This window comes from Magnolia sinica, chromosome 4 (assembly GCF_029962835.1).
Source record: "Magnolia sinica isolate HGM2019 chromosome 4, MsV1, whole genome shotgun sequence".
Classification (NCBI taxonomy): Eukaryota; Viridiplantae; Streptophyta; class Magnoliopsida; order Magnoliales; family Magnoliaceae; genus Magnolia; species Magnolia sinica.
In genome coordinates, this window is record NC_080576.1 from 106,414,638 (window position 1) to 106,486,726 (window position 72,089).

Below are 72,089 nucleotides of genomic sequence, written 5' to 3' on the forward strand. Positions count from 1 at the left end.
AGATGTCAATAAATAGTAGAGGAATTTAACAAAGTAATTCGTCTTATACCAATCTAACAAACTTATTAATTTTATTTTATTAAATTTATCTTTATTTATCATAATTAAGCTTTATCCTAAGGGCGTGTTTGGCCGGGTGGATTGGAAGGGATTGAATGGTATAAGGGTGGATGGCATGGATTTCAAGGTAATGATGGCTGTGTCAGTGGATTGGTGCAAGATACATGGGATTTGCTATATTCCGGGATTGCTATATTCCGGCATGGATACAGGTAATGATGGCTGTGTCAGTGGATTGGTGCAAGATGGCTGTGCCACCCCCTCTAGCGAATCGATACCAACACGTCAGCGTTGAAACGAGTTGTAAGTGGCTGAACAACACACAGGTCTCTTTCAACTATTTGTAAGGGGTTGAACACGTAATCAATCCTCTCAAATTTTAAGTTATATATATATAAAATCTCACGTCACACAAAATAAATTGAGAGCCAACAAGTGGGTGTTACCCTTGACATGTTGGGGCCACCTTGATGAATTTATTTTTCATATACCCCCAGCCCATCCGTTTTCTCATATCATTTAATATGTTATTCCGAAAATTAAGCATATTCAAATATCCGGTAAAATTGGTGAATAAAGATTAAAATCGCTTTTTTTAAGCCACGGAAATTATGTATTCATATTGTATTTTCCCTTCATCCAGTTTGTTTGACCTTGTTAACGGGTTGGATGTAAACGGATCTGCTTACAGTGGGCCTTGGAAAGTTTTTAATAGTAAGTAATCATCACTATTTCTTGTGGCGTGGCCCAACTTGGATTTGGATATGCTTAATTTCTGGGACCTTGTACTAAAATGCGCTGGAAAAACGGATGGACGGAATGGATATACAAAATATCATCAAGGTGGGCCCTACAGTAAGGGTAACGTGTTACCCGGGGAACACGTAATCCGCGCCCCTTTTTTTTATTCCAACGTTCCAAAACGATGCTAGCATCCAATGTCTGGTCTGTCCTTCAGTGGAACGGATGGCTGTCGTACTTTCTCTTTTCTTATCCAACGGCCTATCGACAAGGAACTTGGTTAACGATCCATCCGCGTGTTTTCACACTAGGCCAACGGTCTGGATCACTCAACAATTACCCTACTCGAGAAAACAGAACTTATCACCTACAGAGGCAAGGTACCGTAACTTCTCGTACCGTACCATCCTTTCCCTCAACATTCTTGTAGATCATCTGTACTGCGAAAAATGTAGGACCCACAATGAATAACCCATTCAAGAAAAATCAAGACGGTCCGATCATCATAAGGGCCCCAATTTTGGAAGGAATGGACAACCGACGGTCTGATTCGACACAGTCGGTGTAGTCCCTCTAGGAAGAAAATCACTCCGATATTTTAGAATAGAGATCTTCATGTTGGGGTCCACTGTTTTCACGGCACTGATTTCCCACACAATTGCATGTTGCCGAGAAAGACAGCACGGCACCGGAAGCTGCCGATGCTTGTATTCATCGGTTGTCCGTACGAAATTCCGTCCGTTTCTGACAAGATTCCCGCTCTTGTAGTCCGCGGAGTACTGAAGTGAACTTGTAATCTAGTAGTTGGCCACAAGAATCGATGATCGAAACCATTCAATAGGTATGTTCCACCATTAATAGGCTGCGGAAAAGGTTAGAGTTGCCAAAAGAGAGTAACATTCTACGTCTGGATATATAAATCATAAAATGTTCAGCCGTTTACATTCAAGTCCTTTTTGAATGGTCAGGATCAGATTTACGGAAAAGGAAGGCCGTTCTCATTGACTGGTGAACCTTAACTCTCTGTTTGTGACCCACCGATGGATGGCTGAGAAGAGAAATACAACAACGGTCAGCATTTAACAGAAGAAAGACCCGAGATTGGTGGTGTGGGTCTTTTGTTTAAGAGAATTTTGAGTCATGGTAGATTCAAGATGGGACGAAACAAACCAACGGTCTGGATTTCTGAACAATTGTCCCACTTGTTAGAACAAAAGGAGCTCGAGTACCTAGTGCCGATACGCGGGTCTCTTTTCATATATAAAATCTACTCAAGGCGGGAAGAGACTAGTCCGTCTCTTTTTCTTCTTCCCTCTCCGTCGAAATTCTCTTCCAACTCCAAGAACGGCTACTGCTCAGTTCTCTCTCTCTCTCTCTCTCTCTCTCTCTCTCTCTCTCTCTCTCTCTCTCTCTCTCCCCTTTTGAATTTTATTGCGGTATAAACACGGATTGATTGAATATCTTTTTCCATTAAACGCTGTGATATTTCTCTGCAAGAATCCAAAAAATCTTTCATAGAAACCCTTGATTCTATCTGTTTGCATTGATATTATGGTTTCTTCTTATTCTTCTTCTTCGATTTTAGAACATGAATTCGTAGATTCATGTCGGGTTTCGTGTATAAGGACAGTATACTCTGTTTTTCAGTTCAGTACAAGTGGGGCCAATGGCACAGTGATCCAGACCCTTGGGATTTGATTTGACCTAATTCCGATGGACCATGCCCCAAAAATCTCCCTGAAGGACGATCCTAACTACCGATATTGGGATTTTTTTTCAGTCGAATGTGGACCGTTTTCTGTTTTGCTTGTTAACCGTATATTTTCAGGAGATAGATTGAAATTTTATGATTTCCGTACCGTGGATATTTTGGGGTATGGTCCATACAATGTGGGCCCAATAGGCCAAGGGCTTGGATATGACTCAACCAAATAAAAAAGTATAATCTCAATTTGGATACCCACCTTTTCCTTTAAGATCAAACCATTAATTTTCTCTACAGATGCAATGAAAAAAATAAAAATAAAAATAAAATAAAGGGTCGTTGAACATCCTACAACCTACTAGCTACTATGACAGTAATCACGACATTCCCCAGCTCCTTTTCTGTTTTAGGCAATACATGCCCAAAGGGAAGCAACTCATGCTCTACGGAAAACCTTTATCCAAGTAACCATCATAATCCTTCACAAAAGAGTCTCTACATGTTTATATATGGATTCTCGAAGCAAAGGAAACCCTAATGTAATTCTTGTTGTTGCAGGTAAGCAAATAATAGAATGAATCAACAACAATTGGATCCCTACACCTGTTTGGAAGAATCAAAATTGTCGAATAGAGATTAATGCTGGGACGAGGCGCGGACAATGTTGCTCTCTTTGAGATAGTTCGCGCCCCTCGGTTGATTTGACCGGTGCAATATATACCCCTGACGAGCTACTTCCAGGATATAATGTGTAACGTGGTTTTCCCAGTTAGCACTGACTGTGAATAAACCCAACACTACTTTAGAGTATCTTTGTATGCCCAGGATAGAAGAGGAGAAAACTGTTTATTTTATTTTTTTAACTACATTTTTTTTTTGTGTCTATAAAAAGGCCTTGCCTGTGTCCTTTATATGGACCACCCAAGACTGTTACAAGAGAATCATTGAAGGATGGACTGGTTCTGATCGTTTCTAATTGCAATTGATGGGCCAACTATTATGTGATACATTTCTCACAATGGAAACAATCTAATGATTATTGGGCCTCACTAAAACGAAGGTGAAACTGTAAGAAAGGGTTATGCATTAACAAGCAATTTGATTTTTGAATTTGAAATAAAAAATTAATTAAAAACAAAACATTTATTTTATTTTATTTTTTGTTTGAAATACTTAAACAATCCCTCACTTATTTTAAAACAAAAAAAATTCTGGGAGTAGCGAAGCACTATTGTGTACAATGCTGTCAAAATTGTTATCCTATCACAAATCGTACTAGGGGTTGAATCGTATCGAATCACAAATCATAAGAATTTGTTATTATTTTCTTAAAAATTGATTTTTTTTTTTTTTTTGGAAAAACATAAACAAATCAGATTTTTATTTATTTATTTATTTTTTTTTTTTTTGAAACTCATCAATCTTCCTTTTGCCATCAAGCAAAGTAAAATGAGAGAAAGGGGGTCTTTTGCATTGAGTGAGTTAGAGCAACATTCGGAGTTTTTTCTTTCTTAGAGAAAAAGAGGAGAAAGATAAGAGAAAAATGGAGTTTTGTAGAAGAAGATCAAGAGCTTTCTACCGCTGAAATCTTCGCATCCGGGTTCGTGAGGGTCCATCCACAATGTCGGTTCCTTCGATTGTCTTCTCCAAGGGTTGTGTGGGGGATTTTTTACAATCCCTTTGTTGGTGAGAAATTCATTTTTTCAATGTTGCTTGTAATCCACCTTTGGGTGAAGTAGTTTGGGTATCCAAGAGAGGTCTCTTGATGATTGTAGTTCCATTATTTCTGTTATGGTGGATTTGTGCCAGACTAGGTCCCGTGGTTTTTCTCTTCACATCGGAGGGTTTTCCATGTAAAAAATCTTGGTGTCTTTTGCATCCTACATGTTTGATGATTTGTTTGTTTGTGTTAAAAGTAATTTTCATCCTTTAAATCTTTTATATTGTTAATCCCATTGATTTGCACATAGAAGGGAAAGGTGTGTCGTTTCCCAACAAGTAACAACCAAATTCATGCTAGGGTGTCTGAAGGTATGGCCCTTGATAGAGTGGAATGGCATAACAAGATTCATGTAGCCAACCCCAATTAATTGGGATAAGGCTTAGATGATGACAATGATGACTACTAGAAATGAACAAAATATCCTTGAATCCCATCATAACCATACAAACTATGTAAATTGGCCATAACACACTCGAACAATATCAGAATTGCATGATCTTGGACCTGTTTGAAAGCTAACTCAATGTGATTTCAAGCGGGACCAATTTTGCATCATTCAAACATCTTTTGATACACGAAAAAAGTGGTGCATAAAACAAGTGTCGAAAAAAACTTGCATGCCATCACTGCTCTAACAACTAATTAATAAAACTATGGACTTGTGGAACCACACAGTCAAATTAGACTATTTATTTGGGTCCAGATCTATCATTAGACGGTTGATCTAATTGATTTCCTTGATTAGGCCAATTTGATGGTTTGATGGTTGAGATATTTGATTGGTCAACCTATGTGGCCTTGATGCATCCTTTGATCCATCATTCCTGCTTTTGGATGCATCATTGTATCACCGTATGAGCTCACCGGAGTGCATATTGCTCAGCCCTCTGAGATTGTCATAAGGAACCATGTAAGCACACTAGAATGTTTATTTGTAGGCCACCTCAAATTGCTAGGTGCAACAGTAACTGTAACATGCGAAAGCTGTTGTGCTAACGAAGAACCTTTCGGACCATCCAAAAGTTTCCTCCTTAAAAAAGTTATAGTGTACATACAGAAGGGTGGGAGGGGAAAACCAATCTGACTTTCCTCTCTTTTCCATGCGGGATTACAAACTAAGCATAACCAAAACAACAACTAAAGAAAATTAAACCTATCTCAACACTAACTGCACTTTAGCGATAAACTAGCACTCCCATTATTGCTAAAATTTCTATATTGTTTTATCAATATGCACGGTCATGATGCCTCAATATATGAAAGCAGAATCACTAATTATTCTTTAATTTCAAGATATTCATGGACACAACCTTTACTGGTGATTGCATTTTTGTTTGGAAATCTGATGTCATGGTAGTTGCCATGTCATGGTAGTTGCCACTAGCATGTCAATCACCAAACCTAAAGCTAGCCCGATCTCTTTGGTGAGATGCTAGAGTGTAGGATACCTCTGATGGCTCCCTCTTGGCATTGATTTCTTGCAAATTGCACTGAGCTACTCTCAAAGTTTGTGCCATCGAACAAACTCAATTCCTTTATTTTTTGAGATATTGAAGCACTACACTTTATAACTACACTTATAATTTCCGAACATACTGCATCTAAGTACTTCAGATTTGGCCTATGAACCCAAGATGGTCACTGTAGTTGACGTCTCATCTCATCTTCAAGCTGTGAGGATTTATAAAAGTATCCCACTCCTCAATTGGCATTTTCCCATTATGATGCAAACAGGCATGCCATCCTCTACTGATTGTTTGAGTGCAAATTGTGCTTTGCCGCCTTTACATTCCACTTTTGTGCATGATCTGTAAATGCAATTGTATCAGTTCTGTGAGTTACCTATCAATGCTCCTTTGTTCTAGATACCATTTCATGCACGATCTCGACAGATCACAATTTTAGTTGCTCAGCTTTCTTCAGAATGAGAAGGTTGACTCCCCAACCATCTTCTCTTTTTTAATCTGATCATTCTGATCGATATTCATGATTCCTTTTTTTTCCCCCATTTGATCACACCCCTTAAGCCATCGCTCAAAACTGACCAATGATCTTGATTCGGTCCACCTCTTGGATTGATCAACCATGCTTGATTAGTACCCTCAATCTGGTCTAATCAAACTTCTACTCGAATGATCAAATCTCTCTTTGAGTGATTTAATGATTAGGAACCTCTTGCTTTTATGCCATTAAGCTGGAAATTCACACAGGTATATCGTGAGTATGTATGAGCACACTGCAGTGTATATCTCTTGTTTCTCTCAGATTGGCATGTCGAAAAGTAGCACTCTGGAGTGTTTATTACTAGGCTGCCTCAAACCACTTCACACATGTATTACTAAGCTTATGTGCCAACTGCCAACTGCCAACTTATATAAATGCCACCACCTGTGCCAAGAGGGCATTAGTCCATACCATGTACAACCAATTGATAAACATTCCACCTCGTGTTAAGTGGACATGTGCTTGAATATCTGAGCTATCCTTCAGGTGGCCCTATGGTGTAGATGCTCTGGCTGGAAGATCAGGTTGGCAAGAGTGAACAAATTAAATGGACAGCTAAAAATCATTGCCAAAGGTTTTTTAGCTGTCCATTTGTTTCGTGCTTTAGGGTCCACCTGATGAGTGGTCTGGCCATCAAAACTTTGAGGATGACCTGATGAACGGCTTGGATCTTGCACTTGTGCTGTCTTGACATATGTAGTGACATGTGGAGAGGTTGGGCTTATCTGTGTGCAGTTGTCAAATCTGTATGAAATATGAGTATCTCATGGGCACATTGTAGTAGAATGCCCATTCTAATTGAACATATGCATATGATACATTTTCTGACAGTTTTGCCTCTCAAGCTCACAGCACCATGTATATATTTTAGTTAGTCTTGACAACAATGTAATAGAAATGTCCTCTTGGCATGATCTTGGTGGTGATGTGCTTTCATTCTCTCAATATCTAATGCTATTCCATGTACCCAGTCTCACGGAAAATTCACTGTTTATTGTCTCATTTATGGTAACATGTGCCATTCAATTCTGGTGGCTCTGTGTATAACAATTTCTATGGCGCTTTTTGTGTTTGCCCATAGGTATTATTTAATAATCATTGCATATAAACAGTGGGAGAAGACCAAGGGTTATTCTTTATCACTGCCTGCTAGGGAGTACTGTAAATGCAATGGGCAGATTTTCCTCGTAGCTTTAGCCAGGCACATTCCTGTGCAAGGATTACTGGTTCTTCTCCAAGAGGCGGTGATCAGGTGGCAACTACAACTGATAATGAAAGTAGTCCAATGGTTAACAATTTGGATACCCAGGGAGAGGATATCCAGAGTCCAATGGTTGATGGGTAAGCATATATACATTTAGCTCGAATCCAATTTCTAGATTTTAGCCATGGGTTCTTTATTATGTAGTTTTCCTATTGAAATGCACGAGCTTTGGTTGCAAATACTGCTTTAGTGACACAATTCAAAATTTTGTTTTCTCCATAAATAGTACAGCGAAGAAGAAGAGAGTCTCACGGATTGCAGGTGGAGGGCTTCGCCAGTTCAGCATAATAGGTTAGGGGTAGTTATATTGGTATACTCAATATTGTTTTGGGTGACATTGTGCCGTTCACCTGATGCACCTTTGGAGTTGATGTAATGTACTTATGTGTCAGCTAGCCATCTTCGAATCTTTGCAGTTCTCCCAATGTTGCAAGATGAATTTGTCACACATGTTAAATTCATAAAGGAGTTTGCTGCATTATCGTATTGTTCTCATATCAGTTACTGTAATATGCCAATATATTAGTCAAATGAGGATTGGATATTAATGAAGTTTAGACAACGCGCTTGATAATATGCCCATATATTAGTCAAATGAGGATTGGATACTAATGAAATTCAGACTTATTTGCTTCAAGCTTCAATCATTTCACATTGATTTTCTTGCTTTCAGTTTGTAAGAAGGTTGAGAGCAAGGGAAGAACCACATACAGCGAGGTAGTGTCTGGTGGCCCCCACCTCATATGGTATTATTATCAATATTGTTTTTATTTTGGTTTCTTTATATACTCTTGGAACATAAAACACCATAGAGAGTGGTCCTTGATAGAAAATTTCAAATCAGTTTATCTTTGGAGGTCATGAAGTATTGGTCTAAACCATATATTTCTGTTTGGCTAAGATGCAAAAAGTTAGAATTGTTGCTGACCCAGTGATTATACACTCTGGAGCTAATGAGCCAATTTAATTTTGCTCAAGATCTAGACTGTAGAAGCGTCATTGTTCAGGAAATCCAGGTTCCATTGTATGTATGGAGAGTCTGTGCGAAGTATATGAAGTGACAATTTATGCTTCTAATGGGATAAACATGGAAAATTGAGGGCCATCTTTGTTGTCGAAGGAATGAATTCATTATGGGGACAGTGATTGCTGATGGCATCTGATGGGCCATCATCACGTCCAAAGAAATCTGTTGTTTCTCCTGGAAAATTTCTTCAATAGAAATGTAATTTATTTTCAAAAAAATTGGCCTGACAATTTGGACTCTTGCCGTACGGCCTGACAACTGTTAGCACATATACAGTGACATAGTTATCTTCCTTATTCCAAATGCAGCCTAAATTATTCTGGATTTTCTTATCTCCTGATTAGGGATGTAAATGGGCTGGCCTAGTTGAGGCTCTTCCACGCCAACCTAGGCCAAATACCCAGATTTTGGTCAAACTGATAAGCACACAGGATTTTGTTCTGATAATACTTGAAGTGATATCAGTCTGAGATTTTTTATTTGAAGGATCGAGTTTGACTGAGAACTGTTGCCAGGCATGTTGTTTGGTTTCTTTTTGAAGGATCAATGCAGAAGTAGTTTTAATGATTAAGAGTTTCTTTAGTGAAATTTGAACTACCCATATGTTGAAAATAAAATATGAAAATGCCCTTGCACTTACAGAATGCCATGAATGGCTTAAAGGCGCGTACCGCTGTATGCTTCTTCAAGAGTCGAAGCCTCCCAAATGTGCAAATGTGCAAGGGACTTTGCAACACTACCCTGGGATTTAATTAAGCCTGGCTCGATCCAGTCTTCCAACGAGCTTCCACTACTCAGCGAAGACACAGTACTTGACCTTTGCACTATATGCGCAAAATGAATTGAAAAGAAGGAAATGGCGATGAAGTAGTTCCATTACCTAACTCCCATCTTCTTTTATAGAAGCATATTAACTGTGCAGTTAATAAAATGCACAGTCACAATGTAGTGCAGTAATGACAGGATGCTTCTAGTTTAAGAGACCTCTCAGCTCCCTAGATGGGCTTCAAGACTTAATGTCCTGTCATCTACTTCATTGGGCTTGATGCCCAACGGATAGGTCCATCTGGAAAAGAGTTATGGCATGATGGAGGCCGATAGCCTAGCCTGCCAAGTGCGCCACTAAATCGCCACATTGTGCCTAAGCAGCCCCGTAGCTCACTGCCCAAGACCATTTATATAGTGGAATCTTAAACAATAGGTATATAGGAAGGATCCTATATAAACTACATTTCATCTCTACCTCACTTCCAATGTAGGACTAAAACAAGGCATAGGTAAAGAAAATTTTAAAACTAGTTCAACACCATATGTTCAAAAAGCATAATGAGCAAGCATTTTATGCCTATAAAAAGGCTGCAGGCTTAGTGAATTTTGCGGTAATGCACAACGGTGGTGTCTGCACATGTGCATAGACATTCTTTGTCATGATTGCATCAAGCATATTGGTTGATTGGTCTGGTGTAATGGCATGTGTCGTCTTTTGAAAAATGTATTGTATATAATTTCTAGTTCATAAATGCAGTGTATTCGAAAAAATATATCAATAAAAATACAATAGTACTAAATAACATATAATAAATACCTGCTAAGATACAAGAAAAGAGAGGAATAATTAAGGTTTTCCTGGTTAACTGTGTTGGCGTGTGTCTGACATGCATCTCACACAGGTGTTGGACATGGGAATTTTGTAGAATAGTTGAACTGTCAACGAAGTATTCAAACAAGTCTTATGAAGTATTCGCCTAAGTGATACTTTGATGCAGCCCAGGAGGGTGGGCCCTGTGATCTGACCAATCAGTGAAGTGGGCGGCATGATCTGTCGATCCAATGAAGTGGGTCCACGACCTATCTGTTCTGTGCAGTGGATCCTGCAAACTCTCCGATCAAAGAATTTCCTCACAATCTGCTAGACGGTATTGTTGGCCCCTGATGGTCGTTTGAAATGTGGATCCCCCACAAGGTGGTCCAATTGACTTGCGGCCCATATGTTCCATACGGTTGGGGCTATTTCTTATGGCAACAGTTAGTAACAAATCAGGCAAGTTTCCTTTGTTGTGTTTCCGTCACTTATTTATGGACCACCTCAAACAATGCAAGAGCTACACATTGATCCCTTCTTCGAGCATATTGATTTACCTTTTGAACGAGCCTAAAATTATGGGATTTTGACATGAATTGAGTTAATAAGGCCAACTTACAGAAGTGTTGTATGGTTGTGATGGGAACTTGGAATATTATAGCAATTGTTAATATTTTAATTAAAATAGATTCTTGGGATTGGAATTAATGAATCTTAGTATTAGATTAGGGTTTCTTTTGGTTTGAGAAACAAATATATAGACACGTAAAGACTCTTTCATGAATAGATGAATTAATTATGAATGAAATTTCAGTTTACTCTAGGTTTAAACCTGCAAAGGATTTTCCCAGGGTTGCGATAGTCCTTTGCTGGAACTGAAAATACGATTCTTCTAGATTGTGTGGTAGATTCCATGCAATCATGATTTGGATGGATTCTGTATAATCGATCCCCGTTTTTTCCCTTCCATCTCCCACCTTTCAACCTACAAATTGTCTTCATCTACTTTTGCTGCTTTTCCAAATCCATCCTGCATCAGCATTTTTATAGGAACGTATTGGTGAAGATTCTGAAAGGGAACTATAACTCATGAGATAATTTTCCAAATAATTTCCGGAAAAAAACTTTATAGAGAGGTTTAGTTCACTTTGTAAAGTACACTGAAAAACCTGAATTGCTGATTTTAAGATTTGAAAGCTCTGAATCATGGCCAGTGCCTGCATCGATATGATTGCAATAGTTGATCATCCTGAAACAGAATTCAGCAACCAGTAGTCTGATACACTGCTACATAGAAACCAAACTGGATGATGGGATATCTCACTGTGCACTGTATATTTGTTTGCTATCATCCAGTATTTCTGTATTTCTTTTCAGTGGTTATTTGTCCCAGATGGAGTGAAGTTGATATTTGGTTCCAGGTTGCGGATGAAATCATAGAAGAATTTTCAGCAACAGATAGTGATACTGTGACTCTGAATCAGGTTTGACTCAAGTCAGGTCTCCTTAAGAACTAACTAATATCCGAATTTCTGAGATGATTGCAATGGATGGTATTAGAATATTTTGGTGATCTTCTCTCCATGGCAGTACGATGAGAAAAACATACGGCGACGGGTGTATGATGCAATAAATGTTCTCATGGCTATGGATATTATTGCCAAGGACAAAAAGGAAATACATTGGAAGGGGTTTCCCCGTACGATAATTAATGACATTGAAGAGCTACAGGTATGTCACATTTTGAGTCTATAACGGCAAGGTGTTGATCTATTGGTTCTGCTGGTTTTAACTCAGTTTTAATAAAACAGCACTCTTTTACTGTTTAGCAGAACTGAGCATCACATACAAACTTGATAGCAGTTCTGAATAGTTTTGGCTTTTCTGCAGGCAGCCCGCTTGAAACTGATGAGTAAGATTGGAAACAAAGCAACCTACTTGCACGAATTAGAAGAACAGGTATTCCTTTTATTTATTTATTTTAATTTACAATAGCTTCTTTGTCATCATTATGCTTGCTTTTATTATTTTCCTTATTATTTTCCAGTTGCCCAATTATTTACATGGTTGTCTGCATTGGTATATGAGGAATGTGAAGGCTCCTCTTGAGCAGGTGCCTATGTGGCATGTGTGTGGCATCCAGGCCATTTATCAGGTTCACCACACCATGTATGTGCCGTGTGGCCTGAAAATCAGTCCAGTCAGGTCATCAGTTAGGACGTGTTTACATAAAAGTGGACAGTTAAAAATTGACCAACACCGCATTTGAAAGTACATGTGAGGTCCACCTGATGAACAAACTGCCTTGATCTAATGGGCCACAAGGCATGCACCATGGGACCTACATGATGAACAGCTGATATCTTGCATCTGCATGTTGGCACTTGTGTGGGGAGTTGGATTTGAGATCCTACACTTGCAAATAGATTTAGCATGGTTCTTTATTTTTGTGTTTAGTGAATGTTACATTTGAATCCTAAGGATAACATTCTTTGTGAAATGATTTTTTACTGTAGTCTTTCTTATGCTTCTTTGTTATTGTTGTTACTATTATTTCTAAAGATTGTAGGTCTTCATAACCTAATGCTGCGCAAACAGCAAGTGCACGAGTTGGGAAATAATGTTGCAGGAGTTCCCTTGCCATTTATACTAGTTCGGGTATGTTTGATGTTTATCTCACTTTATGTATATTCATTATCTATGCAAATTAATGAAACGTGTAAGGCAGTGCTGATTTTTCCTCTTCCCATCATGATCATGGTGTGCTGTAAAGGCCGTTATGGGGCCATAAAGGTCGTTACATAAAGGTAACGGTGGCAACCGTTACACGTTACGGGGTCGTAATGGCCATAACAACTGTTATGGAAAAAATGACCTGTAATTGCCATTAACGGCAAGTTACATGTACTATAAAGGCCATAATAGCCCCATAATGGCCTATTACGAGACAATATCAGTTTTTCATATTTTTTAATCAAAATTACAAGGCAGAAAAATGTTTTTTAGGGGTTTTTTTAATTTTAAAAAAAAAGAGAGACCATAACGGCTGTTATGGGGTTGTAACGGCCGTTATGCCCCATATTGTAAAGGTAACGGTGGTGGCCGTTACGGCCACCGTTACCGTTACGGAACACCTTGATCATGATGCACTCAAGTTCCTTTTTAACTTTCTAAATTCCAAAAGAAAGAGATGCCATGATGTCATGTAAGCTGGAATTGCAGATTTGGTATCTATTAATTTTTTTCTCAATTCAGCCATAAAAATATAATTACCCAAGAATACTTTCTATCCCCTGTCGTCATCATAGTGTTTATGATTTTAAGTACTAATTTTTTTTTGTTAGTAGCAATTTCTTGAGCCCATACTTACCTAGCATTAAAAAAAAAAGGAAAAAAAAAAAAAGGCTCTACATGTTCTCTCAAGAATTTTTGTTGTTTTCTTCTCCCAATGAAACAAATGTGAACATAGAACTTGGGCTTTTTTGGTGGATCTAGAGGAGTTTGGCAGAGCGAACCCTGTAACCCTATATCTTTTTGTGATGATTATTGAGGTCTAAGTAGGATGAGTGATAAGGGAATAAAGAGAGGTCTGTTTAGTTGATTTTGAAAACTGAGAGATGCAGAAGATTTTCTGTGTATTTGAGACAACCCAATGGGGTTGAATATATAGAGATTACAACCATCTATACAAGGAAAGTAGTAAACGCAGTATCTCCTACCTATAGAAATAAGATATATAAGGTAACAAGATATACAAGGTATGTGAGGTGTCTAACATCCCCCCTCAAACTAATGCTGGTCATCGACAAGTAATAGTTTGCCAACAAGAAACGAGTGACGTGCAGACGTGAGGGATTTGGTGAAAATGTCAACAATCTGATCATGGGATGCCACATGTGGAAGAGAAATGAGCCAGACTGAAATTTCTCACGAATAAAGTGACAATCAACTTCAATATGCTTCGTTCATTCATGAAAAAACTGGGTTAGAGGCAATCTGAATGGCACTGAGATTATCGACATGGAGTGGAGTAGGATTCGGTAGAGGAATACTCAAGTCTGAAATAAGTCCACGTAACCAGACAAGCTCACTACACGCAGCGGACATCGCTCGATACTCGGCTTCTGTAATCAATTTGGAAACAGTGGCCTGCTTCTTACACTTCCAAGAGATGAGAAAAGTGCCGAGAAAAACACAGTAGCCAGTGGTAGATCTTCGCGTGAGAGCGCATCCGGCCCAATCAGCATCCGAATAAGCATGAAGGTCTAGAGTCACCGTGGAGGAGAAGAACAGAGATAGATCTAGAGTTCCACGAAGGTACCGTAGGATGCGCAACACCGCAGTCATATGAAGAGTCCGAGGAGCAGAAACAAATTGACTACCGACTTGGACAGCGTAGGTAATATCAGGGCGAGTCATAGTTAAGTAAACCAGACTCCCAACCAAACGGCGGTATAAATCGGGCTGTGCAAGTAGATCACCATCATCACGACCATAGTGAACGTTAAGTTCTAAAGGAGTTTGAACCATCTTCTGATCCGTCAGTGATGCTAAGGTGAGAAGATCCTTAGTATATTTACGCTGGCTGACTAGAATCCCACTGTTGGAACGTGAAAATTCAAGTCCAAGAAAATATGTAAGATGGCCGAGGTCTTTCATCTTGAATGATGATTGCAGAACTTCCTTTAAAGCCGAAATGCCAGTAGCATCGCTACCAGTCAGTAGGAGGTCATCAACATAAACCAGAATAATAACAATGCCATGAGCAGTGGTGCGCAAAAATAAGGATGGGTCATGACCACTTTGAGTAAAGCCAGCACCTGTAACCACATTGTGAAAGCGTTGGAACCATGCCCGCGGTGCCTATTTGAGGTCGTACAGGGCTTTCTTTAGGTGGCATACCTTATTATCAGGAATTAAAGAGCCAGGAGGAGGTTTCAAATATACGGTTTCTTGGAGGTCTCCATGAAGAAAGGCATTTTTCACATCTATCTGAGAGAGTGGCCATGAGCGAACAGAAGATATAGCCAGAAGAGTGCGAACAGTTTTCATCTTGGCCACAGGAGTGAAAGTCTCATCATAATCAATTCCGTATTCCTGTTTGTATCCCTGAACGACAAGTCGAGCCTTGTATCGATCCAATGATCCATCAGACTTAAGCTTTACAGGATAAATCCATTTGCTACCAATTAGCTGTTGGTCAGTGGGTCGAGGGACAATCTCCCACGTATGGTTATCATCCAATGCCGCAAGTTCTTCTGCCATAGCCTTCTTCCAACAATCATGAGTGGCTCCAGAGTAGCATTCATGGCAGACATAGAGCATATCAAGCGATCAGGCGCTCGATGTTCATGAGCAAAACGACGTATCGAGGTAGGTTTAGGATCCGCAACAGGTACAGTAGGTTCGGGTTGAGTAATAGGTGGTGGATCTGTACGTGGGCGACGTGAGTATACCTGCAATGGACGAGGGAGAGTACTCGAGGCAAACGGAATTTCAGGAAAGGTGGTTAGACCAGAAGAGTTTGGAGTGTGCGGAGGAGGAAGAGATGAATGAAAGGCAATATGTTCAAGAAAAACAACATGTCGTGAAACCCGAACACGACGAGAAATAGGATCATAACATCGAAAACCTTTTTGAGTTTCTCCAAATCCCAAGTACATACATTTGACCAATTTTGGAGATAGTTTATTACGTTCACGTGAAGCCAGGTGAACATAACAAATACAACCAAACACACGGAGTGTGGAATATGCAGGAGGTAAGCTGGTGAGAACAAAGTAGGGAGATTTACCATTCAGAACTTTAGTTGGCATCCGGTTAATCAAGTAGATTGAATGTAACATGGCTTCCGCCCAGAAAGAACAAGGAACACTCATAGCTGTCATCAGAGTGTTGGCAGTTTCAACAATATGACGATTTTTCCGTTCAACCACCCCATTTTGTTGTGGAGTATCAGAACAGGTGGTCTGATGAATAATCCCATCACCTTGAAGAAAGGTACGAAATTCGGTTGTGGAGTACCTGTAACTTTGATTGCAGAAAGTAAATCCAAGTGTACCGTGTGAAATCATCAATGAATATAACATAGTATCGTAACCCAGAGAGGGACATAATTGGTGATGGACCCCAGACATCTGTATGCATAAGTTCAAACATAGAAGATGTTTTTGTAGTACTTAAAGAAAAGGGAATACACTTACTTTTTGAAAGACAACAGGAAGAAAAAGAACAATCCAAATCATTTTTGTTAAGAGAAATATTCCCTAACATGCCAGATGAAATTAACTGAAGTAACCGATCCGAATGTGGATGACCCAGGCGTAAGTGCCACAGTTTCCACATTTTATTTGCTGAAGTAATATCTGATGAAGATAGAGAAAAGAAACAACGAGCCGGAGTGACAGATGGATCAAAATCAAGCACGTACAGATGACCATGCCGCCTACCCTTCCCAAGTACCTTCCCCGTTGCCAGATCCTGCACAAATCAACAGTTGGGAAGAAATATGACTAAGCAGTTATTGGAAGTGAGTTAACCAACTAAAATTAAATTGGAGGAGTGGTTAGGGACATGAAACACATCACGAAGAGTGAACTGGCGATGGGCAGAAGGAGAGAAAGTCAATGATCCAACGGACTGAATAGGTAGTCTAGTGCCATCCGCAGTAGAAATAGCCTGATTGCCGGTATAGGGACGAATGTCACGAAGATGGGATACATCACCGGTCATATGATTGGAAGCACCCGAATCGAAGAACCATGTAAAAGATGGGGATATACCTGACATACCGACGGCAGAAAGGACCTGAACAATTTGTTGGAGCATCGCAGGAGTCAATGGAGATAAAAGACCTTTAGCAGAAGTAGTAGATGCAGACTCACTAACAGATGTCTCAGAAGAAATAGTGGCAGCCGTAGCAGAAAGAGCACGACCACGGCCACCACGTCCACGGCCGAAAGAAGATGCATAAGCTCGTGTACGGCAGTCCTGAATACCATGACTAGTCCGTCGACAATAAGCACACCATTCCTTGCATTGAGCGACAACATGTCCCACCTTGTTGCACCCGCGACAAGTCAAGGGAGAGGAACCAGAACCACCTGTTGGTGGAGTTGTGGACACAACAAGCACCATATCAGATGAGCCCAGAGTTGAGAGAACTTTCAGTCGTTGTTCCTCGGCCAATAAATCATTAATAACTGAATTCAATGAAGGAGTAGGGCTACGGTTCAAGAGAGCAGCCCGACAATGCTCAAATTCCGGACGTAGCTTCATAAGGAATTGATGAACTTGCGCACTCTCGCGCATAGTTTGGAATATTTTAAAGTCATGAGAAAATGTTGGATCCATCATAGTCATCTCTGTCCAAATTGTGACAATTTTGGAGTAAAATGATTGAATACTGTCGTTATCCTGAGTAAGGGTAACAAGATCCTGTTCCAAACGGTATAACCGGGCCGCATTACTCTGTTGATAAATCGACTGGAGATGTTCTCACATCGCCTTAGCAGTGCGATGAGGCGTGAGTCCAACAGCAATGGACCGATCGACCGAATCGAGAATCCAGGTAATAATCCGTCCATTGTTTATTTCCCAATCATCTAATTTGGCGGCATCTATGGGGATGGTAACAGATCCATCCAGTAGTCCCCACAAACCACGACCTTTGAGGAAGTTCTTAAAATGGATGGCCCATAGAGAATAGTTAGTACCATCAAAACTACAACGTGGGGCTTCTGTACGTGATAAGTCCTTATCCATTGATTGATCTGAAGTAATGGAATACACAGAAGAAAGTTTCAGATGTACCGTACAGCAAGGGATCTGGATCTGGATGAGCAGAGGTTGAATCTGGCCGAACAGGATCTGGACGAGCAGAGTGCGTTGGATCTGAACCTAGATTTAGATGAGCAGAGGCCGAGCAGGGGCTGCCGGACGAGCAAAGGCTGGTCGGACGAGCAGGGATGAGCAGAGGAGCACAAGGACAGAGGCGCAGAGGTGAGCAGAGGCGAGTGGGGACGACTGGACGACGCAGCAGGGTTGGACGAGTAGATCTGAAGCAGAAGGGTCGCAGGATGACGCAACAGGGACAGCCGGACGACGTAGGGGAGGTCGGATGAGCAGGAACAATGTCCAAGCGCAGCAGGGATGGCCGGACGATGCCGCAGGGGCAGTCGGACAGCGTGGTTTAGGCGGCCGGACGACGCAGGGGCGGTCGGATGAGCAGAGGCACTTGCCAGACACAGCAGAGGTGATGAACGGACGACGCAGGGACGGTTTCGGATCAACCTCTCTCTGATACCATGAAAACTGAGAGATGCAGAAGATTTTCTGTGTATTTGAGACAACCCAATGGGGTTGAATATATAGAGATTACAACCATCTATACAAGGAAAGTAGTAAACGCAGTATCTCCTACTTATAGAAATAAGATATACAAGGTAACAATATATACAAGGTATGTGAGGTGTCTAACAGATTTAAGGTTGGACAGGACTTGCATGTAGCCCATCTTCAGTATGCTGTCAATGACATTCTCCTATTCTCCGAAGATTGTTCAGATTGGAAATTTAGAAAGGGTGTTGACTTACTTTGATGCAGTCTCAGGTTTGAGGATTAATTTGTTAAAGAGTGAGATGGTAGGGCTCCAGCTAGGGGATTTAAGACAGGGAAGTTGAAGGCATACCCCTATCTTCTTTAAGCATTGGCAAGCCAACTCCTAGCCAAGCGGTTATGGGATTTGGTGGTGGAAAGGGTGGAGCATAAGCTTCAACCACCTTTGTTTGGAGGGGCACTCTTGTAAAAGTCCCTTCCTATTTCATGTCTCTCTTCAAATGTTTGACTGAGGTTATCATTTGTATGATAAGTTCCCATGTCATTTTCTATGGCAGGGTAGGGAAGAAAAGAAAATTTTCATTCAGAAGGATGGCCATGGTTTCACAAGCTTAGGGGGTAGGGGGTTTGGGGATAAAAGCTGCTCTGTCCAACCTAGCTATCCATTTCATATCTCTAAATCAAGAGCTGTTTGGGAAGTGGCTTTGGAGGTTCAGCTATGAAACTGATGCAGAACATGGAAATTAAACATGATATGCAAAAAAAATTCAGGCTTAAGATCATACTAAATTAGAAACAATCACACAATTCTACACCCCACATAAAGTTAAGCACTCAATCAAGGGGAATCTATGCGGGTCCAGGCCTACACATGTTAGTATTGGATCAATAAAAATTATAGACCAAACAATACTCAAAGGAGAGTAAATTTATCCACACATGCACAGAAATATTTCTCCAATCCAAGGGATTCACGGATTTCAATTCGAGGAACCCTAGGGTTTAAAAAAGTGCATGGAAATAGGGATTTAGGACAATCTAGGGTTAGGGTTAGGGAAATCAGGTGAGAGAGGAGCGAAAGAGAGGAAAGAGAAAACCTGGTACCGATTCCGCACGTGTGAACAACTAACTTGCTTGACGCATGTGCGTTGGTAGTGGCCCACACATGTGTGGGGCCCACAAATTAGAAAAAGGCCAGCTTGGCCCTGGTTGGCCAGGGGTGGGCTACTTTCCCTCTAAGTTTCAGGCCAAACGGATGATCGGTTTGATCATGGTGCTCTGCTGAAGTTTCAACCCTTCTGTAGGGCCAGATTCCGAAATTCTGTTGTAGGGGGAGAATCGTTGCGAAGGGATGATGGATTTGATGATTAGTTGGTCGTAGGAGATGGTGGATATTAATGGTAGTAGATGGGGGCGAATCGGGATGGGTGCGGCTTCGCACTACGGTAGTTAGCCCTTCGAAGAATTGAGGGTTTCGTACGCAATTGGATTTCCACAACTCGGAGAATTAGAGAAGAAAGAAAACGTAGAATTTTATTCATAATATTCAATGGAAAAAAAACCTACAAGGGGTGTCTATTTATAATAAAAGCCTATACCCTAAAACTCCCGCCATGTGCGCAACCTATTACTTGGAGATGAAGTAATAAAAAAAAAAACAACTAGTCAAAGCAATCTAAACCGTCCGTGATATTCCTAATAACAATAATAAGTAAAACCTAAAGCACTAAATTAATTAGAATAGTGGGCCATGATCATGAGAACCCATGGTGAGATTCACATGACTATCGGGTCCACTCCAACTAGGGGTGCACACGGTTCGGTTCCGGTTTCGAAACTAGAACCGAATTGTTAAGGAGATAGATGAATTGGTCACTGCCAGCTGTTGATATGGACCATTCATGTGAAGGGGGCCGCCTTTGGTTCTCATCCCTTTTGAAACTGGATTCGAACCGTGTGCACCCCTAACTCCAACGAACCAAAACGCAGTCCTCTAACTAGGAGGCCCTCCTTGGACATCATCATCGATCCAAATCGATGATGGGGCCCTCATCCTCCTTGCATGCGTGCATAGGGGAGGCGTGCGTGTGCGCGTGATGTCCCCATAAGAAACTGATAGTTTTTGGAAGCAAGTTATCTCTTTAAATATGGGCGCAACAAGGAGGGTGGTTTTCTCTCTCATCTTCTTTTCTTAGTTTAAGGCATTCGGTATATGGAAGTCCGTGGTTAGTGGTCGGGTCGAATTTTCGGGGTGGTCTATGAGGTGGGAGGCAACGCTCGAATGGTAAGATGCGTGGGTTGCAAATTCTCTTTCACTTGGGACTTCCTCCTTTATACCATATATCCTCTGATCGATTGGACAACAATTGGTCAATTCTTTGGCATGATAGGCGGAGAGCTGGTTTGGTCTCTACGCGTCTGCATGGATTTGAGGGAAGATGAGATGCAAGAGTTTTTTGCTCTGGCCAACCGAATTTGGAGCTTCTCTTCTTTTTTGAGCAAGGATTCGGGACTCTTTTGCTGGAAGTTGCCATCGTTGGGTAGTCAAATATTTTTACACTCTTCGCCAGTAATCTACGATCGACACCTACTGGACACTGAAGAGTTTGATTTGACACTTTCAACTCCCCCTTGATGTAACCAAATAGCCACACAAGATGGTTGGTTACAGTTCTGACTGAGCCAACATTTCAGATTGTCTTGATTGATGATCTGGATTTGATCCATGGTCTGATGATCAATTTGATAACAATAACAGTTAGATTACGTTGCAGAGTTGATGATATGAATCAGATGACTAATAAATTCATACGATATATTTGTTTTCATTAGGTTGGGTTTAGCAATGGGTTGGGTTTCATTAGATGACGTTTCTTAGGTTGGGTTTAGCAATGGGTTTTCTAATGAAACTGATCACCTACAACCTGTTGTAGGTTAGCATACACCCCCTTTTTGACAGGCATTTCCTTGTAAATATATTCAAGAGAAACAATTCAGAACAAAATTCTGAAGGCATGAGAAGGTGGGTATTTAGTAAAAACTGCCAGAATCGCTACTAAAACTTGTTCATTGCTCATGGTGCTTCATTATGGAGTTACAACCATCTGACAGTCCTTTACTTATCCTTGAATTCGTTGCGTATATACTATTTTTATCACGTTGAATCAGCTTAGTTTCAGTTTGGATTTGCTTTCTTTTGTAAACAAAGGAAGTTCTAAATCAAATCCAATCCCTCTTAACTTGGTCTATATTTTTCAGTAGGATATTCAATGCCCATAAACTGTTCCATAAATTAGAGATTGTGATGAGAACTTTGATAGTTGATACTATAATGCTCATCATTGTAAATGTGGGACTCATGCATGATGATTAGGACCATTGATTTCGTGGGCCACTAATTGATGGGCCATATCCTAGAATCAAGGGGATTTGGACTGTGGTTCCCATCATATCTGTTGCCAGATGAAAGGGACAGCCGCTTGAATAAGTGGAATGGTCCACGTCAAATGAACAAAACCACAGCTGGATGGTAAGAGTGGTCCAATCACTGCAGCTTTTTGCCTGCAGCCCATCCGTGTAGGTGGCCTGCCAGATCAAAAATTGCTGTCACCATACATATTTGCCATGCGTATGGTTATGACAAATATGCAGAGAATTTCTATGAGGTTGAGAGGCTTGATGCCATTTCTTGTTCTTTATATTTCAGTCTCGGTGAACAAATCAATAGACCAATACCCACTGACCCACGAACACAAAATGTGGCGAAATAAGATTTTTGGTGTATTTGTGGGGTGCACTCCAGTGGTACTGGTACCACCATAACCTCAAGGTGGTACCAGATAGATGTGGGGCCCAGTGGTGTACACAGAATCCCACCTGTCCTTCAGATGCTTCACCTCAAAAAACCCTAGCCTCCCAAAATCAACCAAATCAAATCTCAGGTGGGCCATAGAACATGGAACATGTTGAGAGGGAACACCCACCAATGACTAGAGTGGGGGCCCTACCATATTGTAGATATAGAATCCAGTCTGTTCAGATCCTTCATCCATGCCAGATGAAGGGAAATCAAGCTGTATTATGACTCAGGTATGCCCCTGTTAAATTCAAGGGTGAGTATTCCCTCCCAGTTTGTTTCCTTTGCTCTGGCTCCCTTCAATTTTGGATCTGGATGAGTATTGGGTGGGGTTCCTTCTGGTAACAAACTGATGGATGGGTTGGATGGTGTGAATACAGCACGTGGGCTCACACATGGCCAGTACCACTGGAGCCAACCCTTTGCATGGTAAATTATTGTTATTTACTCTAATTATATATTCTAACATTCATCTGTTTGAGGCAAATAGACACGCCCACAGGCAATGGTTGAGATCGAGATCTCTCAAGACATGCAGTTGGTGCACTTCGATTTCAATGGGTATGGATTTGCTATATCTGAAGTTCTAATTGCCTTGACTCAAGCGAATGGTTTTATTACTTAAACGTGTTTGTTACAGTCCCATTCTCTGTTTCTGCAGCTTGTTTCAGTTTTAACATTGTCCTTGTTATTGCCAGCACACCCTTTTCACTGCATGATGACACATACATCCTCAAGGCAATGAGACACTGCCGTGACCCAGAGCTCGCACGAGTCCTTCAAAACTCCAACTGTGCAGGCAAGTCCCTGCGCTCCATCCCCTTCTCGTGGCATTCCACAGTTCCAAATGCCTGACCCAACACGAGCATTTTGTTGTTTTGTGATAAAAGAAAAAGGACTATAATATATTTTCAATAGCCATATTGATAGTAGTGGAAAAGACGCTATAACAGATTTGCTTTTGGACTATCATATATTTTCAACAGCCATATTTATAGTAGCGGAACACTACAACAGATTTGCTTTTTCTTCCACTTCCTTTTTTTTTGTCTTTCAAGGATTTGGGGAGCCTCTAACTTGAACTTGGAGAGGCTGGAAAGACTTTGTAAATGATGACTTTACACATGATTGATATATATACACCACGGATAGAAGCCACTTCGCATTTAAGGGCAATCTATCTGGGGCAATTTGGATATTTGTACTTAGGTTGTTAGTTTGTACAAGTGGGGCCCATGTTCTGTGATCAGGATCATCTTTCTATTGTGCCCCATTAGGGATGGACAATGTCCTTGAATATTTCATATATTGAAAGATTCCTATCCACTGGTCTTGGGCTTTCCCCTCCCCCTTTTCAAGTTGAATGTGGAAACATACTGTATTTTCTTGTCGACTATTCAGGCATGTAAATGTTGTTATACACACATGTTTACTGTATATATGCCATAGAAAGAGCCAATCTGCAATTAAGGGTGATCTATTTGGAGCAAGAGCAAAGTGCAGCCCATGTTTTGTGATCCGAACCATTGCTCTACCATGCCCCAGCAGGGTTGGACAATGCTATGAAGAACTCTCATGCTAAAAGATCCTATACACCCATATTGGGCTGCTTCTCCCCCCCACCCCTGTAGTTGAATGTTGATTCATGTTGTGTTTCTCATGTTGACTATCTATGATTAGTATCACTGGAGTAGATACATGAATCACTTTAAGTATAAGAAGCCGAGTACGTGGATTAGTCTGAGTGGAGAGAAAAAACAAAGATTGAACTGAAAATCTTTTCTAGAGATATCCATTTTCCTAGAGAGACAGATAAAATACTCAGGCAGAACAGCATCCCTTGTCCTTTTCTTTAACTGCCTTTGTAATCATCTACAAAGAGATGGATATACCACTCTTCTCTAGTGCCCCTTTATGAGTATCCTCTCCGGGTGATCTTTGAGTCATGGTTTGTCCATGTAGGTGCCTAGCAGACCAATGGTATGGAACCATGGGGCTCAATTGTACAAACTGAAAACCAAGTATATTGCATACCTTCTGACTAATGATGACACAGTTTCTATGATGAGCATATTACTATGTATCTGTGGGCATATGGGGGGTCTCTACATTTCCAAGAGGCTATTCCAAGGATTCAATAAATTTTGGCTCATCTTCAACCCTATGCTTTGTACAGTGTGTAGTGTTGTGTAGAAAAATTTAGATAATGGTAGAAGAATGTAATATAGATAGTAGTGTAGACTGGTTTAAAAAGATTTTACAGTATCCTTGGTCGTTCAATGATTGTCACCTAGCACTATTCTGATCACCTTTACTAAGTAACTAGAAGGTTCTTAGATCTTTACAAGAAGAGGCTTTCATTTGTAATCAACCTTTGAAACTTGTAAGCTTTTGAATTCTCCAGCGATAGAAAGTATTTTTCCTGAAAAGCGGCCTTTGTGCTCTCCTCTTCCAAGAAACTTATCTACACTTTGGTCGGTCAGGCTCAGGACTAAGGCCACGATTGGTTGAAGGCCGGCCCTGTTCAAAATTTTTTATTATGGTTGGTCCAGATGAAGCCCATTGCCAACCTTACCTACACTTTGAGTGATCGGCTTATTAGTCCAAAATACAGCTATGAGTCGAATGCTCACTACCCATTCAGCAGACGATATGTGTGTGGTAGATGCATTCTCAAATGCTTAGCACCGAATGTGTATATTTAAAGCCAGCATGCTCATCAAGTGAATGATGAGAGGTTTACGTGTGTGATCATTGCGAACATGTGCAAGATCTGGGCCCTTTGTTGTAGGGGCCCAAATGTGAAATAGGGTGCTTTTTAACTTCACTTGGAATGCATCCGTGTATTTCTTCTGACCATTGGATTTTTTGTTACGTGGTGTGACCAACTTGGTGAGACGAACACCCTGGTCCATAGCTCAAGTGGTAGACTGAGTGAAAGATACCTCGTTTCAACACTGAGGTCTTGATATCGATTCCCTAGTAGGGGTGGCTAACAGTGAAGTGTGAACTGCCAGTGGGGTGTACTAACAAGCTAACTAAAAAAAAAAACTTAGGTGAGACAATTCAGCATGACTTTTGAGCCAAATCTCACATATGATCTGGCCCACTTTTTTAAATGGCCATGGATCTTGCACACGTGTACCATGAATAGGAGTGATTGGACTCAAGTTTGGGGCCTAGATTGGAAGGTCAAAACATGTTATTTATTTTCTTTTCCCGCTCAATTTCTTTTAATTAGAACTTCCTGAGTGTTGATGGCCATTAGAGTCTTTTCCCTTGTGCGCGGCTCCATTTACTGATCCAAGCCGTTCATTTAGTAGGCCCAAACCACTATGGACCATGTGGAAATCCCATTGACTAGAGGTCTGCAGCCTTTATATGAAGGGTGTTGAAACGTGGATCGTTGATCCTAATTGACCGGTGCATGTATAGTGAAGATCAGTGGATTGTCGACGTGCTCATCCATGGCGGGCGGGACCCACTAGATGGATGATCTGGACACCACCATATGGTGGGAGTATTGCTGGAAGCGGATTGGGTGGTGACACTAGGTGGTGTTGGGCGCTGTGGGGCCACCGTGATTTACGTGTTTTATCCATGCCGTCCATCCGTTTTGATATCTAATTTTAGATCATGCGCCCAAAAATGAAGCAGATCTGATGGTTAAATTAACCACACCGCAGGAAATAGTAGGTACAGTGACACCCACCATTAAAAAACTTCCTAACGCCCACTGACCACTGTAATGCTTATTTGCCATCCAACCTGTTGATAAGGTCAAACAGACCTGGATGAAGGGAAAACCCAAATATCAGCTTGATCCAAAACTTTTATGGCCACCAATAAGTTTTTAACGGTGGGCGTTCAGTCACCACTCTTTCCTGTGGTGTTGTCCAATTGAGCTTTTGATTTTCTTCATTTTTGTCTTCATGCCCTAAAATGATCTGAAAAAACGGATGGATGGTATGGATATAAAACACATATATCACGGTGGGCCCCACACGCCCAATTGGTTTTGGCTGGGGTCATCACGCAATTCGCTTCCAGGATCGCTGTCAAGCCACTTGAGGAGGAAGATCTGTGCTGCTACGAGTAGCAGAAAGATTTCCTCTCCTCACACCTGCCAATGGGCCATGTGTCGGCGCGATCAGGGCCACTCATGGGGAGCTCACCAGATCTTGCCCTGACCCAAAATTAGGTAAGGCCACCTGACCAAGTGGGTCACATGAATGAGAAAAAAATGGACGGTTAGGAAAAGACCACGAATGGTTGATATTCAATGTACAGGTGTGGCCCAGTTGAGGAGTATAGTCCAGTGCATGTTCAAAGTGGGAACCACGGGATGAATGACCCTCGAGTGCAGTTTTTAGGCACTTGCTGCTCACATGTAGCACGTGAGTTGCAGATCCAAGCGGATCATCGAGTGTGGACCGTTAAACTAAAGCGCGGGCTGATCTGCAACTGTAGTGGTCCACACGCCTACAATAGAAATGGACAGTTTAAAGAACCTGATCCGTCCACATGCATGACCCACGAAATGAGAGCAACGGCTTGATTTCTTACTGTCCCCCTTATGCGTGGCTTGGGTCTCTCACACGTGTGCAGTGCTGCCACATGTCAAGCATGATGAAGTTCCTGAAGCTTTTATGCAGTGGACGCGGCTTGGTGTATCCCTGGCTGAGGGGCCACCGTGATGTATGTTGTATATCCACGCCGTCCATCCTTTGTCAGCCCATTTTAGGGCATGACTCCGAAAATGGAGCAATTCAAATATGAGGTGAACCACAGCAACACACCCTGAGCACCCTGCTCCATGGCTCAAGTGGTAGGCAGAGTGAAAGATACCTTGTTTCAACACTAAGGTCTTGGTATTAAGCCTAGCGGGGGTGGCTAATGGTAGAGCTGGGCAAACTTGACCTGATCCGTTGGATCCGACTAAGTTCGACTTGATTTGAGCCGAAATGACAGCTTGAATCGGTTCCAGCAGCATCAGGCAGATCAACCCTTAATTCAGTCAAGGTTAGGTCATAGTTAAATCGGACCGCACCGGATTCAAATTCGATTCGTTTGGAGCCAATCCGATTAGACCGAACCGGACTAGACGTATAATTACTATTTTACCCTTGTATATATATCCAAACCGATCTGATTTAGACCGAACCGGACTTAGACGTATAATTACTATTTTACCCTTATACATATATATATATATATATATAAACTATTTTTATTTTTATTTTTATTTTTAACCTTTTACCCTACTCTCCCTCTCTACCAGGACGCCCGCCGCGCCGAACCCTAAATCCCCAAACCCTCTCTACCCTCCCGAACGCAGGCAGCCCGGCACGCTCGTCAGCCTCAGGCCACTCACTCACGCTCGTCAGCCAGGCGGCCACTCTAGTCTCCAGGCTCCACTCCGCTCTCCATTCATTAGGTAGGAGACCCACTCACACCTCCTCTTTCTGTATATTCATTGCTTATTTGTATATTGTCTTCATTATTCATTTCTCAGCTCACCTGCTTTATTGTCTGTTTCTTTCCTGTTTATCGTTGTCTTGTTGAATCTGCAACAAATCAGTTTCTTCTCTTTTAATAAATTCATTTGTAGTAAGTTCCTTGTAGTTTCCATGGCTCTTCATTGGTCTTCCTACATGCTATTTTTGAACATTTTCAGTTTCCTGATTGGGTTATCCCTTTTGAGTTACAGGTTCCCAGATCTATTGATCTTAGGGTCTGTTTTGTCTTGTTGAATTTGCAACCTTAATTGGATTTCAATCAAAGTACAATTTGTCAACATCCTATGTGCGCCCACTGAATTCCGGTAGAATTCTATACTTCTTTGAATCCGTTTGCATCTGCCTATCATCATCCCTTCTCTTCAGATATCTTTTTCACTTCCATATTCATAGGTGGTGGTTCTTCAGGTGGCCCTTTTATTTTGTTAATATCACTATCACCAGCATCATCATCTAAGCCTTATCCCAGCTAATTGGAGTCAGCTACATGATTTTTCTCTCCTTTTGTTTTGCTAGTAAGTATTATCATACCAGAAATTCCTCCCCACCATCATGTACTTGGAAGGAATTCATTTAACTTGGCACGCATTCTGCAATTGTGATGGAAAAAAAATGGACCGATTCGAATCTGGCATAATCCGATCCGACTCGGTTTTCCTTACCGAGTTGGACTTGGATCGGTTCATGCCAGTATGTGTTAGGATCGGATTGAGTTAGATGACCCGGACTTGGTCCTGGATCGGACCGAGTTTGGGTAAGGCCATGTAGAACTTGGACCGAGTCGAGTTGGACCCAATCCGATTCGACTCGGTCTGATGCCCAGCTCTAGCTAACAGTGACAGTGGGGTGCACTAACAACCTAACAAAAAAAAAAAAGTGAACCACAACACATGAAACACTGGTGATTGACCGTTAAAAACTTCCTGTGGGCCACAAAAGTTTTGGATGAAAAACGGATGGTTGGCGTGGATATAAGACAAATACGTCACGGTGGGCCCCACAGCTAGAGATACACCAAAGCGACGTCCCTACGCTATACAAAGGGGTGTTAAGTTCAGCCGGGTGTGACCATGAATACAAAAATCCAGACCATTGCTCTGTCACGTCCCACTGCGGATGGACCCAATGCAAACTTGCCTAGAAATCTTCTTGCCCAGGAATCTCATTATTGCGTAAGTACCCATGGCATTTCTCCTGATACTCTGGGCAGTGTGATGGACGATACTCTGGCACTTAGAAATCACATACATTGCTCACAAGTAAAATAAACTTTCCAAATTATGGGCCCCACTTCCACCATATCACGAACTGAAAATTACTCTTATTTGATTGTCCGACTATCGGATTGGTGGACATCTTTTTGGACGGTTAAGAATGAAAAACATCCAATGGTCCTTTCTAAAGTGTCATCTAATTGTCCAAACCTGATTTTGGGACTGGCTCAGAGCGAGAGATGTTTGCACGATATATTCGGTTTATTTTCAGTTTAATTATGCCATGTGTACAATTTCTCAGTGCATGCGTATCAAGCGTCATGCTCTACCAGAGTATCAAATAACTCCCCTTCACGAAAACACCCTAGCCATCACTCTCGTTACTGCTCTACTGCTCAGGACCGAAGCGTGGGCGGACTCATCTTCTTCTTCCTCAGGTTCTCATCTTCGTACTTCTCTCAATTTTCGAATCCAAGAATAGGGTTTTTTCTTTCTTTCTTTAACTCCCTTCGATTATTATCCAATCAAAACCTATTATTTAAGCTTATTTTATTGTTTATGTTCGGATTGATTGCGAGAATCACGTTAGTCAGAGTTTTAGATCTCATAAGATTGAATTTGTGCCATGTGATCCGATGTAATTTTGGTTGAGTTTGGATGTGCAAGTGACTTGAATTGCGAATTAGTTTAATCGATAGGAAGTGAGGAAAATCGATAATGGGTCTGCATATTTGCAATGAGGAAGTAGTTGTCGTATTGCATTTTGTTTTTTTTTTTTTTTTTGAGTCCAACTTGAAAGTGTTGTAATTGCAATTTGTGCTACCGAGCTTTGATATGCATTAGGAAGGATATTATAGCTTGTTATTTTGGCTTTATTAGATTAGCGATTGCAATTCAATTCGATGGTGCAGCCTAACACGGCTTAAGGGTTCTTGATGCATGTGCCCGGCAAAACCCTACTCTTCATTTATTTGCAATTTTGTTTTGTGTTTGTTTTTGTTTTTGGTGTTCTGTTTTGTTCTGCTGGCGAGTGATAAGACGATGAGCACAATATCATGCAAAGATGATGATGATGGGGGCAAGTATCACTAATTGGGAGTATGGTAATCCAAACCTCTCCTGTATGCGGCAGACATTAAGGTTGTTCATCAAATGGGTTCCACTGGGTGTGTTTCTTGCCTAGGAATCGTGTCAGTGCAGTTAGAAGCTGGGTCCTTAAGTTTTAAGTGTCATTAAATGTGGACCTTTGGGCTTATTTTTTTTTATTTTAACTGTCCATTTCTCTTTTTCATACAGAAGTGGTTTTCATGATCACCAGACTGGCCTATTTTCGGGCCACAACACATCACAATGTCATGCAAAGATGAAAATTGGGAGTGTATGGTTACTTGAGAGGATAGTTATCAAAATTATACTCTTCCCAAGTATGCGGCATTGCAGTGTCTTCAAAAATGAGGTGGGGACACCCCGTGTCTTCAAAAAAAAAAAAAAAAAGAGTATGCGGCATTGCAGTCGTTCATCAATCTGTCCTGCTGTGCATGTATCTTTGGTAGGAATTGTATCGATGCTGTTAAATGCTGGGCCATGTGCGTGCATTAAATGTGGACTGTTAGCCTTTTTTCCCCCTGTTTGCAACCGTCTTCTTTTTTAATGCAGAAGTGGTCCAGCTGATCACCGGACTGACCTTTTTGTGGGCCACAACACATCACAATGGGGCCCACCCAATGATAGGCCTTGGATCTTGCATACGCATTGGCACATTCGAGGAGAGTAGGATTCGGGCCGAGTCGACTCGATTAACTCGCTTGACTCAGTTCGATAAAGCTCGTCTCGACTTGGCTTGAAACTGGGTTCGGGCCGAGTTGAGCTATTTTTTGGGAGCTCGAAAAAATTCGAGCCGAGTCTGAGCTGGACTGAGCTTGATTCGACTCAGCTCGGTCCTTGGCTTGAACCCGACTCGGTTCGACTCGTTTGACCAGGTATAAATACCCGATCGGTTGTCCAGAACCCTAATTACAAAAAACAACCCCCCCTCTCCCTTCTCCTTTCGGTTCAGCGCCCATCTAGAACCCACCTCCTTTTCTGCTCTCTCTAATGCTTGGCCAGTGTCTGGACCCTAACCCACCACCCCACCCATTTCTCTCTCCCTCTCTTTATCCGAAGTTTTGGCCAATCCCTTCGATCCGACAAGCATCGAGCCGGAGCCCTCCTCCGGTACTCTCTCTCTCTCTCTCTCTCTCTCTCTCTCTCTCTCTCTCTCTATTTTCCCCCTCCTCTTCCTCCGAACTCGGCTCAAAAGATCGAGCTCAAACTTGGCTCGAGTTGCTGACCAAATCGGGCCAAGCTGCGGACCCAACCGGGCTGAGTTGGACAGTCAAGCTGGAGGACCTAGCCGAGCCAAGTTCGAGCTGGGGTTGGCTGTTGGTCGAGCTGAGCTGTGCCAAGCTCGACTCGGTTCGACTCGTGTACAACTCTACTTCCACTTCTTTTGCAACAGTGGATTTGCAGACTTGGATGTTTGGAACGTCGATCATGGTTTCATTTGCTATTCTAGATTGGCTTCCGATCGTTGCAGTGTCGTCTTTGTTGCTACTCTCCTTTGATCAATATCCTTCGATCAACATTAAGATGGGACCAAAGTGTCCATCACAACTTTGACGTTCATTGTAGAATTTTCCGATACGATCGTTAAGTGACTCATCCTTTTGGTCACCTTGGCGCTTGAGTCTTCTACCGTTTCATCATTTGATTCCAATCCATTGACTTTTGTTGATTTATATGTTAGTTCTTTTGTTTTAATTGATTCCATTGTTGATCCATCATAAGGTTATTCGTAGATCCATTGATCAATCTAATGGCTGATTACTCATGAGCATCACCTTGGATTGGTATTTTATCTCTAGCAGATTCTCTTCCTTCGGAGTTTTAAGCGTTGCTTCCTTAGGTTCCACTGCTTGGTTCGCTTCCTTTTGTTCTTTCTTTTCCTCTTTTGAAGATTTGGAAGATGACCAAAACTCTTTAGACATTGGGTTCATCATCACTTTTCTTCCATCCATCATGAATTTATATGTATTTCTTTTCTCATAACGGCTAGCCTTTCAATGTTGCATCCACGATTTTCCTAGTATTAAGTGACAGTTGCCTGTGGGAGTGACTCTACACCATACATCTTCAGAATACTTTTCTTGGAAGGAATAGGTTAAAGATATTGTCGAAAGGGATGCTCTTCATACTTGGGAAAATATCCCAATTACAACAATTTCGTAATCGCTCTTCTATACAAAGTTTTCATTACCATTTCTATCGATTGTCATTTGAAAAATGTTTCCATCCACTGCCACTTTGGTTTTAAACGCAAGGTTTTAGCAAGCACCCGATCCATCGTGACATCCAACTCTTTTATCATCTATTGGAGCGTCTTCATCACATCACTTGACTTTCTAAAATTTGGTTTGGGTAATGGTGAAGCGCCGATTTGGAATTAGGGTTAAAATTCGGTTTCAAGTTTGAGAAAGATTTGGGAATGATGAGAATTTAGGTTACCGAATTTGGGGATTTTGGCAAATTGAATGTTTAGGTTAAAGAGAAAATTAGCAAATTTAGGCTATTTTTTGGGGATTTTGGCACATTGCGATGTTAGGTTGGGAAATTTTGGGCAATTGAAAAATTAGGGTTTGGGAATGGGGAAATTTTGTGGGTTTGGTAAATTAGGTTTTTGGGTGAATTAAATTGGGAAAATTTGTAAACCCGGGATTGGATAAATGGGGAATTTTGGGGATTGGGAAAATCTTAGGGTTTGGTGATGGGGAAGAATTGGGTAATAAAAAAGGGAAAGAAAAAGAGAACAAAATTGGTGCAACGAAATCGAATAAAGAGAATATTTTGGATGTGCACCTCTTTTTTTTTTTTCCAAAAAAGAAGAAGATCAAACCATTAAATTTATACATAGATTCAACAAAAAGGTAAAAATAAGGGTTGCCTATTAGTATCCAACAACCTACTGGCTGCTATGCTAGTAATCACTATAAACCTTAGCTCTTCTTCTACCATAGGCATTGCATGCCAAAGGGAAGCATCAATTGCTATAGCCCAAGAAAAATATCTTTTTTAATTCCATCATAACTCCTTAGAAAAAGGGCCTTTATATATAATTTTTCTTAAAGCAATAGAAAACCCTAATATATTCCTACCCATCTATTACTTATGATCCTAACTATCTATTTTCACTAAAAATATAAAAATGATCAAAATACCCTTGAATATCATAACTATATAGGCTCTACGTAAATTGTCCAAAACTAACTTAAACGGTATTAGAAGCGCAAGATCTTGGGCTCGTTTGAGAACTAACTCAATAGTCTTTCAAATGCGACCAATTTCATATCATCCGGACATTTTTGATACCTGAAAAGTAGTTTCCTGCCAAATACGCGACAAAGTAATAAAGGAAAATTGGTTCAACCAAACTTATCTCTAACAACTAAGTAAATGATTACTAATGTTGTCCATAGCACACATTAGGACCACTGATCTTCTATCAAAGTTGTTCAAATCTTCAATTTAGATAGTTGGATGGTCTAGGTACTCCTTGATCATGACCTATGGATGGGCCTGATCATTGATCGGCTAGCCTGTGTGGTCCAAATGCATCAAATCATCTATTCATTGTGATTGTTTGGGTAACATTCATTTACATTTGTGGGAAGAATGCAATAATAGATGTTACAGGGATGAAGCCCATGCTGGCACGGAGTGCAGATGGGCAAGGAGAGAACTAAGATATGGAGGATGGCGGTGCTTGCCATTTGGTGGTTCGTGTGGGAAGAACGCAATAATAGATGTTTCAGGGACGAAGCCCATGCTGCTCAGTTTGTTGCCTCGAAGGTGAAGAAGGCCCTGATCGAATGGGTCGCTCAGGTCAAGACACTGAAGACCACTGACTTGTTGTTTTTAGGGGCGTAAGCTGAGCTGTCTTGTCCTGCTATCTCAGCAGATCTGGCTCCCTCAGTTTTTGTTTCTGCTTTTCTGTTTTTTCTTTTGTTGCTTGTTCCGTTTGTTTCGTTTCCTCTGTTTTTCCTTTTCCTTTCTGGTTAATATAATCATCTTTCATCTTTCAAAAAAAACATTCATTTACATTTGGGTCCACAATTAAAATAGTTGGGATTGAGTTGCATGGCTAGTAACCCCAGCTGCGGCCAAAGCTTCAAGGAGAAATTTGAAATTGCATGAAACTAATCTTCAACTTGCTTCTGCTCACCATTGGATGTTAATACTTCTTTTGAACTGATTAATACTCATGATGTTATCATCTCTGGGATGTAGGTTGAATTGGAAGGATGGGCCGTAAGGCTGGGGCATTGTATATAAACCCGAAGAAGTTTTCAAATATCAACAAACCTTGCATGCAGGAGATGTTGGCATTCCTCAATTGTTTGTCTCTCAGTCAGAATAATGATGAGAAATGTCAACGGCAAAAGGAACTGTTGAATGCCTGTATGGATGCTCAGGTGCTTGATCTTTTCTTGCCTTTCAGTGTTGGGTTACTATTTAGAGTTTGTTTGGATTGTTGGAATTCAAAAAGTAGATTTGGAAAGGAAAAAGTCACATATGAGGAAAACTGTGGAAAAGGAAGTCTGTGAAAAAGAATCCCGAGAAGGTTGTTTGTTTTAGTTTCTTATATGACTTTCAGGAAAATGTGGAATGGTTAAGGGTCAAAAAGTGAAATCTATCTCTCAAAAAGTGAGGATTGTCAAGTTTTTAAGAGGAAAACACTTGTGTTGAGTAAAACCGTGAAAAAGAATACAGTTTTCCATAGGTTATTTCATTGTCGCATAGGCCTGGCAATGGGCTGGGCCCGGGCTGGATTTTGAAGCGGTTGGGCTGGGATTTTTGGATTGGCCTATTCAAAAGTTTTATTTTGCAGGCCTAGGCTTGGATCATTTCGAGCCTTATTGTTGCAATCCGCAGAAAACATCACATCTGCAGAAAATGTTTTCTTGTCCGCAGTTGCTCTTTGACTTCCACCAATCCAATGGCCTTATTCGGCACACAAGCACTCAGAAATTGTACATGCAGTATACATTGTCTCAATCTATCCAAATTGTGGGACCTACCACGGAGAGGCCACGACCTCTAAGTTGGTTCGATTGAATGATCCTAAATTGTGATTAGTGGACATAGTTTGTAGACCACTTACTTTTTTTTCCTTTAAATTTTTTAAATTGATTATTATTATTATTTTATTTCAACCATCTATTAAATGTCCAACAATCGTCCAGTTAGAAAATTCAGTCGGTGTAACTTTTGGTTTTTAATTTGAGCTACTTTTGCCACATATACAATTTTTTAGTGATGTGTATCAATCATCCCCTCTGCCAGATTTTTAGTGGCTTTACTTCCATAGAATCTCTATTTGTTGATTCTAGAATTAATAATTGGCTCAAACATGCACTTCAAATGTGGACTGTTGGTCAATTTCTTTTAACTGTCCATTTTGGCATCTGCCTGATGAGCAACCGGCCTATTTTTTGAGTCACGGGATCTACACCAGGCCCATCCTGATGGAGTGACTTGGATTGTGCACATCTTGGTGTGTTTGTGAGTGCATTTAGCAGGCTCATGATTAAGATCATTGGAGCTGTACTTTGTTCCTTTTAATTTTGCTTGCTCAATTGATTCAAAGCTGATTTGTCTGTGGTTTTACTTCTGCAGAGTGGAAAGAACAGAAAGGCTTGGGGAAGCATCAATTATCAACTACAGAGGCTTAGCAGAGGAAGGAGATAATTGCACTTCTGTGAATGGTAATATCATTTCTAGGATATTCTAACAATGTGAACTACAATCCATTTGTGAGTTATTTCTCAATTTGCACTGAAGCATTGGAGAAAAACAAAGGTTTTGTATGGAAGTTTTTTTTTGAATCAGTAGCTGGGCTGCATATTTATCTATACCATTGAAATAACATGAGGAAAGAAAAGCATTGTGTGTCAATTGCACAGTTGTGTTTGACTTTTAAAAATGCTGGGCTTGGCGGACATCCGTTCCTTTGGTGGGCATGACTGCGGTGGATGGTCTGTGTCTCAAAACTCGCACTGATTGGAAGAATCTAACATGAATCAGACTCTTTCCTGTGAAAATACATCCAATCCTTGTCCTTTGAATGGATGCTGGACAAATAAAGTGGTATGATCCAATCATGAATGGAGAATCATTAGGCCTGGAAAGAAAGGCCCTTTCTTGGAAAGAGATTTTGTTAATCATGTTTGGGGGTTAATAAATTTTTTTTTTTTTTTTCTCGAAAATTAACGAAACTTGTATTGAAAAAGAAAGCTAAAGAACAAATACAAAAGGCAGCAGCCAGCCTGCTGAGATAGCAGAAAAGCTAGACGCCTAGAAACAAAAAGGCGGAATCCATCAGAAAATCAACAAGAAAACAGACTACAGAAAATCCGTTCCTTTTTTTTTCAAAGTCACTGAAAATCTGTTCATGACCTTCACAATGCCCCCAAATGCAAATGGATGACATTTCCATGTAATGACTTTCCATAGGTGGTCATTTCCATGCATCTGAATGACTCCTGGCACTAATAAAATTGCACGGTGAGTAGGGGGTGGTCCAGGTAGGGCTGTGCTGAGGTCATAAGAATTTCTGAGTCCTGATATGGCCTGGCCCAGCCCATCCCCCTCTAGTCCCTGTAGTTCAATTGTGTTCAATAATTCAGTCTGAGCTGAACAAGTTGTGGCCTTAGTTGTCAGGCCTTAAAATCATGCTCAAGCCCTGCCGCTCTGGATTCCACTGCCTTTCAGAGTCCTTTTTTTTTTTTTCCCATCCATTTAGTGATCAAGAGAGTTTGTTTTGCGTGTCCCGTTCCTTAGTCACTGGATGCGCCATGTGCACCATGGTTGGATGAATGGAGCAACTCGTCTTCTTGACACTACCATGGATGGATCGCGATATGACAAAGAATTAATCTGAATCCATGCCCTGATCACTGATTTATCGTTTGTGGTAATTAATAATTAATGGTCCACCATGGTAAAAAAATGGTGGGAATCTTTTAAGGCGGAAGGTCACATGGGATTCATACTTTTCCAGAAATTGCATTTACTAGAGAGAAAATTGGCGTGGTGGAAGGAGGAGATCCACAGTAAGCGGGAAGAAGAAACGGGTGCCATCCTTTCTAAACTCCAATCCTTAGATATCAAAGAGGAGGGACAACTTTTGTCTACAGAAGAGTTCGCAAGAAGGGAGATGCTCACAGTCCAATATAAAAGCCGATTGGGGGAAGTTGAGATCAAATGGAAACATCGTTTAAGGGCTACATGGCTAAAAGGAGACAATAACACAAAATTCTTTCATGGAATAGCTAGTGCAAGGACAAGGGTGAATAAAATTCATAGCGTGGTAATGGACGGTGTTAGAGTGGAAGAAAAAGGCTCAGTGGTAGAGGTCATTGTTAACTTTTACAAGAATTTGCTGACGAGTGAAGGTGTTGTATGTTCGAAGTTAGATAATTTGTCTTTCCAAACCACTTCGCCTGAAGATGCGGTGGCGATTGAGCGCAAAGTATCAGAGGAAGCGATAAAGGGCGTCATTGATGAATTAGGTAGAGATAAGGAGCCAGGACCGGACGGAGATAGTGTTTTTTCAAAATTTCTGGAATACGGTTAAACTGGATGTGGTGGCATTCATTAGTTAGTTTTTTTTAGAAAGGCAAGTTGGCGACGGAATTTGGCGCGCTCTTTATAGCATTGATCCCAAAGAAAGTGGGAGAGGAAAGCATGAAGGACTTTAGGCTGATAAGCTTGATTGGGGCCCGTACAAGATTCTAGCCAAGATCTTAGCATCAAGACTTAAATCTGTACTTGGGAAGATTATCTCTAAATTTCAAGGCGCGTTAGTGGAGGGAAGACAAATCCTGGATAGTGCTCTAATGGCCCATGAATGCTTGGATTCGAGGCTTAAGAAAGGATGTGGAGGCATTGCATGCAAACTAGATTCGGAAAAAGGCATACGATCATGTTGAATAGGAATTCTCGGACTATATGCTCCGAAGACTTGGGTTTGGTGAGAAATGGCGAAGATGGATATCCATGTGCGTATCTTCGGCCAAATTTGCAGTTCTTGTAAATGGATCCCTGAAAGGTTTCTTCAATTCAACAAGGGGGTCAAGGATGTGGAGGCATTGCATGCAAACTAGATTTGAAAAAAGGCATACAATCATGTCGAATGGGAATTCTTGGACTATATGCTCCAAAGACTTTGGTTTGGTGAGAAATGGCAAAGATGGATATCCATGTGTGTATCATCGAGCAAATTTCTGGTTCTTGTGAATGGATCAACAGGGGGGTTAAGACAGGGTGACCGTTTATCGTCACTTTTATTTGTCATTGTTGCAGAGGCCTTGAGTAGAATGTTGGAGGAGGGTGCATCCTTACATGCTATAAGCAGGTTCTGGGTGGACAGGAGTGATCTTCAAGTCTCGCACCTCCAGTTTGCAGACAACACTGTGGATGTGTGATGATAATGAAATCCATGCTGACAATTTGAGGAAGATTATATGTTGCTTCGAAGCGGTATCGGGTCTAAAGGTAAATCCACTTAAGTGTGAAATGTTGGGCATTGGTATATTGAAGGAAGAATTGGATAGGCTGGTTGTAATATTCAGGTGTAAAGTGGGATTTTTTCTGTCCACCTATCTCGGACTTCCTTTATGCATTGGGAAACCCCCTAAACACTTGTGGGATCGAGCAATTCAAAGATTTGAGAGGAAGCTGTCATCCTAAAGGCGACATGACTTGTCGTTGGGAGGGAGGTTGTTGCTGAATTAATGCTGCTCTTGCAAACCTTCCTTCTCATTACTTCTCCATCTTTAAATGCCAAACGGGTGTGTTGAAGAAACTTGATAAATTTTGAAGGAATTTTCTTTGGAAAGGTGAAGAGGAAAAGAGGAAATTTCATTTGATGAATTGGGATGATGTTTATTGACCGAAAGAAAGAGGTGGAGTGGGAATTAGAAAATTGGCTCCCAGAATAAGGCACTGTTAGGCAAATGGCTATGGAGGTTTGGAACAAAAAACGACTACTTACGGAAGCAGATTATCATCAAGAAGTATGGGTTAGACAAATTGGGGTGGTGGTCTCGAAAAGCTTCATTGTATAAGATTATGGGACTTTGGATGGCGATCATGAAGGAAGAAGAAAGCTTGAAGTCCGGCGTGAACTTCTCAATAGGAAACGGGGAACGTGTGAAGCTTTGGGAAGATACTTGGTTGGGAACTTGTCCACTCAAGGAAGTATTCCCGAAACTAGCTTCAATTTCTTCACCTTTGGATATCTCGGTTGCAAGGCGTTTTTCATAGGTAGGTCAATCTGGTTTGTGGACACCGCCTTGTAGAAGACACTTGAAGATGGAAGAGGAGGCCAAACTAATTGATTTGTTAAACAGACTCTCAGGTATACAATTAAGTGAAGATTGGGACGCAATGACATGGGCATCGGATAAATCTGGTTCTTTCACGGTGAGATCTTTTTACACCATGTTAACAGAATCTCAAGTGGCTAAAGACCCGGTGCATTCCTACTTTGTATGGTTTTGTGGCGCTCCAAGGAAGGTCATGGCTTTTGCTTAGTTGGTGGAGTGGAAGAAGGTGCTTACCATTGATAATCTCCAAAAGCAAGGTTTAATTATAGTCAACACATGCCTTCTTTGCTGGAAGGACAATAAGTCGGTTGACCATCTATTTTTACATTGCCCCTTTGCAAGGGGAATTTGGGATAAATTCTCTTTTATTTGGGACTTCATGGGTGATGCCAAAATCCATCTCTGAATTCTTCCAAGCATGGCGAGTTGGTAAAGCTGGGAAAAAAAGTGTGGAGACTAGCAATGCTAGTGGGACTGGTTGATATGGTAAAAAAGAAATGCTCGATACTTCAACAATAGATCGGGATCGGCAGGAGTCGTCGCTAAGGAGAAACACTCGGTGATCGAATGTGCTACAGTTTCTGTCAATGGGGGACAGCCCTCTTGCTTCTGAGTGTTGGGATAAGCTTTAATTGTAATTAGGGAGATGTTCATAGTGTATATAGTTTCTTCCTTTTTCTGTTTTGTAGTCTGTTTTGTTTTTAGTTGCCATTTTCTGCCTTTCGAATAAAGTTTCTCTTCTCTCTCAAAAAAAGAAGAAAGGTTAATGGTCCACATTCATTGTAAAGGTGGGCACCTGTTGATGGCTTGGATCATCGGGTTAGCATGATTTTTGAATCATGATCCATCCATGGCAGTGCCCAGCAGATGGATGATCCTGATATCTGCCACGGCTGGGAGTTGGCCTTACCCGTGAGGTATGCACTGTGCATGCAAAATAAACTCTTATCTAAATGCATCTTTATTTCTAGTTTTTTATTTTATTATTATTATTTTTAATCTCTACACATGCCCACCCATCATGTGTTTTTATTTTGATGGGGTCCAGAAATCCAATTGTAGCCAGTAGCCATAGTTTCATGATGGGAAGCGTCTAGCAGTTGAGCACTGCCATATGGATGGTGGTGGCCCCAAAAACATGATGAATGGATGATCTTGGTGATTTGTCTTGCCAATTGAATGCAGACTAGATGTTTTGTTTTGAAGCCTAAGTTTGAATGCCACCATTCAATTGTTAGCATGGGATGCAGTATGATAGCAATAATACACATGCATATAGACAGTTGTAGTTGTATAGATAATCTCTTAATATATGTAGTTCTCTTTATATGTTGGTTATTCTCAATGAATAGGTGAAGATGCTTTGGACAACATAGTCCCTAAGTTATTCATGTTATTCGAGCCATGAATCTATCATCACAACTGTCTATTGTCAGTTCACTGATGCTCCATTCTTGGTTTGATTGAATGGACTGAATTCGGCAATCTTTCATTGCCCCAATCTTGACATAAGAGTACAGCAGTAACTGAATCTACCAATTTCACCTCTCACTGGATCCACCATTGCTGTATCAAGAAAACCAACTCTGTTTGCCATCATCATCTTTGACCAAAACCCATCATCCACTTCATCTTTGTCTCCTTTGTCAATGTCGAAATACATCATACAGTTCTATCACCATACGCATTTGAGATTTTGGCCACCACCATCATCCAGATTTGTACAAGCTCAGTTGATATCCTGTCTCCGAAAGACAACTGGCTGCCTGATCTTGCATGACATTGCAGGAAATTCCATCAACATAGCTGGATCTCTGTTTTGCAATCCATTGCTGGTTCGTCATCACCTTCAATCTCAGATCTGGGGGAAGATCATTACCATCTATTGTCTGCAATCATCTTTCTTGCATTTGTCGTTTACAAGAAGCTCACCCTGTGATCTCTGCTCTTCAGTTCTCTGTTTTCTGGCAGATCCTCGAACAGTGTTGCCAGATCTGTATTTTCTGGTGTCCTTTCTACCATTCATCTTCTCTACTAGTTTTTTTAGCCACTTCCAATATCATCTCTAAACTCATCTTCAGTCGATCTCCCAGCACCACCAGCAACCTTAAAGCCACTACCATCTAACGTTTTCACCAGATCTGCGAGATATGTACTAGATCTGTGTTATGTTACTCAGGCTGTTCTGTTAGTCCCAATCACATGCCTGATTTGTTACTCCGGTGATTCCTGTGTTAGCCATCTGTTTGAACTCTTATCTTCCACATGATTTTCATCACCAGATCGGTCATCTTGATCAGATCTGTTATTGCAGCAGAACTTTCTTCTCATCCACAGCTTGCAACATATTTGACTTGTTCCCTGATATTTGCATAGCCATCAACACCAGCCCTACTTCTTCAAATCTTTCTTCAGCTGTTTCCTTGCCGAAACGGAGTTTTCACAGGATCTCCTACAAACTGGATTTTATTCTTTTGCTGGTGCGGTGGGGGAACTATTCTGGATCTGCTCACCTGTTACCATCTTCTGAAGCTGTCCCTGTGGATATCTTTCCCCATCCGTCTTCTCCAGCACGAACCCATCAAAACCATCATTAAATCTGCCATCTGTCTTTCATTGGCCCTGTTTGTCACAGATGATAATTCAGGGCTGTGTTGATTTGAGAATAGGAAAAAGTGAAGGTGAATCATCTCCACCTCATCATCATCATCATCAAAGCCTTATCCCAATTAATTGAGGGTCAACTACATGAATCTTGTTCCGTCGTTCCACTCTATCAAAGGGCCAGACATTCAGTTAGACCATATGTCATCAAATCTTTTCATACTATGTCCATCCATGTCCTTTCGGGCCTTCTCCTTGTTCTATTAGAGCCTTCAAATTGTACAATTTCACTCCTAATTGGTGCAGTTCTTGGTCTTTGTTGCATATGACTAAAGCATCTTAATCTACTTTACCTCATCTTATTACCTATTGGTGCTACTTAGTTCCCTTAAATGCATTCATTTCTAATCTTGTCCACCCTCGTCTTGCTGCTCATCCATATCAACATCCTCATTTCAGCTCCACTCATCCTATGAACATGTTCTTCTTTAACTGCCCAATAATTTGTCCCATAAAGCTTAATTGGTCTTACCCCTATCCTATAAAATTTCCCTTTCAGTTAAGAGGGGAATTCTCCCTACCTCTTTATTATTATTATTATTATTTGGGTTAGCTTGTTAGTACACACCCCACTGTCAGTCCACACTCCACTGCTAGCCACCCCCACTAGGAATCGATACCATGACCTCAGGTGTTGAAATGAGGTATCTTCTCTCAATCTACCACTTGAGATATAGATCGGGTTAATAAAACCCTAAACTAAAGTGAGCTAAAGCCCGATACAAGATTAAAGAAGTTGGCTGAAGTCCAAAACTAAAACACTAACACTCCCTCAAACTGGAGCAATGATGTCTCACAGCTTGAAGATGAAGAGATGAAATTGCCTTAGAACATCAACAAACTCTTCCTTGAAGGAACGTGAGAAGGAGAGTAAGACGCACAACAAGCTTGTCTTAAATAAAATGACAGTCAACCTTGATGTGCTTGGTGTACTTGTGAAAGAAAGGATTGGAAGCAATGTGAATGGCCACTTGATTGTCCCAAAAAAAGAGGTTCCAAAGTAGAAGTATTAATACCAAGGGTAGAAAGTAACACATGCAGCCAAAGAACTGCACACACAGCCTGTCCCAAGGACTGATACTTGGCTTTTGTAGAGGAGTGAGCAATAGCAAATTGCTTCTTACTTTTTGAAGAGATTAGGTTGCCACTAACAAACATATAATAACTGGTAGTGAAGTGACGAACATGGAGAGGACCCAACCTAGTCAGCGTTATGATGAGCAAGTACATCAAGATTCCCATGATCAGAAAAGAGGACTCCTTTGCTGGGTTACAGGTTCAGGTAACGACAGATACGGTATACCACATTGAGATGATGATGGTATTAAACTGCTTCACTAACTGCGTAAACAATATCTGCCAAACCATCGAGATGTAATTAGCTTACCAACTAGGCGCCTATGTTTTCTAGGATCTGCCAATGGATTTGACGTAGAGTGAAGATGATGTTTGCTTCAATGGGTGTATCGGCCAGTTGTAACATACCTGTCTCAAGGAGAAATCCATAGGGTATTTCTGCTGAGAGATAAAAATATCATATTTGGATCTGACAACTTCAATGCCTTAAAAACAGCGCAAGAGGCCAAGGTCATCCTTGATATGGAAGGATGAGGCAAGGAATGTCTTGACATCCTTGATATTATCCTCGAGTCTTTTGTAACAATGTAGAAATGTTATCATCAACATAAATTGCTAAAACAGTTGTGTGGAAAAGCTGCTTTCGGACAAATAGGAGTGATCACAAGAGCTACACACAAGCCCAATTGCAAAAAAAATAGCTCTAAAGCGTTCAAACCACACTTGAGGGGATTGCTTGTGGCCATATGATGCCTTTTTGAGCTTACACACTTGTCCTCAGAGCCAGGAGAATGAAAGGTAGGAGGAATGTTCATGCAAATTTCTTTGTGGTGGTTCCAATGTAGGAAGGCATTTTTAACATGCAACTAATGAAATGGCCGGTGATGATAAATTGCTATAAAGAAGAGAATCTCACTTTTAAGTTTAGCTATGCTACAGGAGCAAATGTTCCTACGATGTGGCCCACTTGAGTTTTGGATTGGGCTGACTTTTGGCCTGAGGGTAGGACATGGGGGACACACTTGACAGACGTGGTGGATGCCCTGCATAGCTTGACCATATGGTAAGTTACTGTACTGTTGACGGTATAGAAACATTTCCCTTCTTTTTAATATACTAAAGAAATTCCACATGGGTCACAAACTCAATTTGGTTTAAAGAAGCTGTATTTTACATAGAGAGTCCATAGTGACAGAACCTCTTGGTCTAGGGAAGGTATATTTCACATAAAGAGTCCATAGTCACAAACCCATTTGGTTTAGGAAAGTATATATTTCACATAGAGATTCCATAGTCACAAACCCATTCGGCTCAGGGAAGCTATATTTCACATAGAGAGTCCATAGTCACAAACCCATTTGGTTTAGGGAAAGCTATATTTCACATAGAGTCTATAGTCACAAACCATTTGGTTTAGGGAAGCTATATTTCACGTGGAGATTCCCTAGTCACAAACTCATTTAGTTTAGGGAAGCTATATTTCACATAGAGATTCCATAGTCACAAACCTATTTGGTTTAGAGAAGCTATATTTCGCATAGAGATTCCATAGTCACAAACCCATTTGGTTTAGAGAATCTATATTTCACATAGAGATTCCAAAGTCACAAACTCATTTGGTTTAGTGAAGCTATATTTCACATAGAAATTCCATAGTCACAAACCCATTTGGTTTAGAAAAGTTATATTTCACATGGAGATTCCACAGTCACAGACTCACAAACCCATTTGGTTTAGGGAAGCTATGTACATGTGTTGGTATTACACAAAAGAGACGGTTACCCAAATCCATTGGTATTACTCAAAATGGTGGATGTGTATAAAAAAATGGCCACTCATAATAGTTGAATCGGATATCTTACTAAATTCTCTCAGCTTAGAATTTTCTTTTCTCCCTCGTACTAGCCAAATGTCAAAAATTCTAAGGACAAAATTAAATGGCGAAAAGATTTCTGGTTCACAGTTTCAATTGATCTTTGAGAAGACAATCGCTCGAGCCAGTGTGAGGTGCTTTCTTGTAGATGATGATGCAGCGATTGCTGCCATCCGTAGTTGTCTCCCTCATCCCGGCACCCAAACAGTAGTTGTTAATGGCTATGATGAGATAGGAAGGAGATGGAAATTGTGTCTGAGGAAGCAGCTGAATGGGTATGTCATCGAAGGGGAGTGGGCCAATATGATACATAAAATCATGAGGGCCAAAGAGGGCAAGATACAAATATGGGGCTGCCCGGAGGCACGTTGGGCTCGCAATGTCTGCTTTTTGTTCACCTTTAACGATGAGCACGAGAGATTGAATGTGGAAGAAAGGATTGCGATTGTGCCGCATGAATAAGTGCCCGTGTATATATGTGACATAGGATAGATTGATAGATAAATACTTGTATACATACATATATGGATACACATTCATGTACAATACCATGGTTGTTTCGGACTGATACTGGGCTGGTGCACCCGTATCATCATGGGCAATATCTAGTACCGATTTTGAAGGATACTTGTACCTGGGTTGCATTATCTATTTTCCTCTCAGAGCTGTAAGTTATACTGCTGCTAGTTTTATTTGTTGAGTTACACATTCCAATTTATGGATCTGAACCGTCCATTAAGTCTAGAACACATTGTATGTGCTACCAAGCAAAAATCACAAGAATCGAATGATCCAATCCATCATTGATTATGTCTTACTTTTCCAAAGCTATGGATGGGATGGTTAAGATTGCCTAACAAAAGAGGTTCTTCGTAATCAATCATGAGTTAAGAGATGTATCAAGTAGGGATGCAACGGTCTAGATAGTAATATCCATGGTCAGGATGGTCTCGATCATAATATCCATCATTTGAATGGTGCAAATAAAAGTATCAACGGTTTGGATAAGCTTTACAAAATAAACACCAAAACACACTATCAAGATATGAGAGCATTGGAACATTTATCATAAATAACAGCAGCAACAACCCCAACAACAACAAAACGACCCTGTTTAGTAACCACTGAAAAATGAGTTATGCATTGTATAAATTGTTGGCTATCATTTTTAATCCCTACTGATCTCTAATGCATAGTTAAGGTTGGCTAAATTGAGATGAAATCATTTTTCAGTGGCTACCATGTTAGGGGGACCATGGAAGCACATAGAGATGAATCAAGTGAAGTAATCCAATCACACCAATCAAACACAAATACTCCGATTTTAATGTGGAAAAACCATTTCAGGAAAAAACCATGTCACAAAGCGATAGATAATCACTGTGAAAGTAGAAATTACAAGAGTTTCGAGAATACATGTAACGTCTCAGATTTCAGGGGCCAAGTAATACTCAACTCTCGATATCCCAGGTGCCATTTATGCTTTGCGGAAACAGAATTTTATAGTTCGTTTTACCTGACATTTGAACAGTTCATAGAATTAAAATAGACTATGCGATGTACCGTGGGAGAAACGTAAATTTTAATGCAAGTAAATCAGCTATCAGTAAAACGTGTCCATTCAGAGTGTGAGACTACTGCTGAGCAAAATATACAGTCCAAAATTTACAAATGTGTCAACTTTAAGATATCATCAACGACCTATGAGTGTCCTACATCGACCCACTGAGCAACTGGATATACGAGGACGACTCTTCTAAGTCCATGGATGCCTCGTCCAACGCGTCGGACTCTAGGGTGCCTGCATCTATGATTAAGTCTGATTGATGTTTTAAAACACCGTCCCAGAGTGGGAGTGAGTGTCAACTCAGTGGTTCCATTAACATCAAGTTATACAAGTTATCAAATCCACATGCACAATTAATGAAAGACACTTAAACATATAGTCCCTAGATACTTTTGTTAATGCACGTGCATGCTATAATAATATGATGCATGCCTTTGCCATTCAACGCTCCCTCATAACGACTCCAACTTCACATTCTCAAATGACCAACACTCCCTCATCATGTGACCTCGACTATCGAGTTGCCACACCTAGCTAATGCAATATGTGATGAATGCTCGTGCTAGCCAAGTAAATTAATTAAGTCTGTTCATCCAATAAGATTGGGGAAGCTGGAACATCTCTATATAATCAATGACCTTATCTAGATTGTTAGGCCCAAGGCAGCCATAGCGGCCCTGTGCCTGCTATCCTTGATCCATATTAAGGTTTACTACCCAGACGACAATTCTTCAATTAATGTGAGGCTAACACTGGCCCGACCAATTGACCCAACCGATTACTCAAAACCCGGGTGACATAGCTCGGACGCACATGGTTAAACTGCTCATCGACGAGTGGAGGGCACCCACAAATGATGTAAGGGTCGTCACCCAAACGCAATTGTGGAACGGTTGCGACATCATTATGGTTTGATGTACTAGGCCCATAGCATTATTGGTTGATCATTGGTCACTACGGAGAGGCTCGTCACCCCATTGTAGACCAATAACATGGACACATTATCCCATACCACCATGCCCGACTCTTGAAACTTGAGGATCGTATCACTAACGGTTATCAGTAGGCCTCTCTAGGGTGTAAGTGTACTTTAGTTTCAAGCAGGCGTGATCATACATGGTGGACATACATGATTGGTCAGCTAATGGACTAGTTCGGTGGACTTGGCGAATTTTGGCGCAATCAGCATTGGGTGCAAGCATTCCATGTAATTCGATTACTGTCGGTTGTTCACGTTCGCCCTGATGCAATCGGACTAATCTGGGGTGGCCGACCTAGTTATGGCCGCCCTCATGGGTTTGTTGTTTGCCGGCCAACCCAACTACCCAAGTAGTCCCAGTTAATCAATAACACTAATAAGTTAACTACATAGCTATAGGAAATGACACAAGCAATAATCAGGAAATTTTACTTTATTCGGCATTTTATCGAACATGCAAGCCGCATTACAACTAACATAGTACTTCATGTGAGGTAAGGCAAATTGAGTATATAAGTAGGTGAGTTATAGGAAGCATGAGCAATAAATTAGCAAATTCAACCTATTTTAGCAACTAATTGAATATATAGGCTTCATTATACATGGATAGCAATTTATGAATAGTAAACGGGTCATACGAATATGCATAGGTTAGCATGCAATCATCTAAAAGTAAGCGAGCCATACAAGTACACATATGTTAGCATGAAATCATCTATTCATTATACAATCATTAATTGTGACATGGGGTTTGATAAACGATAACTTAAGGGTAATGGTCTGCATATAAAAGTGGTTCGTCGAATTCCTAGCGCTGCTTTTAGGATTTGAGTTCATATATCGACTTATCGGTGCCATGCACCAGCGTGGTTAACTCCTAAGGGCACATGCAATCGGCCCTCAAGGCCCAAATCTTTTTTTTTAAAAAAATGGCTTGTTAGTTACCTTTGATTGTCGTCGGGGCAATTCTGGTAGTGCGGCGTAGTCACGGCTATGCCATAGGTTAGAGCGGATGGGGCGAATGCTCCAATCTTCCCCCTCCTACACCTTCTCTCATTCTCCTCCCCCTATTTTTGCAAGTGAAAATTCATATGGGAGAGAAAAAATTTTGGACTTTTATAGTCTTAGATTTTGTGTTGAAATGGTCTTGGGGGCCTCTTTTCCATTATACTTACCCATAGTGGGCTAGTTTTTGCCCACAGGACCCCTTCGGGGGCCCACTGGCTCATCCGCGCCAAGGGGCAGGTGCCCCATCATAGGATTCGCGATTGGTCAAAATCGGGTAGAGATCGAATGCTTCGATCAACCGTGGGGACCTCATTTACGATGGAAGATCGTCGATGATTGATTAGGGATGCGGTTATACAGATACAGGCAGAGAAATATTCTTGACTTGTACCTCGAGTTTGGTCGCAATCTAATGGTCAGAAGGATGCAACTTTGTGAAAAAAACGAGTGATATATTTCACTTAAGTTTTCAGATTTCAGCAAAGGGGATTTATACGTTTCAATCACTTGGCTTTTGGCCCAAGTTGAGCAGCTTTAGGTACTTTCTTGGTTCGCCACCTATGATGGGCGTTAAACCTAGTGAAACAGACATTATTCTATAGTTTCGGAACTAGTGACCCACTAATGAGCGGTCTAGAGCTCGTTTGGATAATCAAGGTATTTCTGGCATGAATTAGGTATCAAGATTTCTTGTGCGCAATTATTAGGGTTTGGATTAACTATGTTTATAGTGTGACTTATTCGCAATTAACGAAAATGATGATTCGGTCATGATCACTCTAAATCGTTGGTTCTTAGGCTAAATGAGTAACTAGGTTGATTTGGTTTATCAATTAAGATCCGACCCATAGTTGTCTCGATTTTAGATAGGTCTTTATTTAGTTATGGTTGTCTCGATCGGTCAGTGATAGGTTGGCTAGATTTGAGCCTTAGATGAATAAATTACGATGCTAGACTTGAGGTTTAAATGATTGGGCGGGTTTATTTGGCTTCCTATGGTTGATTATCAAATTCGTGCGGTTCTTTATTGGTATCACCTATGTATAGGCTCACCTTGAATGTCAAGGGTTAGTAAGTAAGGACGAAGGTTAGTTATATAACCTTTTTATTAATGAATTTTTGACAATCGAAAATAGTAAAAATTCAGGACGTTACAATTCCCGATTCGAACAAGCCTTGAATCACCCCAAGTTATACCCTTGAAACCTTAGGAACGAATTGGAAAGCTCTGAGATATAACTCAATCCCAATTACACCCCGATATATAGTCTTAGGAAGAATCACAATCGAAATCAGAAACAAATCTCACAGATACTCAACTTTGCGATACGTTCGATGGGATATTCAATGTTATCGACAGACTGTCGTTGGCATCGAACTAACACCAAAACAGTCCAAAGACAAAACATGGAAAATTGAATTTTCTTGATTGCACTTCGATGAGTCTCAATGGTATCGAACTTAAGTTTCAATGACATTAAACATGTACCCAAATAGTCCAGCAACCAATTGGAGAAATTCTCGATGGGATCAAGCAGCTATTTGATGGCATCGACAAACCCCATTTCTGAATTGATTCAACATACCAAACATATATGGCCTAAAACTCTAAAAAATACCATTTTGTAACTCGAAAGAATGAAGGATCGGAAGATTCTTCATTTTAATTAAGATAATAAACTGTTGCGCAGCACGCTAACAACGCAGTGAGCCTAGATCCAAACTTACCCACAAACGATAAACAAGAAAAAATATAAACTAGAAACAAATCAAAGCAATCTAAACAAACCACAAGACAAGATATACGTGGAAAAACCCCAAACTAGGGTAAAACACCATGGATGCAAACTTCCACTATGAAGAACGAAGATTACAAGGCAATATACTAACCTCTCCCTAGGAAGAACATAAAAAATCCCTTGCCCACACCTTAGAAATATTTCCTAATATTCACCTTAACCTTAGAATAGTTCTAAGGACCCCGATTTATAGTTTTGGCAATTTTCCTTTCGCAAAAGGCGACTCAAAAATCCGCAGTCCGCGTCAGATTCAGAAACGAATCTGCGTAACCACGATCAATCGAGCAGACTGCACGACCGGTCGAGTGGACCCCACGACCAGTTAAGCATGGGCTACGACTGGTCGAGTACCTCAGAACTAAAAAACTTATGCTCGCTAGACTTTGAGTCGTGCCAGTCCACGACTGGTCGAGTAGGGGCCACGACCGGTCGTGTGGCCCCCAGATGTGGCTCCACATCTCAACAATCTCCCACTTGGAGACACATCGCCATAAAACTATCTTCTTTATCCGGAGTGTATCACATCCTCGTCTTCATGCCTAAAGATAAATCAAAGCTGAACAGAACTTCAGCTTATCTTATGTGACCGCCTTGGTTAGCATATCCACAGGATTCTCACTTTTATGAATCTTCTCCAGAGAAATCGATCCATCTTCCAGTAACGAACGTATGAAGTGATTTCTGATGGCAATATGCTTGGTCCTTAAATGAAAGGCTGAATTCTTAGCCAAGTGTATTGCACTCTGACTGTCACTGTACAGCTTGTAATCTGCTTGCTTCTTACCCAACTCTTCCATGAAACCTTGCATCCACACCATCTCCTTGCAACATATTCTGCTTCTGTCATACTGATAGATAATATCTTCTATAATTGAGAGACCCAACTGACTACAACACTACCCAGAGTAAAGACATAACCTGTAGTGCTTCTTTTGCTGTCGATATCTCCTGCCAAATCTGAATCTACGTAGCCTTGTAGCTTGATTTTTGTCCTCTATAACACGGCCCTATATCCACAGTACCTACCAGGTCTCTGAGGATCCACTTCACAGTTTCCCCATGTTCCTTCCCGGGGTTGTTCATGAACCTGCTAACAACTCCCACTGCTTGAGCAATGTCTAGCCTTGTGCTCACCATAGCATATATGAGACTCCCAATAGCTGACGCGTATAGGACTTTAGCAATGTAGTCCCGTTCTTCCTGCGCCTTTACACCTTGCTCCTTAAATAGCTTGAAATGGTTGGCTAATAGAGTGTTAACCGGCTTAGCACCTCCCATATTGAATCGATCAAGTACATTGATTATGTACTCTGCCTGTGACAAAATTAATTTCTTATTTTTCCTATCACGCTTTATCCTCATGCCTAGGATATGTTTTGCAGCTCCTAAATCTTTCATGGAAAATTCTCTAGACAGTTGTCTTTTGAGATTTGAGATATCCTTCATGTTTGAACCAACCATAAGCATATCATCAACGTATAGAAGAAGGATAATGTACAACGTATCAAACTTCTTCAAATAACAACAGTGGTCTGCATGACATTTTCTAAAATCGTTTCCCGATATGAAACTGTCGAACTTCTTGTACCACTGCCTTGGGGCCTGTTCAGGCCATATAGACTCTTTTTCAGTCTACACACCTTGTTCTCCTTTTCTGGTGCCACGTATCCTGTCGGCTGATGCATATATATCTCTTTTTTAAGATCCCCATGAAGAAAGACTATCTTAACATTTAACTGCTCTAGATGTAAGTCCTCTGTAGCCACTATACTCAAGACCATGCAAATCGTAGACATTTTCACCACGGGTGAAAATATTTTAGTGAAATCGATACTTGCCTTTTGTTGAAACCCTTTCACAACCAATCTGGCCTTATACCGTTTTGAACCATCATGCTCCTCCTTTAGTCTATAAATCTACTTGTTATGAAGAGCTTTCTTACCCTTAGGTAGAGTGACTAGCTCCCATATACGATTGAACTCAAGAGAGTCCATCTCCTCATCCATGAGTTACTCCCACTTAACCCGTGTATCTGATTGAAATGCCTCTTCAAAATATTCTGGTTCACCATGATCTGTCAGCAGTAGATAATGTAAGGAGGGTGAGTATCGAACCGTGGGTCTTCTCTCCCGAGTAAACCTCCTCACAGCTGGTGTATGCGGATCTGTCTCATAATGCTCATGTGCATGATCATCCTGTGACGCTATAATACCCATGTCCTGTAACTCTCCTCGGCCTTATTTTCCTGCACACTGTCCTTATGCATTACTTTTTCATTGACGACTATGTCCTTCTGATGATTTTCCTGTTTTCTGCATCCCAAAGCCTATAGCCAAAATCATGCTGCCCGTATCCTATAAACGTGCACCTCTTGAACTTCGCATCAAGCTTATTTTTGTGCTCTGCACCAATATGAACATATGAAGTGCAACTGAACACTCTGAGATGTGCAAGGTTCACTTCTTTTTCAGTACACGTTTCTTTTGGTAGCCCACCATCCAATAGTGCTGAGAGACTTCTATTGATGAGATATGCGACAGTATTCACAGCATATGCCCAAAAGGTCATGGGCAACTCTGCATGTAACCTCATGCTCTTGGCGCGCTCAAGGATGGTTCTGTTAATGCGCTCAGCCATACCATTCTGCTGTGGTGTCCCTGGAATCATTTTCTGATGTTTGATTCCATTTGGTACACAATACTCCTCAAACCTCTTATCAAAGTACTCTCCCCCATTATCAGATCTGAGACATTTTACTGTTTTACCTGTCTCATTTTCTACCATAACTTTTCACTTTTTAAATACATTAAATACATCAGGTTTATGCTTTAAGAAATAGACCCATAGTTTTCTATTAGCATCATCAATAAAAGAAACAAAATAACGTGAGCTACCAAGAGATAATACCTGTGCCAGTCCTCACACATGAGTGTGTACAAGCTCCAAAAGATAAGTCTTTCGAGCGTGTCCCATCTTCTTGAAGCTTACCCTCTTCTGCTTGCCATACATGCAGTTCTCGCAGAATTCCAAGTCAATAGACTTCAGCCCCGGTAACTTCCCTTTTGACAATAGCACTTTCATCCATTTCTCACTCATATTTCCCAACTTCTGATGCCATAACTGCCCATTCACTCCAGTTGATGCGACTGCGATTGAACTATACGATCCTAAAGTCACGTACAAAGTACCTTCCTTCTTGCCTCGAGATCTCACCAAGGCACCTTTTGTGATCTTCCAGAAATCATTGGTGAATGTCGTCACATAATCGGTATCTGCCAATTGCCCCATTGAGATTAAGTTACGTTTCAAACTTGGTACATGTCTGACATCCTTTAATTTCAAAGTCGTTCCGTCTTTCTGATTTACATGAATGTCCCCCTTTCCAACAATACTGCACGGCTCATCATCACTAAGGTAACTCTCCCAAAGTCACCTGATACATAATTACGTAGAACTTCCTTATATGAAGTGGCATGAAATGAAGCATTCGAGTCTATAACCCAAGACTTATTCCTCGCATCAAGAGACAAGATCAACGCCTCTGTGTCACTCTTCTCAGATAAATTCACTGAATCATTCCCGCCTTGAGAGCTTCCTTCTTATTTCTTAAGCGCCCTGCAATCACGTTTCATATGCCCATTCTTACCGCAATGCCAACACCCGTCTTTGTTTTTCAGTCCCTTGGACTTCTTCCTCGACTTAGAACGCCTGTGTTTATTACCTCCTTTGTTCAACGATCTTCTTCTTGCTTCAATGTTTAGACCATTCCTTTAATCCCCTGAAACTCCTGATGCCTTTCTTCTAGATTCTTTACTAAGAATTAGACCGGCCACATTATCAAATTTCAGCTTTGTCGACCCTGAAGAATTGCTCACAGCAATCACCAAACCATCCCAACTGTCTGGTAAACTAGATAAGATCAATGACGCCCTGACCTCATCCTCAAAAACAATGTCAACGGATTCCAACTGGCTTGTGACTGTATTGAACTCGTTTAGATGTTCAACCACGCTCCCACCATCTGACATCTTCATATTGAATAGTTGTTTCATAAGATGAACCTTGTTGGATGCTGAGGGTTTTTCATATATGGTGGTTAGGGCTTCCATTAATTCTTTTGTGGTTTTCATCTTGGATATATTGAAGGCGACACTCTTAGACAGAGAGTCGGATCGTTCCTAAAGCCTTCCGATCTAATAAAAACAATTCATCATCTGTCATCTTTTCTGGTTTCTTCTCTTTTCCTCATAAAGAAATATAGAGGTCCTTCTGATACAGATAATCCATCATCTGCATATTCCAGAAGGAAAAGTTTGAACCATCAAACTTCTCAATTCTAGTTTTTCCTTCTTCCGTCAACGCTCCTAATATAACGAAACCAATAGCTGTGATACCAGTTGTTGCACAGCACGCCAACAACGCAGTGAGCCTAGATCTAAACTTAGGCCTTACTCACAAATAATAAACAAGAAAAAATATAAACTAGAAACAGATCAAAGCAATCCAAACAAACCACAAGACAAGATATACGTGGAAAAACTCCAAACTAGGGTAAAAAACCACAGATGCAAACTTCCACTATGAAGAACGAAGATTACAAGGCAATACATTAATCTCTCCCTTGGAAGAACATAGAAAATCCCTTACCCACACCTCAGAAATATTTCTCAATATTCACCTTAACCCTAAAATAGCCATAAAGACCCCAATTTATAGTTTTGGCAACTTTCCTTTCGCACCCTTGCGAAAGGCGACTCAAAAATTCGCAGTCCGCATGAGATTCGGAAACGAATCTGCGTAACCACGACCGGTCGAGCAGACTGCACGACCGGTCGAGCGGACCCCACGACCGGTCGAGCATGGGCCACGACTGGTCGAGCACATCGAAACCAAAAAACTTATGCTCGCTGGACTTTAAGTCGTGTCGGTCCAGGATTGGTTGAGCAGGGGCCACGACCGGTCGAGTAGGGCCCATGACCGGTCGTGCGGCCCCTAGATGTGGCTCCACATCTCAACATAAACATGCACAAGGAAAAGGTCCAGATTCAGTAAGGTTTTCCATGATTCATGATTCACAATCTCAGCCTCTACATGAAAACAAAGGTCGATTTGATCGATTTTCCATGACCTTGCAAAAGGTAAATATTTTCCATGACTTTCACACACAAGTTCCATAGTCACAAATCCATCTGGTTTAAAGAAGCTATATTCCACATAGAAATTCCGTAGTCACAAAACCATTTGGTATGGAAAAGCTATATTTTACATAGAAATTCCACAAACCCATTTGGTTTAAAGAAGCTATACTTCACATAGAAATTCCATAGTCACAAACCCATTTGGTTTAGAGAAGCTATATTTCACACGGAAATTTCATAGTCCCAAACCCATTTAGTTTAGAGAAGCTTTATTTAAAAATTTTATAGTCACAAGCCCACTTGATTTAGACAAGCCATTTAAGTAAGTGTTATGGTATTACACAAAAAAATGGGTAACCCAAGTTAAAATCATCTGGTATTACTCAAAATGGAGGTCTATAAAAGAAAATGCCATTCAAAATTATTGCATTGGCCGATCTCCTTTCTCCTGAGAGAAATCATGGCTATTCCAAAATTTCCCTTTGAGCTCCAAAGTGACAAGCGTCTAAAGGAGAAAATATATAGTAATGAAATGAATTCGGTTTCAGAATTACAATTGATATGGGAGAAGACAATGGCTCAAGACAATATGAATAACTTCGTTGTTGATGATAATGCAGCGGTGGCTAGTATCCGTAGTTGCCTCCGTAGTAATGGTGTTCAAACAGTTGCTGGCTATGATACGAGGTGAAGGAGATGGGAATTGTGTCTGGAGGAAAGGTCGAACAAGTTCTTCTTTGAAAAAGGGTGGAAGGAGATGATAAGAAAATCAAGAGCCGACGAGACAACGTAATACAAATATGGGGCTGCCCGGATGCAAGTTGGAAGCATGATGTCTGCTTCGTCTTCACCTTTGACCTTTAGAACAAGAGAGTGATTGGGAAAGAACAGTTGCGATCGTGCCGCAAGAACAAGTGCATGTGTGCCTGGCACATACACATGCATGTATATACAACACATGCATGAACAATATTACCATGGCTCTTTTCTAATCTCTTTCTTTTTATTTTTCTAAAATTTCAATGATATTTCGTTTTTTGCATTCAAGGTTTTGAATGGGTGTGTCACGTATCGACCGTTTACCAACGATACCGTTGTGTATTTGGCCCGTAACAGCCTATAATAGGATGTTTTGGGCTGATATACTGAATCATGCATGGCAATACATATAGTACTGGTTTTGAAATTGGCTTTCACAGACTCATCTATTTTAATAAAAGAATTGCTTCATCATTGCAATGTGATGCGTCGGGACCTTAACATTTGAATCTTGGTCATTTAAAAAAAATAAAAAATGAAATGTACTGTTTATATGACAAGTTGGTTAGACAACAAATAAAAGCTCTTATTGGAATTATTTCAGCATGTTTACACCAACTCTGGCACATTCATGCTGACCAATAAAATGCCGTCACATGTCGACACTACCTACTAAATAATGGATCAAGTCCTAATCGCATACTGATATCTTTTGCCCAACATCCTTTGGTGGCACGTCACCTGTTGAAAGAAAAATGGTCTAGAACCTTACGCACATTTGCAAATAAGACATTGTGACGAGTGATATGTAACCCTAACATAAGTTGCACACATAATCCCCTTAAGGGAGGGGCCCATGAGGCGCCGCCGTTGGCTCAGGAACCAGCGGAAGTGGACCATGCGGATCCCCATCCACATGGGGACCCAGATCCTCTGGAGCAGCAGATTGGGGGGGAAAGCGGGTCGACGCAATGTACTTGACAAGTTTATAAAGATCCGCCGAGATAGGGATCTGATCACAATTTGGATATGCTTGATAAGACAGTGTCATATAATCTTACTAAAATGGGAGACCTTCACCAAAATGGAAGACCATCTTAGAGACAATTGGTGCTTTCATGGCGATTACAAAGGTTTAAGATGTGAATTCGTCTCAAAGTGGAAGGAAATTGAAAGACACCATGAGGAATATGAATTCAAAGAGATTGATCCTGTAACGTCCTTGGATCTCTGCAATCATGTCGGTAAAGAGATCTAAAAATGATTTCAAACTGTAACCTTCAAAAATCTCTTTGGCTAGGCTAGGAAGATCGGAAAACAATTCTACTCCATAATCATCAAGGATTTTAGACCAACAAGGAGACCAGTGAGGGTTTGCCTCCTCTCTAGCTATATAAGGAGCATATGTTGAAGACTTCGAGGCCTCGCGCCAAACACAATCAATTTATGTAGCGCAATGTTGCTTATATTAGTTTAAATTTCTCCACTTGTGCTTAGCCACATTGTAGAACGTTTGAAATTTAGATTACTTAAATTGTTGCTGTCCAACGCCATCACTGCAATACGCTTAGGAGTAATATAAATATCTGCGACCTACTATTGCCAATCCTTACTTGGAATATCACACCCCGATCACATCTGCTGATCACCCACCTAGATTGCTTATCCATATAGACGATTGCCCATATTTTTCTTTTATTTATTTCTTTATTAATTGTACTGAATTTCAAATACAAATCAATAAAATCAACATTGTTGTCCTTTTAGTTTTAAATCTTTTCATCCATCATTGTTCTATTGAGAATACAAGGTCAACAATCACTGTTGAAACAAAAGTCCTAAATGTAAGGGAAAATGTTTCCATTTGGAAGGATAAACTTTGCCCCTTCTAAATTGTTGATCTTCTGCAACGATAGGTGGTTGGGAAGCCAGCCGATCCCACAAATTCAGTCTTAATCAATCAATCTCAACACTTAGGGTCGCAATGCGTTCAATCGAATTCAAGTCAAGTATGACTAGCATGCCTGTATTTTCTTAATCATAAACATTTAACTAAATAAAGTGAAACACAATCCTTGAATAATTTGGCTTTAAAAAAAAAAAAAAACATAAATGGCCATCATAACCTTTGTATATAATCAATGGTTGAAATGTTCACTTTTTTTTAGATAAACGGTTTTTACCATTGAAAAATGACCAAATTTGATGCATAGAGTCCCAGTGTATCTTGTCGTAGTATGTGAAGATATCTCATAAATTCCTTCGTTATAGACTCAACTTAATACGAGGGCATTTTCACACCGAGCTCGAGTGGGATGGCCTGTGGGATGCGGGGGCACACTCGGGGTGGGTGGCCTGCATTATCCATGGATTTGGGGCCCGTGTGAGGTGAAGCCCATGAATTTGAGGTCCAAGAAGAGGGTTCGGCCAAAGACCTAACCCATGGATTTGGAGCCTGAGCTATGAGATAAAAGGATTAATTCACCAAACTCTATTAGTTCGAGCTTTTAGAGTAAGTGGTTAATTATCTTAAATGCAAGGAAACTTGATTTTTATGAAAATTAGGGAATTAAGAAGTGGAGAAATACTCAGAGAGACCTGGCTATTCAGGACTAAAGTCACTGTCACCTACGAGTAGCCATATATACCGTAGGAAACAATGGTTATTGACCATTAATAGGCCACAGAAATTTTAGCTCAAGCTGATATTTGTTTTTTTCCCTTCATCCAGGTTTATGTGACCTAATCAACAGGTTAGATGGATAATAAACATTACGGTGGGCTCCATGAAGTTTTTAATCGTAGGGCATTCAATCCTTATACTATGGTCCACGTGAGAAATGGATGTGCTTCATTTTTGGGCTCATGCCCTCAAATGATCAGGCAGAACGAACGTCTCATTGGATATAGAATACATACATCAAGATGGGACCCATAGTAAGGGCCACACCTTCTTGGGTGAGGCCAGGGGGCACCGAATCCGCTCCCTCCAAACCTTCTATCTAGTGCAGCTCCTCATTCGAAGCCAGGTGCATAAAAATCATCCCCATCTCCAGCCCAGTGGGCCACACAACAAGATGCAATGTAAATTCAAGTCTAATAGCACTTAATTTACGTGGTGTGGCCCACCTTAGTTTTTCAATAGGCTGATCTTTGGAGAGTCACTTTATCCAAATTACGCAGATATGGTTGTTCTGCAAGAAAGCAATTGCTAATGCGAGCCATAAAATCGCAGATGATGCTGACCATCTACAGTGACAGTTAGTATCCTTCGCAAATAATGGTTTTGACAAAGACAGAAACGAATGGGAACTGAATGTTTGTAATGGGCCAAATGGGAATGTGTGTGCCTTCGATGAGGGGCGGTCCAACCGTCCAAATGAACGTCGGATATGCAATGTCTGCTTGGTATTCACCTCTAACCTTAAAATAGGACGGAAATTGTGAAAGAACGAACGTGAACGTGCATGTGTCATATGAGATAGATGGACAGATAGATACCTACGTGCATGCACACAAACATAGAGCCTGTGTGGCCTGAATTTGAGAAAATGACCACTGTAGACAAAACCCTTTACCCAGCGGTTTTTATGAAGGAATACAAACTTAAGTTACCAACTTAGACTAGCACGTGCGGACAGCGACGTTGAGGACGAAACTACCCCTCCTTTCACGGAAACGGATTGGGTACTCCCCCTGCCACCAGCCAATGGCGGATGGTCTGTGGTCTGTGGGCCCCACCATGATGTGTACTATTCATCCATGCCGTCCATATATTTTTCCATATCATTTTATGGTATGCGACCAAAAATTAGGTATATCCAAATCTCAAGTGTACCACATTACAGGAAACAGTGTTGAATGAGCGTCGACCATTAAAAACTTTTTGAGGGCCCACTGTGATGTTTGTGAGAAATCCTCCCCGTCTAAGTTCATTCATAGGGACACAAAGACCTGGATGAAGAAGAAAAACAAATTTCATAATGATCCAAAACTTCTATAACCCCTAAAATGGTTTCAATGGTAGACGTTCAATCCCCCATTGCCTTTTATAGTGTGGTCTACTTGATAGTTATATCTATCTTATTTTTCGTCTCAAGCCTGAATATGAGCTCGCCAAATAGATGGACGGTTTGGATATAACACAGACCTTATGATGGGACCCACAAAAGCCGGTGGGGATTACAACAGCAAAAAACAAAAAAACAAAAAAATTTAAAAAAATCGGGAAGCTATTGCTACGGTTTTCTATAGCTACGGATTATAACCGTAGCCATAGCGATAGCTCGGCGATCAATCGCACCTCCCGCAATTCCACCACAAGTCACTGCCTCGATCGGCGATCAATCGCGGATCCTGCGATTCCACCCCCGATCTTTGGCTACGGATTATAACCGTAGCTATAACCGCATCCGTATGCATTTTATTTTATTTTTTTACATGGAGAATTTTATTCTACCTACATTTTTCTCTAACACATATTTATATAAATATGTATATATAAGCATATAAAAAAAAATTTGATCTCTTTTTTTCATTTATTTCTTTATTCATATAACAAGAATATCTTCTAAACCAAAATTAGTTACTTGACGTACCATATATGATTTTAGGGCTAAAAGTTGGGCGGGCTCAACCCGACCAACTTGTGACCGACCCGACATTGGGTTGGGCTTGGGCAGGGTGTATCGAGTTTGGTCTTGGGGTTGGGCCATACAAACACCAACCTGATAAAACTTGGGTTCGGCTCGGGTTGAGGTCTCAGGTTGCCTGACCCAACATGAACCCGATTAATATACAAGTTCCTTATAAATTAATTATAATTGAGTGCAGATCATTTGTGTTGAAGGCAAAAGAAATTCCAATGCCTCCCCTCAAGCTAACAAGATATGCCGAATTTCCCTCTCCCAAATAAATTGCTTGATACAAAATACGACTTGTAATGGAGTAGTTGTCCTATACTTTAGCTTGATTGTTTAGAAAAAAATGCATGGAAATGATCGTGAAGTGAAGGGAATTGACTGTGAAATGAAACGGAATCTTCAAAATTGAACGTGAAATGCATAGAAATGACCTTGAAGTGAAGGGAATTGACCGTGAAATGCATGGAAATGACCGTAAATCAACATGGAATCGTCTGGATTAACTGTGAAGTGGAGCGAATTGACTGTGAAATGCTTTTATTGGTCCACATCATTTTTGGTGACTCATCTCATATGTAGACTCCTACATGTCAATATCACATCTGGGGACAATATATACATTGACTTCCCATTCCAGAGTGAAATGAGAAACAGAATCATCGGGATTGATCGTGAAATGCATAGAAATGACCTTGAAAATCTTTGAACTGGGGGTTATTTTAAAAATCCAAACATGATGGGACCTTGAAAATCTTGAAATTTTGGATAAGAAACAAAAAATTAGAACATGATGGGACTCACGACAAGAACACATCATTATGGGCTATTGTGCTAAGCTCATAATGAGCGGGCCAAACTGGAAATTGAGCGGGCAAACATGGAAATGAGCGGAAAAAACTAGAATTTCAGAGGGCCAAATTGGAAATTGAGTGGGACAAATTGGAAATTGAGCGGGCCAAACTGAAAATTGAGCGGGACAAACTGGAAATTGAGCAGGCTAAGCTGGAAATTGAGCGGGACAAACTGGAAATTGAGCGGGCCAAACTGAAAATTGAGTGGGCAAACATGGAAATGAGCGGGACAAACTAGAATTTCAGCGGGCCAAATTGAAAATTGAGTGGAACAAACTGAAAATTGAGAGGGCTAAACTGAAAATTGAGCGAGCAAACATGGAAATGAGCTGGACAAACTAGAATTTCAGCGGGCCAAATTAGAAATTGAGCGGGCCAAACTGGAAATTGAGCGGGCAAACATGAAAATGAGCAGGACAAACTAGAATTTCAGTGGGCCAAATTAGAAATTGAGCGGAACAAACTGAAAATTGGAGAGGGCCAAACTGAAAATTGAGCGGGCAAACATGGAAATGAGCAGGACAAACTAGAATTTCAGCGGGCCAAATTGAAAATTGAGCGGGACAAACTGGAAATTGAGCGGGCCAAACTGAAAATTGAGCAGGCCAAACTGGAAATTGAGCGGGATAAACTGGAAATTGAGCAGGTTAAACTGGAAATTGAGCGAGCCAAACTGGAAATTGAGCGGGCAAACATGGAAATGAGCGGGACAAACTAGAATTTTAACGGGCCAAATTGAAAATTGAGCGGAACAAACTGGAAATTGGAGAGGGCCAAACTGAAAATTGAGTAGGCAAATATGAAAATGAGCAGGACAAACTAGAATTTCAGCGGGCCAAATTGAAAATTGAGCAGAACAAACTGGAAAATGGAGAGGGCCAAACTGAAAATTGAGCGGGCAAACATGGAAATGAGCGGGACAAACTAGAATTTCAGTGGGCCAAATTGAAAATTGAGCGGGACAAATTGGAAATTGAACGAGCCAAACTAGAAATTGAGCGGGACAAACTGGAAATTGAGCAGGCCAAATTGGAAATTGAGTGGGATAAAGTGGAAATTGAGCGGGCAAAACTGAAAATTGAGCGGGCAAACATGGAAATGAGCGAGACGAACTAGAAATTGAGCGGGCCAAAATGGAAATTAAGCGGGACAAACTAGAAATTGAGTGGGCCGAACTGGAAATTGAGCGGGCCATACTTGAAATTGAGCGGGATAAACTAGAAATTGAGCGGACCTCGCTCAATTCTTCGGTTCCCTCGCTCAACTCCCAAGTTCCCTCGCTAAATTTCTAGGTTCCCTCGCTGAATTCCTAGGTTTCCTTGCTCATTTTCTAGGTTCCCTCGTTCAATTCCTTGGTTCCCTTGCTCAATTTATAGGTTGCCTCGCTCAATTACTACGTTCCCTCGCTCTATTCCGAGGTTTCCTCGCTGAATTTTTAGGTTTCTCTCGCTGAATTTTTAGGCATGATAATTTGAGATATAAATGGCCTGTACAGCAACTAATTTCTTTGGTAGAAACTGCACCTATATAAGAAAAAAGAAAAGTGTAACAAAAAAAGGATGAATCAGTGGATATGGGAAGCATACTAGAACAATCACATTACTGCACTTCCTATTACTCATTGACTACAACTCAGCACTGTAACCTATTTGCTGTTAGTACCTCACTGGTTTCAAATGACTGATTTGAATTTAGAAGTATACCCAGGGCAATTTGACAATGAGCAAGTTGCAACTTCCACAATCACAACACAACAAGAATTCTGGTCAAGTTAGGTGAGGTTGGTACAATGGCTTCACTTTGGGCTATTTGGGGGGAAAGGAACAATTGTTCCTTTTGTAACCTCCATAGTTCAGTTAGTATAGTTGTAAGGAGAATCAAGATTGATTTAGCAGGTTGGACTTCCTGCTCTAAGTCGGTCGACGCTTGTAAAGTTTTTGCTTTATTAAAATTAAAATTCTTTGTGCCTTCCTCACGTAGGCCATTTTTAAAAACATGAATCCTTCTCAGTACGACACTAATTACACGTTGAATGGCTAAAAGTCCCTCTTTGAAAACTTCCAAGAAAAAGCACCAAACTAATACCAACTTCCAACAATTCAACTAACAACTTTCTTACACTTCTCGGAAAGTTCAAGTTTAGTACTTAACCACTAACAACTTCAAGTTCCATTCTCAAACCCAAGACTCATTGCTGACCAATTATAGACCATAATCTATCCCCCCAAATCTTCTAAAAGACACCAACATGCAAGTTTCAACCACATTCTTCCAGTCATTCCAATTCACACCGATGATTGAGCAAGATAAACAATTACCACATACAATCCCCATGGTCAACATTAAATCACCAACAACTTCAAATCCCATTCCTTAAATCCAAGACTCACTCCCAAACAAATTAAACAACGAATGTTAAAATCCCATCTCTCAGAAAAATTAAAAAAAAAAAATTCCAAGAAAATGCCGATTTCCAATTTCTAAAAGAAATCATTCAAAAATAACTACTAACTCAAAAGTCTCAAACAATTCTCGCGTTCAGTATTAAACTACAAAACAACATTGATTCCGTTTTTGTTTAATCTAATACTCTCACCACCACACAAATGACACAACAATGCCAACAAGAACCATCTCCCAAAACTTACAAACAGTTACAAGTTCAAATCTTTGAAAGTACAATGGCCTCAAAAACCCCCATGACCACTACTTGCAACAACTTTTCCACTCCCAAATTCAATACTCTCACAACCAAAACAATTACAAACCAACCACCCAAAGATTTGAATGCGGGGTTCGGGGTGGACCGGGTAGTCTGGACAGGGGTTCGGGGTCGACCGGGTTGGTTGGACAGCGGTTCGGGGTCGACCGGGTGGAAATGGCATTCACACCACAACTGTAATGTGTTTTCTTTTATGTTTGTATTCTTTTGGCTTCGGCCTTTCTTTCAATACAACATTCCACAAAATTATCCTTTTCATCTCATGCCTACGACAAGTATCATTTACAGGTTACAGACAAACAATCATACGCTATCAACTTCCTCCAATGTATAGTGAATTTTTACAGGCAACCTATCAATTGAGCGAGAAAACCTAGGAATTGAGCGAGGGAAGCTAGAAATTGAGCGAGGGAACCTAGGAATTGAGTGAGGCAATGTAGGAATTTAGCGAAGTAACCTAGGAATTGAGCGAGGTAACCTAGAAATTGAGCGAGGGAACCTGGGAATTGAGCGAGGCAACTTAGGAATTCAGCGAGGTAACCTAAGAATTGAGCGAGGTAACCTAGAAATTGAGCGAGAGAAGCTAGAAATTGAGCAAGGCAACCTAGGAATTGCGCGATGCAACCTAGGAATTGAGCGAGGGAACCTAGAAATTCAGCGAGATAACCTAGGATTTGAGCAAGGGAAGCTACAAATTGAGCGAGGGAACCTAGAAATTGAGTGAGGTAACTTAGGATTTGAGCGAGGCAACCTAGGAATTGAGCGAGGCAACCTAGGAATTGAGGGAGGCAATGTAGAACTTTAGCAAGGAATCTTAGGAATTGAGCGAGGGAAGCTAGGAATTGAGCGAGGAAACCTAGGAATTGAGCGAGGCAACGTAAGGATTGAGCGAGGCAACATAGAAATTTAGCAAGGAATCCTAGGAATTGAGCGAGGGAACCTAGAAATTCAGCGAGGGAAAGCGAGACAACCTAGGAATTAAGCAAGGTAGTTTAGGGATTGAGTGAGGCAACATAGAAATTCAGCGAGGAATCCTAGGAATTGAGCGAGGGAAGCTAGAAATTGAGCGACAGAACCTAGAAATTCAGCGAGGTAACCTAGGATTTGAGGGAGGCGAGGGAAGCTACAAATTGTGTGTGGGAACCTAGAAATTGAGCGAGACAACCTAGGATTTGAGCGAGGTAACCTAGGAATTGAACGGGGGAAGCTAGAAATTAAGCGAGGCAACCTAGGATTTGAGCGAGGCAACCTAGGAATTGAATGAGGGAAGCTAGAAATTGAATGGGGTGACCTAGGATTTGAGTGAGGGAAGCTAGAAATTGAGCGAAACAACCTAGGAATTGAGCGAGGCAAGGTAGGAATTCAGCGAGGCAACCTAGGAATTGAGCGAGACAACTTAGGAATTAAGCGAGGGAAGGTAGGAACTCAGCGAGGCAACCTAGGAATTGAGAGAGGGAAGGTAGGAATTGAGCTAGGCAAGGTAGGAATTGATCAAGGCAACCAAGGAATTGAGCGAGGAAAGCTAGAAATCGAGCAAGGCAACCTAGAAATTGAGTGAGGGAACCTAGGAATTGAGTGAGGCAACCTCTGATTTGAGCGAGGCAACATAGGAATTCAGCGAGGCAATGTAGGATTTGAGCGAGGCAATTGAGGGAACCTAGGAATTGATGAAGAAAGCTACAAATTGAGTGAGGGAACCTACAAATTGAGCAAGGGAACCTACAAATTGAGCAAGGCAACGTAGAAATTGGAGCGAGGCAACCTAAGAATTGAGCGAGAGAACCTAGAAATTCAGCAAGGAAACCTAGGATTTGAGCAAGGCAACCTAGGAATTGAGCGAGGGAAGTTAGAAATTGAGCGAGGGAAGCTAGAATTTGAGCGAGGGAACCTAGAAATTCAGCAAGACAACTTATAAATTGAGCAAGGCAACCTAGGAATTAAGCAAGACAATGTGGAAATTCAGCAAGGAAACCTAGGAATTGAGCTAGGAAAGATAGAGGAAGCTAGAAATTAAGCGAGGGAGGCTAGAAATTGAGAGAAGGAACCTAAAAATTGAGCGAGGTAACCTATAAATTGAACGAGGTAATCTAGGAACTGAGCGAGGGAAGCTAGAAATTGAGCGAGGCAACCTAGAAATTGAGTGAGGGAACCTAGGAATTGAGCGAGACAACATAGAAATTTAGCGAGGCAACTTAAGAATTGAGCGAGGGAAGCTAGAAATTGAGCGAGGGAACCTAGAAATTTAGTAAGGCAACGTACAAATTCAGCGAGACAACCAACGGATTGAGCGCTAGTTAAATCATCAACAAAGATGAGAACGACTTTTTTGAGAGACTATCAATTCCCTTCACTTCACGGTCATTTTCATGCATTTCACGTTCAATTCTGGTGATTCTGTTTCATTTCACAGTCAATTCCCTTCACTTCACGATCATTTCCATGCATTTTTTCTAAACAAACAAGCTAAAATATAGGACAACTACTGCATTACAAGTCGTATTTTGTATCAAGCATTTTATTTGGGAGAGGAAAATCCGGCATATCTTGTTAGCTTGAGGGGAGGCATTGGAATTTCCTTTGCCTTCAACACAAATGATTTGCACTCAATTATAATTAATTTATAAGGAACTTATATATTAATAGGGTTTGTGTTGGGTCAGGCAACCCGAGACCTCAACCCAAGCCCAACCCAAGTTTTATCGGGTTGGTGTTTATATGGCCCAACCCTAAGACCAAACTCGATACATCCTACCCAAGCCCAACCTAATGTCGGGTCGGTCACAGGTTGGTCGGGTTGAGCCCGCCCAACTTTTAGCCCTAAAATCATATACGGTACGTCAAGTAACTAATTTTGGTTTAGAAGATATTCTTATTATATGAATAAAGAAAGAAATGAAAAAAAGAGATAAATTTTTTTATATGCTTATATATACATATTTATATAAATGTGTTAGAGAAAAATGTCTCCATGTAAAAAAAAAAAAGGATACGGATACGGTTATAGCTACGGTTATAATCCATAGCCATAGATCGGGGGTCGAATCGCCGAATCCGCGATTGATCGCCGATTGGGACAGCGACTTGTGGTGGAATTGCGGGAGCCACGATTGATCGCTGATTGGGACATCAAAACTAGAGTTATATATAACCCCATTTTCTCACACCTCTCTACCTTGCACGAATTTTCTATGTTTTCCTAGGGCATTTCAAAGGGAAAAATAAGGAGAAGAGAAGAGGAAGCTCGAAGAAGTGGGATCCAACCAAGGAACATTGATCTCCTTTTCCTTGGGAAGACTTCGTGCCGCGACCGGGACCACAAACAGGTGAGATCCGACCCTCGACCCAAAAACCTAGACTATTGAAGCCCTTTTTTCACAATTGCTAATAGAATATGTCTATTGTAGAGATCCTTATGCCCTGCGTCGAACTCCTACTTCGAAACCGCCGACAAGTTTAAACCCTATGTTACCATTTTAACGGCCCCGGAGGGCCCAGATAATGATCACGGGTTGCGATTTATGCTTAAGAACTTGTTGTGCTGTTTATTTGAAATGATTTGCAAATGCTATGTTTTATGAAATGCATTGTAGTCCATGTGTTCGATGAAATGCCTGATTCATTCTTGCTCATTTCAGCTCATTTCTGCTCACTAATGCCTACAGTTCCTATTTCCCATGCTATGTGTTCACTCAATCATTTATGCAATCCAAGTTGCTCAATCTAGAAGCTAGTATTTGGAATTGCAAAACTATTGTCATAGTATACTTGAAAACAAATTTGCAGATATTTGTTCCTTTGCACCGATCAAAGGATGTCTGGTCGACAGCGATGAGGAGGAGGTGACCAAGCAAGAACTCGGTATTTTCGCCTAACAACCAAATGGTAATTTTCTCAGTCTGCTTTTGGGTACCCGTGTGACTTGAATTGCAAATGCTCTGTCTAAATCATGAGGAAATGGAAAAAGTTAGTAATGTTTGCTAGTATTCATGAGAAAGTAGTCTGCTGGCAATTCAGTTATATGCCTTTCAAAATTCAGTTATATGCCTTTCAAAATTCAGTTATTTACATTTCATATGTTGCTTGCTGAAGTTATATCATCTTTGCTGAAATCTCCCAGGCTGGAAGATCCTAGCCTTTTTTTGCTATCGTAGCCTGAAAATATCTTTGGAGGCTTCCTATCTCTTCATGGCACCCAACAATGGAATAATGACATTAAGTAAACATGGCAATTAGAAAACACTGGTTTGATGAGAGTAATTCAGCCTCTAGACAAATTGAATGTTTTTTTTAAAAGACAAATTCATTACCAAAATGTTCTTAGATCTTTATTTTTATTGAACAATCGCTGCCCCTTTCTTGATGTATTTCAATTATTATGAATAAATGTGCCATTAAATGAAGGGAAAGTTTTTCCAAAGAATTGGACTGAAGTTGGTGGTGAGACCTTGTTAATTTGTATTATCATTAGGTAGGGAGAAGTTTGCTTCAGTGCCTAATGGTTTAGTGGTGGTGGCTTTGCTGTGGCTGCAAGTGCTGGTGGTGGAGCTGCTGAGGCCAAGAAAGAAGAGAAAGTGGAGGAGATGGAGAGATGCTCCATTGCTTTCAGAGTAATGTAAGTTATAGTGCACGTAGTTACTTTGGGATACCTAGTCCAGTCCATTGATGTAGACCGTTCATCTTTAACCCCTACATATGATTCCAACGGATCACTCTTATTAGGCATTCGTGATCATGCCATCCATCTTTAACAAATGCCTACTAAAGATGCCACTTTTGACTCTTGGGACAGTTTCCCCTTTTGTACGTAATATGTTGATTTCTCTGTTTCTCCTGTGATTATGTGAATAGAACTATTGTTACCAAACGGAAATAGTGTTGTGGCTCTATGGTAAAGTATTATCTCTACTCCATGAAACTAGAAAGTAGCTGGCTGATCTGCTTTGCAACTTAAGAAAATGGTAAGACGCTCTTTAGCTTTTGCTGGTTAGTGATGATTTATTCGTTTCAAACAAGCAAATTAATGCATACCTCCTACTGTTGTAAATTTCCACAGGTCAAAGAGCTTTAGAAGGCAACAAGAACCATACAAACCCTCTATTCTGAGGCCAAGGTTAGCTCTGTCAATCAAATCTTGCTCCCTTAATTAAAATTTATGGAAAATGAGCGGGCCAAATTGGAAATTGAGTGGGCCAAACTTGAAATTGAATGGGATAAACTGGAAATTGAGCGGGACAAACTGGAAAATGAGCGGGCAAACATGAAAATGAGAGGGACAAACTAGAATTTCAGCGGGCCAAACTAGAAATTAAGCGAGCAAACATGGAAATGAGCGGGACAAACTAAAAATTGAGCGGGACAAACTGGAAATTGAGCGGGCCAAACTGAAAATTGAGCGAGACAAACTAGATATTGAGCCGGCCAAACTGAAAATTGAGTGGGACAAACTGGAAAATGAGCGGGCTAAACTGGAAAATGAGCGGGCCAAATGAAAAATTGAGCGGGACAAACTGAAAATTGAGCGGGCAAACATGGAAATGAGTGAGACAAACTAGAATTTCTGCGGGCCAAACTGAAAATTGAGTGGGCAAACATGGAAATAAGCCGGACAAACTAAAAATTGAGCGGGACAAACTGAAAATTGAGCGGGCCAAACTGGAAATTGAGCGGGACAAACTGGAAAATGCCACCTCCAGAGCCATGAATAGACCTGAACAAGGAGAGAAGGGCTAGCTTTGCCAACTTCAATTGCTCTTGGGAGTAGTTAATAAACTCTAAAAGATTGAAAATCCATTATCCTTACACAAATGTGCAAGTCCTGAAACATGACAAATATCAAACTGGTCATAGCATTTTTTTAGGTATGTTAGAATGGTGGTTTGACATAATGAATACCCTGGGAAATAAGCCACTTTCAAAATACCCACTAATATAACTTCTCCAATTTTACCAATTATAAATGGTAAGTCTTTAGAATTTTAAGAAACAAAACTATGTGAGATTACTTTAGGATCATTTGAATTGGGGGCATCTAGATGCATTGGATATTTCAATTACCAGGCATTGCAATGCCTGGATGGTGTAACTACTGGCAATTGAACATAAAACAATGAAAAGCTGAAAAGCTGCAAACATAACAAAAAACAATGGCTCTTCGATATAAACACATAAAACTTGTAGTAGAAGACATAGAACATTGTGGGGATGTTCTATGCACAATGAAGCCAAAATGTGAACTATTTAGACCACCTAAGGTGGATCCCACATTTATAGGGCCAGGGTATATCCAAGATTCTTCATCAGTTATAGGGGATGCGCCTAATATAAGTTTTCAACAACCCAGGGTATATCTACCAGATTACTCAATTTTTATGAAAATGTTCATAAAGCGAACATCCTAGCTTATCCTCTTGGGGCTGCATGCCTCCAGAATGCCAAAAATATCTCCTAGTTGCTGAGAAACTAGTTCTGAATGGTCTCTCAGTTTGGTGCTGGATGTCTTGAAGGGACCAAACATCCAACCTTTTCTGATTCAAATCCTTTCAGATGGAAAATCAGAATAATATTGGGATACTCCATTATGAACCAACCCTATTGGTTCATCGATAAATCCGTGATCACTTCTTTGTTAATTGTGTAGTAAATTGGTTGTAGCATCACCCGTGGAGGATTATTTTATATACATTGACGATCTCCCATGTCCTAATAAGACTCCTCAGCTCATTTGCCAGTGTTGTTTCCGACCTTTTCTTAGGATTATACATCATATGTTGTAGGAAGAATTTCAATCCTTCTATGAATAAATTCCATCCTTGTTGGGAGTATTTGAAATTTTATTAGGGTGAGAAGTTGGGGTTCTCCATCTTCGAATTGGTTGTGTGAATAATGGTACAATACCTTGTTTGCTTTTAGTGCTCGTATGTAACGGTTATGGGTTATCTACAAATGTGATGTGAAGAGTTGATCCAAATTACTTGTCTTCCTTTTTTAGCAATTGGCCAAGGAAAACGTACCTAAATAAGACTTTAATTTCACTACTAAACTATGGAGGTGTCCTAAAGGAATATTTTATGGATCTTTTGAGGAATTCTTTGAATGATGCTCAATTTCCAGTTTGTCCCGCTCAAATTCTAGTTAGACCCACTCAATTTCCAGTTTGGCCCGCTCAATTTCTAGTTTCTCCCGTTGAAATTCTAGTTTGGCCCACTCAATTTCCAGTTTGGCCCGCTCAATTTTCAGTTTGGCCCGCTCAATTTCCAGTTTGTCTCGCTCATTTTCCAGTTTGGTCTGCTCAATTTCTACTTTTTGAAATTCCTCCATGCTACAAGTTCTCCAGATGCAAATAACTGAAAAATCATGAAAACATGTCCCTCATAATGTTGTTCTATTTTCTCCGCCGCCCCATCGAACACTTACACGTCTGCCATAGAAGCCTTGCCAACCGTGAATTTGGGAGTGCACTCAAGAACACCCAAAATAACCTTTTGATTCTGTGTATGGTATATACGATGATCAATGTTCAATATTTTGATTGTGTTGCGGTTTTTTAGGTCGTA

At 40.7% G+C, this 72,089-nt stretch overlaps 2 protein-coding genes across 4 annotated transcripts; both read left to right on the plus strand.

The window, feature by feature from the left end:
- The first annotated feature begins 3,067 nt into the window (after positions 1–3,067).
- LOC131243672 (transcription factor-like protein DPB) lies at positions 3,068–23,475 on the plus strand. Its single transcript, XM_058243175.1, has 10 exons — positions 3,068–3,321; positions 7,315–7,574; positions 7,724–7,788; positions 8,171–8,214; positions 11,528–11,590; positions 11,697–11,837; positions 11,997–12,065; positions 12,669–12,764; positions 22,790–22,860; positions 22,998–23,475. Exons 2-10 carry the CDS (start codon positions 7,399–7,401, stop codon positions 23,152–23,154), a joined length of 882 nt encoding a protein of 293 aa, XP_058099158.1. The 5' UTR covers positions 3,068–3,321; positions 7,315–7,398; the 3' UTR covers positions 23,155–23,475.
- Positions 23,476–27,558: 4,083 nt separating this feature from the next.
- LOC131243673 (uncharacterized) lies at positions 27,559–36,022 on the plus strand. Of its 3 annotated transcripts, none has more exons than XM_058243177.1 (3): positions 27,559–27,736; positions 34,355–34,539; positions 35,744–36,022. In XM_058243177.1, exons 2-3 carry the CDS (start codon positions 34,369–34,371, stop codon positions 35,813–35,815), a joined length of 243 nt encoding a protein of 80 aa, XP_058099160.1. In that variant the 5' UTR covers positions 27,559–27,736; positions 34,355–34,368; the 3' UTR covers positions 35,816–36,022. The 3 variants fall into 3 exon arrangements, with proteins under 3 accessions (XP_058099160.1, XP_058099159.1, XP_058099161.1); XM_058243176.1 differs by lacking the exon at positions 27,559–27,736 and adding an exon at positions 29,382–29,469; XM_058243178.1 differs by lacking the exon at positions 27,559–27,736 and adding an exon at positions 31,105–31,246.
- Positions 36,023–72,089: the final 36,067 nt, after the last annotated feature.

What these genes read in the sequence shown, in the direction of transcription:
- LOC131243673 (XM_058243177.1), top strand. Translation starts at nt 34,369, where the DNA reads ATGGGCCGTAAGGCTGGGGCATTGTATATAAACCCGAAGAAGTTTTCA. An exon ending in ATGCCTGTATGGATGCTCAG is followed by an intron (nt 34,540 to 35,743) that starts GTGCTTGATCTT and finishes TTACTTCTGCAG; the next exon opens with AGTGGAAAGAACAGAAAGGC.
- LOC131243672 (XM_058243175.1), top strand. Translation starts at nt 7,399, where the DNA reads ATGCAATGGGCAGATTTTCCTCGTAGCTTTAGCCAGGCACATTCCTGT. An exon ending in TCGCCAGTTCAGCATAATAG is followed by an intron (nt 7,789 to 8,170) that starts GTTAGGGGTAGT and finishes TCTTGCTTTCAG; the next exon opens with TTTGTAAGAAGGTTGAGAGC. An exon ending in TGCCATTTATACTAGTTCGG is followed by an intron (nt 12,765 to 22,789) that starts GTATGTTTGATG and finishes TGAGGCAAATAG; the next exon opens with ACACGCCCACAGGCAATGGT.